Here is a 72,089-nt window from a genome sequence, read left to right on the forward strand (position 1 = left end):
GTCACCCCTGGCCGGGGTACCCTGGGGGAGTGGGGACCCCTTCAATCAAGGGGTCCCCCCCCAGCCACCCAAGGGCCAGGGGTGAAGCCCGAGGCTGTCCCCCCCCATCCAATGGGCTGCGGATGGGGGGGCTGATAGCCTTTTGTGATCATGAAAAGAATATTGTTTTTTCCAGCAGTACTACAAGTCCCAGCAAGCCTCGCCCGCAAGCTGGTACTTGGAGAACCACAAGTACCAGCATGCGGGAGAAAAGCGGGCCCGCTGGTACCTGTAGTACTACTGGAAAAAAAATACCCAAATAAAAACAGGACACACACACTGTCGACAGTAAAACTTTATTTCATACGTCGACACACACATACTTACCTATGTTCACACGCCGACATCGGTCCTCTTCTCCATGTAGAATCCACGGATACCTGAAAATAAAAGATCAATATACTCACCTCAACCAGGGTCCAGAGATAAATCCACGTACTTGTAGAAAATAACAAACCGGACACCCGACCAAACGGACTGAAAGGGGTCCCATGCTGACACATGGGACCCCTATCCCCGAATGCAGAGAGACCTCTCAGTGACAGCTGTCACTGAAAGGTCTCTAAAGCCAATCAGGAAGCGCAACTTCGTTGCGCTCACCTGATAGGCTGTGCACTGTCTGAACTAAGACAGCGCATCGCACAGCCCCGTCCATTATATTCAATGGTGGGAACTAAGCGGCTAGCGGTGAGGTCACCCGCCGGTCAGCGGCTGACCGCGGGTTAACCCCACCGCTACCCGCAAAGTTCCCACCATTGAAAGTAATGGAGCGGCTTTGCGATGCGCTGTCTGACAGCACAGACAGCGCACAGCCAATCAGGTGAGCGCCACGGAAGTAGCGCTTCCTGATTGGCTGAAGGGACTTCAGTGACAGGAGTCACGTGATGTCCCGGCATTCGGGAGAAAGGGGTCTGATGTGTCAGCATGGGACCCCTTTCAGTCCGGTATGGAGCGGGTATTTGCGTTTTGTTTTTTTTACAAGTACGTGGATTTATCTCTCTGGACGTGGATTTATCTCTGGACGCTGGAAGGTGAGTATAATTTTTTCACAGGTACCTCGGATCGTCGGAGACCGTGGCAGTCGGCGTGTCAACATAGGTAAGTATGTGTGTGTCGGTAGTGTGTAATAAAGTTTTACTTTCACGGTGTGTGTGTACTGTTTTTATTTGGGTATTTTTTTTCCAGTAGTACTACAGGTACCAGCGGGCCCGTTTTTCTACCGCATGCTGGTACTTGTGGTTCTCCAAGTACCAGCTTGCGGGGGAGGCTTGCTGGGTCTTGTAGTACTACTGGAAAAAACAATATCTTTTTATTATCACAAAAGGCTATCAGCCCCCCCATCCGCAGCCCATTGGATGGGGGGGGGGACAGCCTCGGGCTTCACCCCTGGCCCTTGGGTGGCTGGGGGGGGGACCCCTTGATTGAAGGGGTCCCCACTCCCCCAGGGTACCCCGGCCAGGGGTGACTAGTTGGGTAGTTAATGCCACGGCCGCAGGGCACGGCATAAAAGTGACCCCCGGCTGTGGCATTATATGTCCAGCTAGTGGAGCCCGATGCTGGTGTTAAAAATACGGGGGACCCCTACTCTATTTGTCCCCCGTATTTTTGGCACCAGCACCAGGCGCAGAGCCTGGTGCTGGTGCCAAAAATACGGGGGATCCCTGCCCAATTTTTCCCCTGCATTTTTAGAACCAGGACCAGCTCGAAGAGCCCGAGGCTGGTTATGCTTTGGAGGGGGGACCTCACGCCATTTTTTTTTCCGGGTTTTTCCTGTTTTTTCCCGTTTTTTAAAATCGCGGCAAAATCCGCCAAATCGGCCGATTTTCGCCCGCGATTCTGGCGAATCCGTTTTTCATTGAATATGGTGAATTCCGGCAGCCACCTGCCGGAATTCACCTGGCGAATTTAGTCGAATTAAAATACGGCGAAAAATTGCCGCGATTCGCCGTGAATTGCATATACCCCTATGGCTTTGAATTCAAATTTCACAATGCCAGGCCAAATATCTGTATACAGAATGTGTTTACACTAGAAATATTTTTAATTACATTGCTTAAATATTTTATAGTATTTAAATATAAATTGAAAAATAATTAGTATGATGATTTATTTTGCTTTAGGAGATGATCACACTGTCACCTGCATTCCCATGACAGCTCCTGAGGCTGATAAACAATCATATGATAACACGGATATCCTGGTTACTGATGAATATACATAACTGGATCCTAGTGTATATAAACAGAATTCCTGAGCCAGTAAATTAATAGACGTGAGAGTCAGACAGCCTGTGACACAGTAATACAAGATGGATTCCAGCGCCCATAAATTCTATCCTGTACATGGCTTTGATTCTAGAGAACATCTGGAAACATATTTATCTAACAAACCAGACATGGCCTTTGGAGACGATTCAATTAAATTTCCAATGGAATGTTTTCACCGTGCATTCAGTGAGGGTATGTATATTATACTGACAGTATGTATATTACTATACTGACAAACTTACCCTAGTGTGAGTGATTGCATGTACATGATTGTGTGTAAGGGAATTTACACTGTATTCTCTAATGGAGCAGGGACTGATGTGCAAGACAAATATTTTCTCTGTACAGCGCTGTATAAAATGCTCGGACTATATTAATAAATTGTAATAATACTTTATGATGGATCTAAGATTATATATTTCTATGCAGTTGTTAAAGTTAAAAATTCATTTTTTACTTTGCTAAATGCAATGTCTATGAGTCTTTCTTTGATGACGGAACATGACTGTGTACAGTATATACTGATTGCCATAGGGTGTTAGGAATATGCATTACATCATTATATCTGTCCACTGACATGTCTATTTAACATAAAATACTGTACAGTAAAGTACTTCTTGCACTATAGTATATTTCAATGAAGACTTCTCGCAAGCACAATGGTGATTCTTGCACTATAGTATTTTATTTGCATGTGCAACAGTATTTTTTAAAATAAAATTAATAATACAGTGAAGAGAACCTAGATGTGGGATAGCAGTGACATCTAGTGGGAGCTAGTGGAACTCTAGTTTAGTGCTTTGTCTATTACCTTGAAATTAGTGATGAGCGGGTTCGGTTCGTCGGAATCCGAACCCGCCTGAACTTCACCTTTTTTTGCACGGGTCCGAGCAACTCGGATCCTCCCGCCTTGCTCGGTTAACCCGAGTGCGCCCGAACGTCATCATCCCGCGGTCGGATTCTCACGAGATTCGTATTCTATTTAAGGAGCCGCGCGTCGCCGCCATTTTTCACTCATGCATTGGAGATGATCGTGACAGGACGTGGCTGGCGTCCTCTCAATTTCTATGTTCAGGGGGCTACAAATATCTGTGCTCAGTGTGCTGCAAATATCTGTGCTCAGTGTGCTGCAAATATCTACGTTCTCTGCCTGAAAAACGCTCCATATCTGTGCTCAGTGTGCTGCAAATATCTGTGCTCTCACTGCTTTATTGTGGGGACTGGGGACCACCAGTATTATATAGGAGGAGTACAGTGCAGAGTTTTGCTGACCAGTGACCAGTGACCACCAGTATTATACGTTCTCTGCCTGAAAAACGCTCCATATCTGTGCTCAATGTGCTGCAAATATCTGTGCTCACACTGCTTTATTGTGGGGAATGGGGACCAGCAGTATTATATAGGAGTACAGTGCAGAGTTTTGCTGACCAGTGACCAGCGACCACCAGTATTATACGTTCTCTGCCTGAAAAACGCTCCATATCTGTGCTGCATTGTAGTATAAATAGTAGGAGTACAGTGCATAATTTTGCTGACCACCAGTATATAATATATAGCAGTACGGTACAGTAGGCCACTGCTCTACCTACCTCTGTGTCGTCAAGTATACTATCCATCCATACCTGAGGTGCATTTCAGTTTTGCACAGTTTGCTGACCACCAGTTTATAATATATAGCAGTATGGTACAGAAGGCCACTGCTCTACCTACCTCTGTGTCGTCAAGTATACTATCCATCCATACCTGTGGTGCATTTCAGTTTTGCACAGTTTGCTGACAACCAGTATATAATATATAGCAGTACGGTACAGTAGGCCACTGCTCTACCTACCTCTGTGTCATCAAGTATGCTATCCATCCATACCTGTGGTGCATTTAAGTTGTGCACAGTATATATATATAGTAGTAGGACAGTGCATAATTTTGCTGACCACCAGTATATAATATATAGCAGTACGGTACAGTAATCCGCTGCTCTACCTCTGTGTCGTCAAGTATATTATCCATCCATACCTGTGGTGCATTTTAGTAGTGCGCAGTACTATACTATGCTGTTTGGGGACTATTTTTTTAAATCTGCCATCCTGTCTGACACTGCAGTGACACTCCTAGATGGGCCAGGTGTTTGTGTCGGCCACTTGGGTCGCTTAGCTTAGTCACACAGCTACCTCATTGCGCCTCTTTTTTTCTTTGCATCATGTGCTGTTTGGGGACTATTTTTTTGAAGTGCCATCCTGTCTGACACTGCAGTGCCACTCCTAGATGGGCCAGGTGTTTGTGTCAGCCACTTGGGTCGCTTAGCTTAGTCATCCAGCGACCTCGGTACAAATTTTAGGACTAAAAATAATATTGTGAGGTGTGAGGTGTTCAGAATAGACTGAAAATGAGTGGAAATTATGGTTATTGAGGTTAATAATACTATGGGATCAAAATGACCCCCAAATTCTATGATTTAAGCTGTTTTTGAGTTTTTTTTGTAAAAAAACACCAGAATCCAAAACACACCCGAATCCGACAAAAAATTTTCAGGGAGGTTTTGCCAAAATGCGTCCGAATCCAAAACACGGCCGCGGAACCGAATCCAAAACCAAAACACAAAACCCGAAAAATTTCCGGTGCACATCACTACTTGAAATACAGTCAGAGGAGAAAGATACAATTACCCTACCGGGAAGGAAACATATAAACCTATGGATACAAATATTTATTAACAGGAGAGCCGCCATTCATTTAGGACCGAGTTATTACGCTATTTGCTCTTGCCCTAAAGACATCAGCTACTGAAAGGGAATATATATATATATATATATATATATATATACAAACAAATATAGAAAACCACAGCACTGCCACCCCAGAAGCGGGGTGCAGTGTCTGCACTCACCACTCATAGGGTGGGGTGCATGCAGCCCATGGTCACCTACCCAAATACATACAAATAGAGAATTCAGCACTCACCATAGCAAGATCACTTGTCCTCACAACATCAATAAATAAATGATGGGGGTTTAGTTAGTGAATTGGACAATGCACGGAAGCCTGCATACCGCTCGCCAAGGTACCCCACCTTCATGCAGGTACTACACTACCACAAAGCCTTAAGAATTAAAACCTGGCAACTGTATCACATATAATATAACTGCAAATATGCCCACTAAGTTTAATGTATGCCTGCCACATATCTTGTGGCTTTTAAAGGCATACTAGTCACCTGACACAGCCGATAAATTGCTAAGGAGCAGCTGACACAGGTTTAGAACAATTGAGATTACACAGGGGTGCATGAAAAGGCCTGTGACCACGGTTAATAAGAGTTAACCAAAGATTAACCCCATAATATACAAACAAATATTTATTGATGTTGTGAGGACAAGTGAGCTTGCTATGGTGAGTGCTGAATTCTCTATTTGTATATATATATATATATATATATATATACTCAAGTGACTACATTGGTCAATTCAGGAGAGGATACCATAGCTATATATATATATGCATAAATATATATATATATATATATATATATATATATATACACAGAGACTTTATTTCAGTAACCGTGGACTAAATGTCAAAGGGAAGGGAAATGTGGGGGGGTTATTAATGTAAAGGGCATAATGTTCACTTAATGTCATTTGATGAATTGTATACTAACGATTTAATGTTATTTGGTAAATTGTTCATCTACTGCATGGTCGCAGCCTGATGCTGTCAGTTATATGTATATTCGACTGTTATGTAGTAGCTATGTAGATTATAGTAAATGTTTATAGTGTAACACAACAGTTCATGGTGTGTATTACTTACCTGTTTGATGGGCGACGAGTAAAGCAATCTAGAAGAGGTAATCCTAATTCCAGGCCTGTAAGGCAAATATAACATATTGGTATGGGAATGTCCTAAGCTTCCCCTTTTTCTATAGTTAAAACATAGAACAAAAGCTTGGGTGGAGGTACTCCAATAGTCAGCAGGTAACCGGGACCTTTATTGCCACAATTAGGGTTACATTTGGAGGCACTGCTGAGATGGGCAAATCATAAGCTTCTATTTCCATGGAAGCTATCAGTAAAAGAGATATGTATACCTGGTGTAGGGACAACGGCATGGATGTGCGGAGTAGTGTAGGTATAGTGGGAAATTTTGCCATCAAAATGGAAGAGGAGGTGATTAAAAAGGTAAATAAGTTGTGCGGGATAAAGTACCCTGTTGTAGTAGATTAGTGGAAAGGAGCCGCCGGGGAGACTTGTGCGGTGTTAATAAACAACCAAAATTATTTTGATGCTTCATTTATTCCTCTCAATATTCTAGAAGAAAAAGTACCTGGCCGAAGGTGGAAAATAATATGGCCTACTCAGGTAATTGAAGAGGATGAAGTAGCCCCCGAAGCTACTGATGCTGTAGTAGGGAGGGATCAAGGAAGTCATCATAATATGGGTAACTCGTCCAAAGCTAATGTTACTAATACTGACCCCATAGAGCCTCAGATAGAGGCAGTAATGGATAAGGTTGTAAGCCACTTTGAGAGGTGGCATTATGAGGGTGGGTATAGGAGATTGAGAGTATTCTTGGGGATACTGCCTGTGCACACTTGGATAAGAGCTATGATGTTTGGAGAGAATCTGCTGTGCAGCATTCAAGAGGAATGGAGATGCACTGAGCATATAAAAAAACAGAGGATAGTTGAGAGCCCATGAGGCCCCGCAATGGGGATTATTCATGCCACCCGAAGAAGCAATTCCCAAGCTACCTTAAAGGACTATTTTACTGCCCTAGATTATTCTTTTGGAACAATAGAAGATGTGGGGGATATACTTTCTCGACTCAATCAAACATTCCAATAGCCAAATGAGACTCTCACAGACCATATTTATCATTTGGATAAAATCCTATATAAACTTGGAGACAAAGGAGGGATTTAACAGACCGAGATTGATTAGAGATGCATGAAGTATATTTTAAGGGGATATTTAAACTAGTAATCCTGTGGCTCAGAGACTGAGATGCAGCATGGCCAGAACACCCCTGACTACATGAAGTTCAGATAGAGAACAGAGACAAAACTTTGAAAAAAGTAAAAGTTGTCTTGCCCTCCCTGGACGCTCAACCATCAGCAAATTACAAATTGTATAAGCTGTTAGAAGACCAAAATAAAAAATTGGATCAGCTCATTACGCTACAGAGTAATGTGCCAGCTGCAATGCCAGTGAAAAGGGGTAGCGGGCCCAATAAGAGATTTGATCATTAAGATAACATCACATGTTACAGGTGTGGACAGATAGGACATAGGTCCTTCGAGTGTCCTCAAGGTGGATATACACAAAGGAACACCAGGGTCCGTACTGACAGGAATGTAGAGCAGCCGGGAAACCCCGGAGGGAGGTCGATGAACCCTGCATCGACTCCTGACCTATCGTAGTGTGCGCAATGGGGAGTGCCCAGTGGCCTGATTCCATTCCAGATGGAAAGATGGAAGAGGCCCCGAGGGTACAAGCATTGATAAATGGGCATGCGTGAATGGGTCTTTTATACAGTGGTTCCCAGGTTTTGATAATATTTGACAGTTGTTATCATCAACATCTGTATGAGGTGCCACTGCTATCATTTGACGGGCTAGCCATATAGAGATTGAGTAATCAAAAATACCCCTACCTAGGAAACATGACAGTACAGATAGAGTTTTTCCAGTTCCCCAATGGGTACCAGGATCCGCTGCCCCTGATTTCGTTAATATGTCCCGACTCTCCCGGGGATCAAGGCAATGTGTCTGTCATTGTAGGGATAAACTCCAATCTCTTTAAAACATTGTCGGATTGGTGTTTGGCTCAAGATAAGCTGATTAACCAGACTTTTATACCTGTCTCCCCTTTGTCCCAAGATATAATGACCCTCATTCCGAGATGTTCGCTCGCTAGCTGCTTTTAGCAGCATTGCACACGCTAGGCCGCCGCCCTCTGGGAGTGTATCTTAGCATAGCAGAATAGCGAACGAAAGATTAGCAGAATTGCTACTAAATAATTCTTTGCAGTTTCTGAGTAGCTCCAGACCTACTCCTAGATTGTGATCAGATCAGTCCGTTTAGTTCCTGGTTTGACGACACAAACACGCTCTGCGTTCGGCCAGCCACTCCCCCGTTTCTCCAGACACTCCCGCGTTTTTGCCTGACACGCCTGCATTTTTTAGCACACTCCCGGAAAACGCTCTGTTACCACCCAGAAACGCCCCTTTCCTGTTAATCACTCACCGATTAGCAGTGCGACTGAAAAGCGTTGCACGAACACCAGCTAATCTACTAAGTTTTGTGTTAAATTACTTAGTGCATGCGCTCTGCGTACCATGCGCATGCGCATTTAGCAGCAAATCGCAGCATAGCGAAAATCAGCAACGAGCGAACAACTCGGAATGACCACCAATGAGTATTAGAGAGCACGGGGTGGTTATGTGTAATCCCGTATCAACTCAATCAGTGACAGAAGCATTTCACGCTAAGATCATAGGATGCTTCAGGGGCAGTGATATTGATCCTCACAAGCAAGAAAAATTGTTGGCCGAATTTTACCTTAGAGACCGAGTTTTTTGCTTTGAGGAATGGAATTTAGGTTCCGCTGTAGGAGTTGAGCATTGCATTAAGTTAACGGATGCGACTCCTTTTAGGGAGAGGTCCCGTAGGCTAGCCCCTGCAGATTTTGGTGATGTGAGGCATCATTTAAGATCCTTGCTCGAAAACCATGTCATAGCCGATTCTGAAAGCCCTTATGTATCCCCAATTGTAGTGGCTAGGAAGAAAAACGGTGATAAAAGATTGTGTATTGACTATTGTACGTTAAACAACTGTTTGGTTTCCAATCAATACACGGTACCCAAGGTAGAGTAGGCATTGGATTGCCTACAGGGCAGCCAATGGTTCTCGGTTTTAGACATGAGGTGTGGGTACTACCAAATTCCCATGAATCCGAAAGATAGGGCCAAGACTGCATTTATTTGTCCTATAGGATTTTTTGAATTTCTTAAAATGCCCCAGGGGGTAAAAGGCGCCCCAGCCACTTTTCAAAGGACTATGGAGCAAACCATAGGCGATATGTGCTACCGAGAGATCTTAGTTTATTTGGACGATATTATCGTCTTTGGGAAAACACTTTCTGAGCATAATGCCAGATTGCTTAAAGTACTGGACAGGCTACAACAAAAGGGATTAAAGCTATCCATTGACAAGTGCAGACTATGTCAAAAGACTGTTAAATATCTAGGGCATATTGTCAGTCTAGAACGTGTCTCTACAGATCCAGATAAGGTAGCCGCAGTACAGCATTGGCCTCGTCCAAATAATTTAAAAGACTTACGATCTTTTCTCGGGTTCTGTGGCTACTATCACTGATTTGTGTCCCACTATGCCAAGATTGTTATTCCATTAACAGAGCTGACCAAAGGATATCAACCCCCTGGCAACTATCGCAAGATAAAGTATCATAGCACTAACAAAGATTATTTCAGACCCCAACGCATACTCCTGTGTTGGCTTATGCTAACCCTGAATTACCGTACAAACTACACATTGACGCTTCCTTTGAGGGATTAGGGGAAGTGTTATATCAATGGCAACATGATCAGTTGCAGCCAGTAGCATATGTTAGTAAAGGACTCTCTTCCAGTGAATAAAGGTATGCTGTGCATAAACTGGAAATTTTAGTGTTAAAGTGGGCGGTGGTTGAAAAATTCCATGACTACCTTTACGGAGTAAGTTTTGTCATCCAATCTGATAACAATCCTCTCATGTATTAAATTCCACTGCCAAATTAGACGCAACTGGTCATCGTTGGTTGGCTGCGTTATCCAACTACCATTTTTCGTTGAGGTATAAGCCTGGAACACACAACACAGATGCGGATACTCTTTCAAGGTTACCAAATATATGAATCAGTAGCAGTGATGGATTGAAGTTCCAGCTCCTGCTATTCAAAGCTTATATCACCAAATATTTGGGTTACATACCAAACCACACGAAATGATAAGTTCCTTGGGAGCGTCCGATACCGTATTGCCTCCCATGTATTGTTGGGTTTCTCAGGCAGAACTTGAAGGGTTGGATATGCTGTCACCCAATCAAATACAAGTCGAGCAACATGAGGACTCTGATTTAGGGTTGATCATAGACCATTTGAGTAATGCTTGTCCCCTCAGCAATGTGAGAGATATATCCAGGAGAGCTAATGTGTTGTTGCATCAGCGAAATAAATTAATTTTAAAAAGGGGACTGCTTTATAGGAAAGTTTAGAAAGGTATCGGGGGGAGTTATATATCAACTAGTTTTGCACCGCAAGTATATTCCTATGGATCTTAAGTCATTTACATGATCACCATGGCCATTTAGGGTATGAGAAAACCCAACAATTAATTGCAGAACGCGTATATTGGCTTCTTATGAATCAGGACATTGGTGAATATTTTAAAAATAATGTAGTAGGAATTGTATCCTCAGAAAGACCTTACCCACCCATGCGGCACCCCTGGTTAATATAAACAGTTCTGGACCTATGGAATTGGTCTGTATAGGTTTCCTGTCCTTGGAAGGCCCCAATGGTAAAGAAAGCAAAATATTGATAATCACAGATCATTTCACACGATACGCACAGGCATATGTAACCCCTGATAAAAAAGCCCTAACTGTGGCAAAGACGTTATGGGACAAGTTTTTCGTGCACTATGGGTTGCCTGCTCGGATTCATTCAGATCAAGGGCGAGACTCCGAGAGCAAACTAATCCGAGATTTGTGTAATTGTTGTGGGATTAAGAAGTCTAGGACCTCCCCGTATCACCCTCAGGGTGAACCGCAACCTGAAAGGTTTAATCGGACACTACTCAATATGCTTGGAACCTTACCATTCAAAGATAAGATACAATGGAAACGTCATATATGTCAGCTAGTCTATGCTTACAATTGCACCCTAAATAATTCCACTGGGTACTCTCCATATGTTCTCATGTTTGGGAGAGAGGCACGATTACCCATCGATGTTTGCCTTGATACAACAGTAGACAATAATAAACCTCCTACGCACACACAATATGTGAAGAAACTTAGGAAATAATTATGTGAAGCCTATAATCTTGAGCACAAGATGTCCCAGAAACAGGGAGAAAAGAACAAGAGAATTTATGACAGATCGGTCAGAGAACAAGTATTGCTACCTGGGGATAGAGTCCTCCTTAAATGACTAGGATGCCTGAGGTGCCAAAAACTTGCTAATAGGTGGCGGGAGATCCCGTACTGGATAATTGAAAACTTGCCCGATATTCCCGTGTATCGTCTGACTGCTGAAACGAGAGAAGGGCCTATACTTACCTATCACCGACACCATTTGTTGCCTATTAAGCAGGATATTTACTTTCCGGATGTTACAGAAGGGGAAGATGCCGCCGCTGTTGGCAGAGGAGGAGTTGGACTAATACCACCTCAGGTTTCCTCTATGCCTCTAGACTACCAACCTCCGGATGATACCTCTAACAATAATGGGGGATATTTCTACGGTTATGATGCTCCAGAAGTTGTTGCAACTCCAACCCCCAGAGTACTTCTGACGTTGTATCCTGCAAAAGAGGATCGTTCACCAGAAAAGAGCGGCAGAGCTACTGGAGAGAGTAATTGAGAGGATGCTAATGATGGATATATGCCATTCCAACCTGATAGTGATCCATATAATTTTTCCTCTGTTAGTGTTGATACTGAATCCTCAGTAGTTGGGGGAGAGAATTGCAGTGAACGACCCCTGAGAACTCAGACTGCCTATTATTCTTACAAATGACAGGTTAGGACAACCCACAAGGGAACCTCTCCTAATACCCCCTTATGTAGTGAACAGTTGGCCCTATTTTGGTTATCTAGAAAGGTCTTGTAATTATAAGTAGAGAAATTTACCAAAATGTTGATGTGAGGTGATAAGGGTGAAAGTATTGTATGTGGTGATCTATGTGATGGATGAAAATGATTATACTACAACAGATCACCAGGGAGAGAAATGTGACCCTATGGTACATGACTTGCTAATAAGTGGGGATGGTGGTAGCATCGCAAATAAAGTGTGTATGTATGTGTATATATATATATATATACATATATATATATATACAGTGGTCGTAGTGGGGCGGTATACAGCAATATGGTATACCGCCTCTTCTTCCACTAACCTGGAAATGAAAAAGTGTGCAGCAGGAGGCGAGTGAAGTGGCCATCCTGCTGCAAATGGTGCTCCCGTCCCTGCTCGGCGGCTGTGTAGAGTGCTGTACAAGCTCACAGCTACCCAGCCGCTCACTGCCGCCAACCACCCACCGCTACCCACCGCCAGCCACCAGCCAATAGCCGCTCACCGCCGCCAGCCACCCGCCGCTCACCGCCGCCAGCTGCTCACCTGCAACAAATGGCGGTCAGATGGACCTCATCACACCAAATTCCTCCTTATCACTGCCGCTGCCCATGGGTGCCTCCGCCAGCCTGAGTCAGGTAATGTTTCCCTGCTGTCACCCTCTCTCCCTGTCATTACTGTCCCTGTCCCTACTGTCACTATCTCTTTCCCTGCTTTCACTGTCATCACTCTCTCTCTCCCTGCTGTCACTGTCGTCATTCTCGTCACTCTCTCTCTCCCTGATGTCACTGTCATCACTCTCTCTCTCTCCCTGTTGTTACACTCTCTCCCTGTCATCATTCTCTCTCCCTGTCGTCACTCTCTCTCTCCCTGTCCCTGCTCTCACTCTGGCTGTCCCTGCTGTCACAATATCTGCTCATTCAGTTTGCTATAATGTGAATTTCGGCTTACTCAGTGTGCTATAATGTGAATTTCGGCTCATTCAGTGTGCTATAATGTGAATTTTGGCTCATTCTGTGTGGTATAATGTGAATGTCCGCTCGTACCATGTGCTATGATGTGAATTTCGGCTCGTACCCTGTGCTATAATGTGAATTTCAACTCATACCATGTGCTATAAGGTGAAGGGGCACAAGTACTAGATAGTATAAGGGGTTCTACTACACTGGGCACGCCCCTTCTGGGTGACCACGCCCACTTTACTGGAGCGAGCGTGCCTTCGGCGCATGCATAATTGCATCCTTGACTTTTCCATACCCCCACTTCAAAATTTCCACTTCGACCACTGTGTGTATATATATTAGAGATGAGCGGCTTCGGTTCCTCAGAATCCGAACCCCCCCCCGAACTTCACCCATTTTACACGATTCTGAGGCAGATTTGAATCTTCCCGTCTTGCTCGGTTAACCCGAGTGCGCCCGAACGTCCTCATCCCGCTGTCGGATTCTCGCAAGATTCCTATTCTATATAAGGAGCCGCGCGTCGCCGCCATTTTTCACTCGTGCTTTGGAGATGATAGTGAGAGGACATGGCTGGCGTTCTCTCAGTTTCTGTGTTCAGTGTGCTGCAAATATCTGTGCTCAGTGTGCTGCAAATATCTGTGCTCAGAGGGCCGCAAATATCTGTGCTCAGTGTGCTGCAAATATCTACGTTCTCTGCCTGAAAAATGCTCCATATCTGTGCTCAGTGTGCTGCAAATATCTGTGGTCAGTGTGCTTTATTGTGGGGACTGGGGACCACCAGTGTTATATAGTAGGAGGACAGTGCAGTGTTTTGCTGACCAGTGACCACCAGTATTATACGTTCTCTGCCTGAAAAACGCTCCAAATCTGTGCTGCATTGTAGTATATAGTAGTAGGACAGTGCATAATTTTGCTGACCAACAGTATATAATATATAGCAGTACGGTACAGTAGGCCACTGCTCTACCTACCTCTGTGTTGTCAAGTTTACTATCCATCCATACCTGTGGTGCATTTAAGTTGTGTGCAGTATATATATAGTAGTAGGACAGTGCATAATATTGCTGACCACCAGTATATAATATATAGCAGTACGGTACAGCAGGTCACTGCTCTACCTACCTCTGTGTCGTCAAGTATACTATCCATCCATACCTGTGGTGCATTTAAGTTGTGCGCATTATATATATAGTAGTAGGACAGTACATAATTTTGCTGACCACCAGTATATAATATATAGCAGTACGGTACAGTAGGCCACTGCTCTACCTACCTCTGTGTCATCAAGTATACTATCCATCCATACCTGTGGTACATTTAAGTTGTGCGCAGTATATATATATATAGTAGTAGGACAGTGCATAATTTTGCTGACCACCAGTATATAATATATAGCAGTACGGTACTGTAGGCCACTGCTCTACCTACCTCTGTGTCGTCAAGTATACTATCCATCCATACCTGTGGTGCATTTAAGTTGTGCGCAGTATATATATAGTAGTAGGACAGTGCATAAGTTTGCTTACCACCACTATATAATATATAGCAGTACGGTACAGTAGGCCACTGCTCTACCTACCTCTGTGTCGTCAAGTATACTATCCATCCATACCTGTGGTGCATTTAAGTTGTGCGCAGTATATATATAGTAGTAGGACAGTGCATAATTTTGCTGACCACCAGTATATAATATATAGCATTACGGTACAGTAGGCCACTGCTCTACCTACCTCTGTGTCATCAAGTATACTTTCCATCCATACCTGTGGCGCATTTAAGTTGTGTGCAGTATATATATAGTAGTAGGACAGTGCATCATTTTGCTGACCACCAGTATATAATATGTAGCATTACGGCACAGTAGGCCACTGCTCTACCTACCTCTGTGTCGTCAAGTATACTATCCATCCAAACCTGTGGTGCATTTAAGTTGTGTGCAGTATATATATAGTAGTAGGACAGTGCATAATTTTGCTGACCACCAGTATATAATATATAGCAGTACGGACAGTAGGCCACTGCTCTACCTACCTCTGTTTCGTCAAGTATACTATCCATCCATACCTGTGGTGCATTTAAGTTGTGCGCAGTATATATATAGTAGTAGGACAGTGCATAATTTTGCTGACCACCAGTATATAGTATATAGCAGTACGGTACAGTAGGCCACTGCTCTACCTACCTCTGTGTCGTCAAGTATACTATCCATCCATACCTGTGGTGCATTTAAGTTGTGCGCAGTATATATAGTAGTAGGCCATTGCTATTGATATATTACTGGCATATAATTTCTCACATTAAAAAATGGAGTATTAAAATGTGGAGGGTAAAATAGGGAAAGATCAAGATCCACTTCCACCTCGTGCTGAAGCTGCTGCCACTAGTCATGGCCGAGACGATGAAATGCCATCAACGTCGTCTTCCAAGGACGATGCCCAATGTCATAGTAGAGAGCATGTAAAATCCAAAAAACTACAGTTCAGTAAAATGACCCAAAAATCTAAATTAACAGCGTCTGAGGAGAAGCCTAAACTTGCCAATATGCCATTTACGACATGGAGTGGCAAGGAACGGCTGAGGCCCTGGCCTATGTTCATGGCTTGTGGTTCAGCTTCACATGAGGATGGAAGCACTCATCCTCCTGCTGGAAAACTTAAAAGAGTTAAGATGGCAAAAGCACAGCAAAGAACTGTGCATTCATCTAAATCACAAATCCCCAAGGAGAGTCCAATTGTGTCGGTTGCGATGCCTGACCTTCCCAACACTGGATGGGAAGAGGTGGCGCATTCCACCATTTGCTCACCCCCTGCAAGTGCTGGAAGGAGCACCCGCAGTCCAGTTCCCGATAGTCAAATTGAAGATGTCACTGTTGAAGTACACCAGGATGAGGATATTGGTGTTGCTGGCACTGGGGAGTAAAATGACAAGGAGGATTCTGATGGTGAGGTGGTTTGTTTAAGTCGGGCACCCGGGGAGACACCTGTTGTCCGTGGGACGAATATGGCCATTGACATGCCTGGTCAAATTACAAAAAAAATCACCTCTTCGGTGTGGAATTATTTCAACAGAAATGCGGACAACTGGTGTCAAGCCATGTGTTGCCTTTGTCAAGCTGTAATAAGTAGGGGTAAGGACGTTAACCACCTAGGAACATCCTCCCTTATACGTCACCTGGAGCGCATTCATCATAAGTCATTGACAAGTTCAAAAATTTTGGGTGACAGTGGAAGCAGTCCACTGTCAACTAAATCCCTTCCTCTTGTAACCAAGCTCCTGCAAACCACACCACCAACTCCCTCAGTGTCAATTTCCTCCTTACACAGGAAAGCCAATAGTCCTGCAGGCCATGTCACTGTCAAGTCTGACGAGTCCTCTCCTGACTGGGATTCCTCCGATGCATCCTTGAGTGTAATGCCTACTGCTGCTGGCGCTGCTGTTGTTGCTGCTGGGAGTCAATCGACATTCCAGAGGGGAAGTCGGAAGACCACTTGTACTACTTCCAGTAAGCAATTGACTGTCCAACAGTCCTTTGCGAGGAAGATGAAATATCACAGCAGTCATCCTGCTGCAAAGTGGATAACTCAGGCCTTGGCAGCCTGGGTGGTGAAAAATGTGTTTCCGGTATCCACCATTAATTCACAGGGAACTAGAGAATTGATTAAGGTACTGTGTCCCTGGTACCAAATACCATCTAGGTTCCATTTCTCTAGGCAGGCGATATCGAAAATGTACACAGAATTCAAAAAAAGAGTCACCAGTGTCCTAAAAAATGCAGTTATACCCAATGTCCACTTAACCACGGACATGTGGACAAGTGGAGCAGGGCAGACTCAGGACTATATGACTGTGACAGCCCACTGGGTAGATGTATTGCCTCCCGCAGCAAGAACAGCAGCGGTGGCACCAGTAGCAGCATATCGCAAACGCCAACTCGTTCCTAGGCAGGCTACGCTTTGTATCACCGCTTTCCATAAGAGGCACACAGCTGACAACCTCTTACGGAAACTGAGGAACATCATCGCAGAATGGCTTACCCCAATTGGACTCTCCTGGGGATTTGTGACTTCGGACAACGCCACCAATATTGTGCGTGCATTACATCTGGGCAAATTCCAGCACGTCCCATGTTTTGCACATACATTGAATTTGGTGGAGCAGAATTATTTAAAAAACGACAGGGGCATGCAAGAGATGATGTCGGTGGCCCGAAGAATTGCGAGCCACTTTCGGCATTCAGCCACCGCGTGCCGAAGACTGGAGCAACAGCAAACACTCCTGAACCTGCCCTGCCATCATCTGAAGCAAGAGGTGGTAACGAGGTGGAATTCAACCCTCTATATGCTTCAGAGGATGGAGGAGCAGCAAAAGGCCATTCAAGCCTATACAGTTACCTACGATATAGGCAAAGGAGGGGGAATGCACCTGACTCAAGCGCAGTGGAGAATGATTTCAACGTTGTGCAAGAATCCGCTAGGCATGTGGGACTTGTGGATGGAGCCCTTAATTCGCTTAAACAGGATTCACGGGTGGACAATCTTTTGAAATCAGAGCACCACATTTTAGCCACCGTGCTCGATCCTAGATTTAAAACCTACGTTGTATCTCTCTTTCCGGCAGACACAAGTCTGCAGAGGTTCAAAGACTTGCTGGTAAGAAAATTGTCAAGTCAAGCGGAACGTGACCCGTCAACAGCTCCTCCTTCACATTCTCCTGCAACTGGGGCTGCGAGGAAAAGGCTAAGAATTCCGAGCCCACCCACTGGCGGTGATGCAGGGCAGTCTGGAGCGAGTGCTGACATCTGGTCCGGACTGAAGGACCTGCCAATGATTACTGACATGTCGTCTACTGTCACTGCATATGATTCTGTCACCATTGAAAGAATGGTGGAGGATTATATGAGTGACCGCATCCAAGTAGGCACGTCAGACAAGTCCGTACGTATACTGGCAGGAAAAAGAGGCAATTTGGAGGCCCTTGCAGAAACTGGCTTTATTTTACTTAAATTGCCCCCCCTCCAGTGTGTACTCCGAAAGAGTGTTTAGTGCAGCCGCTCACCTTGTCAGCAATCGGCGTACGAGGTTACTTCCAGAAAATGTGGAGAAGATGATGTTCATCAAAATGAATTATAATCAATTCCTCCGTGGAGACATTCACCAGCAATTGCCTCCAGAAAGTACACAGGGACCTGAGATGGTGGATTCCAGTGGGGACGAATTATTAATCTGTGAGGGGGGGAATTACACAGGAAAGGGGTGAGGAATAGGAGGATGAGTAGGAGGTGGACATCTTGCCTCTGTAGAGCCAGTTTGTGCAAGGAGAGATTGATTGCTTCTTTTTTGGTGGGGGCCTAAACCAACCAGTCATTTCAGTCACAGTCGTGTGGCAGACCCTGTCGCTTAAATGATGGGTTTGTTGAAGTGTGCCTGTCCTGTTTATACAACATAAGGTTGGGTGGGAGGGCCCAAGGACAATTCCATCTTGCACCTCTTTTTTATTTCATTTTTCTTTGCATCATGTGCTGTTTGGGGACTATTTTTGAAGTGCCATCCTGTCTGACACTGCAGTGCCACTCCTAGATGGGCCAGGTGTTTGTGTCGGCCACTTGGGTCGCTTAGCTTAGTCACATAGCTACCTCATTGCACCTCTTTTTTTCTTTGCATCATGTGCTGTTTGGGGACTATTTTTTTGAAGTGCCATCCTGTCTGAAACTGCAGTGCCACTACTAGATGGGCCAGGTGTTTGTGTTGGCCACTTTGGTTGCTTAGCTTAGTCACACAGCTACTTCATTGCACCTCTTTTTTCTTTGCATCATGTGCTGTTTGTGGACTATTTTATGCACTGTCCTACTACTATATATATACTGCGCAAAACTTAAATGCACCACAGATATGGATGGATACTAATATACTTGACGACACAGAGGTAGGTAGAGCAGTGGCCTACTGTACCGTGCAGCTATATATTATATACTGGTGGTCAGCAAAATTATGCACTGTCCTCCTACTATATAAACTGCGCACAACAACTAAAATGCACCACAGGTATGGATGGATACTAATATACTTGACGACACAGAGGTAGGTAGAGCAGTGGCCTACTGTAGCGTACTGCTATATATTATATACTGGTGGTCAGCAAAATTATGCACTGTCCTCCTACTATATAAACTGCGCACAACAACTAAAATGCACCACAGGTATGGATGGATAGTATACTTGACGACACAGAGGTAGGTAGAGCAGTGGCCTACTGTACCGTACTGCTATATAATATATACTGGTAGTCAACAAAATTATGCACTGTCCTCCTACTATATATACTGCGCAAAACTTAAATGCACCACAGGTATGGATGGATAGTATACTTGACAACACAGAGGTAGGTAGAGAAGTGGACTACTGCACCATACTGATATAATACTGGTGGTTACTGGTCAGCAAAATTCTGCACTATCCTCCTACTATATACTACAATGCTGCACAGATATGGAGCGTTTTTCAGGCAGAGAACATAGATATTTTCAGCACACTGAGCACAGATATTTGCAAGCACACTGAGCACAGATATTTGCAGCACACTGAACACAGAAACAGAGAGAATGCTGCACACGTCCTCTCCCTATCATCTCCAATGCACGAGTGAAAATGGCGGTGTCGCGCAGCTCCTTATATAGAATACGAATCTCGCCAGAATCCGACAGCGGGATGATGACGTTCGGGCACGCTCGGGTTAACAGAGCAAGGCGGGAGGATCCGAGTCTGCCTCGGAACCATGTAAAATGGGTGAAGTTCGGGGGAGTTCGGATTCCGAGGAACCGTACCCGCTCATCACTAATATATATATATATATATATATACTCAAGGGACTACATTGGTCAATTCAGGAGAGGATACCATAGCTATATATATATATGCATAAATATATATATATATATATATATATATACACAGAGACTTTATTTCAGTAACCGTGGACTAAATGTCAAAGGGAAGGGAAATGTGGGGGGGTTATTAATGTAAAGGGCATAATGTTCACTTAATATCATTTGATGAATTGTATACTAATGACTTAATGTTATTTGGTAAATTGTTCATCTACTGCATGGTCGCAGCCTGACGCTGTCAGTTATATGTATATTCGACTGTTATGTAGTAGCTATATAGATTATAGTAAATGTTTATAGTATAACACAACAGTTCATGGTGTGTATTACTTACCTGTTTGATGGGCGACGAGTAAAGCAATCCAGAAGAGGTAATCCTAATTCCAGGCCTGTATGGCAAATATAACATATTGGTATGGGAATGTCCCAAGCTTCCCCTTTTTCTATAGTTAAAACATAGAACAAAAGCTTGGGTGGAGGTACTCCAATAGTTAGCAGGTAAGCGGGACCTTCATCACCACAAATAGGGTTACCTATCAATAGATCTGCCCACTTACATACTATAGTTACAGTGTAATGATCGAGGAACCCTGTGTAATCACACTGTCAGATGACAAGGACTAGAAGGACAAACTGAGCACATGAAATGGCCTCAGACAAGACCAACTAAAAAGTGTAGGTGGGGTTGAGCAGGGCCAAAACCAGGATTTTTGTCACCCAGGGCAAAGCAGCAATTTGGCACCCCCCCCCCCCCCCCCATATCTGACATAAAATTAATATCATTAATCCACCCTATCCCACTTTATAAAGGACAGAGTACACTGCAAACATAGGGGTCTTAAGTAGGGTGGGAGGATCCCTGTCAGTGATGATATCCCCAGGTTTTACAGTAGGGTGGGAGGATCCCTGTCTGTGATGATACACCCAGGTCTTACAGTGGGGTGGGAGGTTCCCTGTCAGTGATGATATCCCCATGTCTTAGAGTTGGGTGGGAGGATCCTTGTCAGTGATGATACACCCTGGTCTTACAGTAGGGTGGGAGGATCCCTGTCAGTGATGAAATCCCCAGGTCTTACAGTTGGATGGGAGGAACCCTGGCAGCTATGACAATCCCAGGTCTTACTCCAGGGTCACAGGATCCCTGGCTGCACAGCACCAGACCCCAAGACATGATGCAGGATCTCCTCACCTATGTGTAGCCACCAGCCCATGTGCAAGCTACTGTAACTCACCAGTTGATTCCCTTGTCGGATGTAATTTCTGGTCACACCAACTAAGTCCCCCCTCAGAGCTTGAAGTTAGGGCAGTGGCAGGAACAGGGCCACCATGATGATACCAGAGCAGGATGTGGGACTGTACCATCGCTAGGGAGTACGGAGTAGAAGACAGTTTAAGTAAGAGAGGGAAAATAACATGAGGGAGGAGGGCCCAGCTCATGAGAACTTACATTCTAAATGGAAGGGGCAGCTAGACCAGGGTGACACAGAATGGGGTAAACAGTGAGTGTGGGAAAGAAGGACTAGGAGGGGAGTTTGCTGGGTTTGGTAAATAAGTAAAGAAACGGATGCAGGGTGTATAGTATTGGCACCCCTTAAACTGCATGGTCCCCAAGATAGGATATAAAACAATGCTCAAAAAGCTTCCTACCTAAAGTAGAGCTGAGATGAGAAGGGCTGGCAACACATATGTGAGGCCCAGAAGATACAGGGGGTGTCGCCAAATCCTGGGGGTTTGGCCATTCACCTCTAAAAAATGAATGCGGAACACTATGCATACACTATGGACAGGAGCATTCATCCTTCTCAACAGCTGGCCCAGGCATCTGCCAGTACCCTCGTACAAGCCTGTGTCCAGGTAATGAGTTTCTAAATCTATGTTTGAAGTGCTACAATGCAGCAGCAACACTTTGTTTCCATGCCAAGTTCTGTTGTGCTTCACATACAGACTCATTTGCTCACAGATATACAAGTGTTACATATCATATTAATCAGCACAGTCTCCTGGTACAGGCTAGGTGCATTGCATTGTAATAGATACAAGCAGAGGGAACTGGTAACTCCCACATACCTGGTATCAGTGATATCTAAGTGTACATGTTTCCTAAGAGTTTACATTATGGCACATTATGACACTTCTGAGGTGTGTAAATGTCTGTGTGTATATGCAGGAAAAGTGGCTCCAGTTACTGGAAATGCTGATCAAAGAAGTACTTACATACTTTATACATTACAGTGAAGCAGCAACAGGTGTGTTGCGAGGAAGTGGCTTACCTGTATCTAGGGATGTGCGGGTTCTCACTTGTTTTGGATGACCAATAAGATAAATCTAGATAAATCCGAACTTGTAATAAATTTGGCAAAAAAAAAAAAAAAAAGAGTAATTTCAAACCCAAACACCTCTACCTGTAACAGGACATTACATAATGATGCATAGTACAGTACAGTAGATGCTACATATTATATTACACTCTGTAATCACTGGGGTCTTTCCCTGCAGGTCACATTAAGGGAGACCTTTTGATTGACATCAGTCCTGGATCCATCATCCATCATCTCTATACAGCCAGTGGATATTTCAAACAGATCCTTGTGCTGAAGTGCTCTGAGCAATGTATTATGGAGCTGAACAAATGGATTAACACACATACCGGAGCGTTTGATTGGTCTCACATAATGGAATATATTAAATGTCTAGAAGGAAACAGGTAAGAAAATGTATTTTCCAAAACATCTATCAAGTGTGCACCATGTTATATGCACTGTACATTGGTGGCAGTAGACAGGCAGGAGCAGAAGCCAGCACATGATTGAAACTGGTAGACTATCCATGCATGCCGGCCGCACCAGAACTCATGGCCCCCTGAAAAGTCAATTGGGGGAACTATGCACTTACCACTGGAATGTGAAAAGACAGTGGAGGTGTGTGCTGCGCCATCAACCACCTGGCTGGACAAGGTGTGAGGCTCTGGTAACCCCTGGTGTATGAGGCTCAGAGCATAGGGATTTGAGTGTCTCCCTGGCAACATGAGAGAGAGAGCAGTTCCAGCGCAGTGAGGCGGGGCTTACCTGATTGACGACAGCAGTGAAAGGCTGCCCTGGTGATCAGCCAGTGGGGAGGAGAGGAGGTGCAGCTTTCCAGCAGTAGTCACACTAGGCGGCAGTGAAAAGACGGTGCCCTCTTTCCCTAAGCCATCCTGAAGGTGTGGCCCACCAGAGATTGACAGTGTAGGGAGGAGTAAGCCTAAGGGACATTTCATCTATGTACAGCCAAGGCAGACTGTGAGACAGGGCTGGGACCTCCATATAAGGGCATTGCTGTCTACAGAAGAGGTAGTACAATAAGCACCACACATGACACCTGCACAGCTTAGTGGAGGAGAGAGACAGTGATCTAACACCTATTACATTATAAAACTATCTTAGTCAGCACTAGTACTATTGCAGACAATGGGGGTGATTCCGAGTTGTTCGCTCGCTAGCTGCTTTTAGCAGCATTGCACACGCGAAGCCGCCGTCTACTGGGAGTGTATCTTAGCATAGCAGAATTGCGAACAAAAGATTCGCTAATTTTCTCGTAACTATTACTCCGCAGTTTCTGAGTAGCTCCAGACTTACTCTGCCATTGCGACCAGCTCAGTCCTTTTCGTTCCTGGTTTGACATCACAAACACACCCAGCGTTCGCCCAGACACTACCCCGTTTCTCCAGCCACTCCCGCGTTTTTCCCTGGCACGCATGCGTTTTTCCGCAAACGCCGTAAAAACGCTGAGTATCTGCCCAGAAACACCCATTTCCTGTCAATCACACTCCGATCACTTCAAAAATTCTTTGCTCTGCCGTGAGTAAATCTACTAAGTTTTGAGCTAAAATACTTAGCGCATGCGCACTGCGTACCATGCGCATGCACATTTTCGCATTAATCGCTCCGTTGCGAAAATCGGCAATGAGCGAACAACTCGGAATGACCCCCAATATTCTCAGATAATACTTGTGCTGCAGTAAAGTGATACACTATCCCCAGTTCACAATAACAGCACAGAGACAGTAAAGGCAGTAAGATTACAGAAGAAGTAAATAACAGACTTCACGCTATAATAGATATATTGTCTGCAAATTCCCAAACTATTTCCTCAGCAGCCAGCACTAACAGTTGTCATTCGCATCTGTCATTTACCCCCAGCTTCTTCTTCCATCTGCTTATTTACCTCAAGAGTAAGTCAGGATTATAAAGTTGCTGATAATAGGCACTGAATTTTTAATAAACCATTCTTCTTCAAATACTCCTGTGAGAAGCAGCACTTACCGGTGTTAGTCAGGAGACCTCTACTTTACTGTTCCCTTTTCTACTCTCTCAGAGAACAGGCATAGTTAGAGCAGGGTTATATTCGTACATCTGCTATTATTGCTAGAAAACATTAACCCCATCAATCCCTGTGGATTTATACAAGTAATGAAAGATTGGGGAAACCTAGTTAATGTTGTTCAACCCTCTTGAGCCTTGTAACCGGGAACCGTTTCTGAGGAAAACAAGACTCATTTAATAGAGACATAACCTCCAAAGGATTCTTCACGTGTGCACCAACAAGGGAGAAGGAGTACCCCAATGGACTGTGATATTGGTATTGTACTGTGAACTTGATGAATTATCATATAGGTCAGCTAAATCAGTGTTAATTGTTGTGGTGACCAAAGCAAGCATTGTATGATAAATATGGTTGAGGGTATGGTATTGTGTTAATCTAAAATATACCGCATTATCCCTTTATGCCTGAGAAACTGTAGCAGAACCAATTTAAAGAAAACACAGTGACAAAGCATTCTGGAACATAAAACTAATTTATCTTTTTTTGGATGTGCAAACCTTACTGCATGGTTGTAATATAATTCTTTTTAAATGACATATTGCTATTGCAAGTTCTTTATGTTGTGCGGTCCTGAGTAGAGGATGTCAGTTAATAAATGCACTGTGTAGCAAAATCTACCAAGAAGTCCGTATTGCGTAAACCATCCTTGCCCCTCTGGGAAGAGTGGAGTCTTAAATGAGACCTGTAGAGTCAAGAAGAGACAAGGTACTTCTATAGAGACTGAGTGCTTACCTGCAACTTATAAATGCATGCTTACATTCCAACAGCTACATCTATTAGCTACCTGAGTGTGACAGTTCAAATTTGGCATCACGAGTAACAGGATCCAGGACCTAGATGTCTCAACTAAACCCTATAACACTACTTTATTACTTCAGGGCCCCATGGCTCCCTACCTACACAGGAGACTCTCTGAGAGAGTTCAAGAACAAGTTGTAAAGTATGTTTCATCTCTACCCCTTAATGGATGGTCAGCAAGTGGAGATTCTAATTGGACAACTAAAGGGATCTGCATTACGAGAAGTTACTTCATGGCCACAAGAAGAACAACAGAATATCAATTAAATTCTGCAGAGATTAGCAGATACCTTCAATATTAGTACCCTCTCTGATCTAAAAATGAAATTCTGTGCCAGGAAACAGACAGAGGAATCTCTGCATGGCTATGCTCTAGGCCTACAAGAGACGGAAGATGCAAGCGGTGGACAACACCGAAGTAAGAAATGTTGACGAAACCTTGATTAACAAAGTCATAGTAGTTGCGGATAGTGAATATTTTTAAACTCAGTTACGTTTGTTAAGACTAGGGATGAGCAGGTTCGGATCTCTGTGATCCAAACTCCCCCAGACTTCAGAACTTGAGCCAGGATCTGAGTCCAACTCGGGACTTCCCACCAGACTCAGTTCCCAGACCAAGGCAAAATGTTATCATCATCCTGCTGTCAGATTCCCGCGGGTTTTGGATTCCATATAAGGAGCCATGTGATGCTATTTTCACTCCAGACTTGGAGAGTGAGGGAGACAGACCTCTGTCTGTCTGTGGGTGGTGATGTACAGGGGTGCTGCTGTGCGGGGCTCTTCAGGGGTGGTGTCCTGTGCTGGTGTACTGTGCTGTTAGGGGTGCTGATGTCCTGTGCTGTACAGGGTTGCTGTTCTGGGGTGTCTTGTGATGTTTGGGGTGCTGTGCAGGGGTACTGCAGTCCTGTGCTTTACAGGGGCACTGTTCTCTGTGCTGTAAAAATAAAGGGGTACCGTGGCCCTGTCGGGTGCAGAAAAATACAGGGGATCTTTGACCCTGTCATGTATGCTGTAAAAATGCAGGGATGCTGTGGCACTGTCCTGTATGCTGTAAAAATACAGGGGTGCTGTGGCCTTGTCCTGTTTGCTGTAAAAATAAAGGGTTGCTGTAAAAAGTCAGGGGTTCTGTGGCTCTTTCATTTATGCTGTAAAAATACAGGGGTGTTGAAAAATACAGTGGTGCTCTAAAAATAAAGGAATGCTGTGTCCCTGTCAGGTGCAGTAAAAGTAATGGAACACTGTGGCCCTGTCCTGTATGTTGTGAAAATAATGGGATGCTGTAAAAATCAGGAATGCTGTGGCTCTTTCCTGAATTCTGTAAAAATATAGGGGTGCTATAAAAATAAAAAGGATTGCTGTCTCTCTGTCGGGTGCTGTAAAAATAAAGGAATGCTGTGTCCCTGTCGGGTGCTGTAAAAATAATGAAATGCTGTGGCCCTGTCCCGTATGCTGTAAAAATATATTGGTGCTGTAAAAATAAAGAAATGGGGTGTTGTAAAAATACAGCGGTGCTGTAATAATAAAGGAACACTGTAGCCCTGTCTGGTATGTTGTAAAAATATATGGGTACTGTAAAAATAAAGGAATGCTGTGGACCTGTCCTGTATTCAGTAAAAATATAGGGGTGCTGTAAAAATAAAGGAATGCTTTCTCCCTGTCAGGTGCTGTAGAAGTAAAGGAATGCTGTGTCCCTGTCAGGTGCTGTAAAAATAAAAGAACACTGTGGCTCTGTCCTGTATGTTGTAAAAATATAGGGGTGCTGTAAAAATAAAGGAATGCTGTGGCACAGTCATGTATGCTGTAAAAATATAGGGGTTAAACCTATCTGCTGTATAAGTACAGAGGCGCTGCCATATAATTCCAGGGGTGCTTCTGTACCTGATCCTAGGTTTAAAGTTTAGATTAAAGCCTAGTGCAGAAAATGGAAAAATTATTCAACATCACAACCAGATTTGTGAAATCATATAGCCGCAAAGGTGAAAATGGAGATTCCAAGTTTGACAAAGTGTTTTCTAATAAATTGGGAAGAGACCACGTTTGTGGCCAAAGTCAGTCATACTAAGAAGAGAAAGAATCTTAATCCAGCAGAACGTGACATAGCAACATCTCCTACTTCAATTTCTCTGGCAACTGCCAGAGAAAACTAGATTTCCCAAACACACCTATGTCTATATGTCTGCCATATAATTCCAGGGGTGCCCTGTCTGAACCAGGTCATCTCTAGTAGATACATATTCTAGTGTGCACTATGTACCCAGCATTAGAGAGAGGTTCTTCTGAATTATTTCTTGTTAGGGACTCAAATTAATGGCTCCAATTAGTCAACCTTAATTTTGATTTATTAATGTTCCATATTTTGATATTATTAACAAGATGTACATTTGTTTTACAGGGTACTTTTCCTTTAATTTGTAAATGTTTTCTCCTTAATAATTGTACAATATAAGGGCTGTGTAGGGTTATCACAAGACCTTGTGGTGTTAGAAGAACAGAGTTTCAGTGATCTTGCATTGCACCAGCTTTCCACTGCAGCCCTAGATGGGCCAGGAGCTCCCTTGAGGCACAAACAGTTACTGAATAAGGGCACAGTATGGAGTCTCATGGTGGCTTACAGCCAGGAAGCTGTCTGGCTTGCCAGGTTGAGGCATGCTACTGGCACAGAGTTTGGCATTGCTTCCTCCCACAGTCCTACTTGTAACATGAAATTTGTTTGGATTAGAGTGGTAAACTCTACTAGGGCAGGGGCTCAATAACAAAAAATTAACTGCAAAGTCCTGCCTTGTACTGTACCAAACCCACCCGAACTCAACTTGCCTATCCAAGGCTGCTGTGGGTGCTCACGAGGGGCTGCTAAAACATCTAAGTGGCAGCTTTATTTAAAAATAAAATAGGAATAAAATAAACAAGACACATAGGTATGCTCACATGTGTGTAACTGAGACACACATGTATGCTCACATGCATGAAACTGGGATCTGTGAAAAATTAAAATAAGGCATCTGACACAAAATATGTAAATAAACATGCAATTAAAAATGGAAAAAAAGAAACCCATGAGATTTTCACATAGTAAGTCTCCAGACTCCATGGAGGGAAAAATATCCAATCTTGATCCAGTGGTATACACCAGTTTATTTGCATCCCAGCATTAATTCTGAGATTATCGTAATCCCTGAAAATGGAGAAGGGGGTACAAATTCGGAGGCTTTGGCACCTAGTTTTTCATTTTGTTCAGTAATGTGGTAATTATATACTGTATTTGCTTGGTTAAAGTCATTTCTGTTCCACACCAATATAGGAGTGGGGGGAAAGCCTGTGTGTTGTTCCTGATTGCGTGTACCTCTCTTATTTTTAGTCACCTTCTTGACACTGTCCTCTTCCTCTTGTCTCTTCTCATAATGTGAAAAGAAATCAAATATGGAGGTGGTATGTTTGTAGCTAGCTATGATTCGGAGAACTTGGCGACCTTTCTCCAGGGGGACAACCTGTTGCTGAAATGATGGGTTTATTAAACTGTGCATGTCCTCTTTAAACAACGTAAGGGTGGGTTGGAGGGCCCAAGGACAATTCCATTTTACACCTTTTTTTTCTTCTTTGAATTATGTGCTCTTTGGAGACTAGTTTTTAAAACTGCCATCCTGTCTGCCATTGCAGTGCCACTGCTAGCTGGGCCACTTGTTTGTGCCGCCCACTTGTCACTAATGTATCTTAATCATCCAGCTATAGTACCTTGGTGCAAACTTTTGTCCTAAAAACAATATTGGGGGTAATTCTGAGTTGATCGCAGCAGGATTTTTGTTAGCAGTTGGGCAAAACCATGTGCACTGCAGGGGAGGCAGATATAACATGTGCAGAGAGAGTTAGATTTGGGTGTGGTGAGATCAATCTGCAATCTAAATTTCAGTGTAAAAATAAAGCAGACAGTATTTACCCTGCACAGAAACAAAATAACCCACCCAAATCTAACTATCTCTGCAAATGTTATATCTGCCCCCCTGCAGTGCACATGGTTTTGCCCAACTGCTAAAAAAATTTCCTGCTGCGATCAACTTGGAATTACCCCCATTGTGAGGTGTGAGGTGTGAGGTGTTCAGAATAGACTGAAAATGAGTGGAAATTAATATTATTGAGGTTAGTAATACTGTATGACTAAAAAAATAATAATTCTGTAATTTTAGCTGTTTTTATGTTTTTTTCAAAAAAATTCAGATCCAGAACCGAAACCCGAAAGGGTGTTTTTGGCAAAACGAACCCAGATCCAAATCATGAATGGAGATCCAGATCTAAAACCAAAACACAAAACCCGAACAGTGTATAGTACACATCCCTAGTTAAGACTTCAATTTCCTGCAAGTTCCTTCTTGAATTTCAAAGAGGCAGAAATTAAATTGATGGGCTTTCACCTGAGTAGCGAAGTGACCTCCCTGAGTTGCCAGGCTTTCAGGAGTTGGGCAAGGAAAATTCTTCCCGAACAAAAGAAGTTGTTTCTCAAGGGGCCCAGAAGCCATTCCCTGATCAGCTACAAACATTGATGGGGCGAGTAGAGGAACTAAGTGCTGGCATGGCAGAAATGTGCAAGGAATAAAATAATTTTGCTAGACAAACCATGGAACCTCGAGAGGCCAGGCAACAGCTGGAACGAAAGACAGTGCAGTTTGCCCTTCTGCTCCACGGGAGGTTTCTGTCCTCCCTGAGCACACCTTAGGAAACCTGCGTTACGGTTTGACAGGTGTACCGCCCCAGTCAAACTCCCCACCTGTGACTGGTGGACTCCTCCGCATTCAATGAGGAATTGACCCACTGACAGATTTGATTCTCAGGGGTGCCCAATCTGGTGTTGGTGCAACCGGAGCAGACACATTGAGAGGAATTGCGGTCAAACTGGATCTTTAAACTCCCCTGCCTTGAGGATGGAGGACAACCCTCGGGGGGACCAGCAAGAATAGACCCGATACCAGAAGGGTATTAGCAACAGTACATGGGACAGTATCCAATTATAAACATCTTCTTAAATGTTATATAAATAGCAGCCATGCTTGATACTGGGTCCCAGGTCACCACCATACAGTGAAAGACTTACCTGAAGTATTGGGGAGCCGAACTGGTTCATATTTCATTGCTAACATGATTACAGTTAATTGCCAGTAATGGAATGGGAATATCTTGCCATGGATACTGGGAAACTCATATTCAAATTGGCAACGTTCAGCTGCCTAAGCAAAGATGTATCATTACTAATATAGATAATGTCAGTGCTATCCCTGTTGTAATAGGGATGAACATCTTTCAATATTGTTCCGATGAAGTGATAGGGGCACTGAAAAATGCATTTACCAAGAAGAGGACTATGGAGCAATGAGCATTGCAATGCACAATAAAAATCCTTCAGGTGCAACAGATATTTGCCAAGCAGGAGGGAGAGATAGGAAAAGAACGGGTAGCAGATTACTGACCTGTGATTTTACAGCCTAATTCCAAAACAATTGTGTGGGGCAAGGCCCATTGTGGACCCCGGGGCATCAGTTACAAAGCTATGGTGGAGCCCAATGAGATTCCTTTTTCAGGATGACATAGTTGTTGCGAGATTATTAGTTCAAGTGGAAGATGGACGAGTCTCGTTAGGAATACTTAATCATCATAATCATCATATTCAGTTATTTCATAATTGATCATTTGCTAAACTGTTTAAAAACACTTTTCAAGACATTATTGACACCAGTTTCAGTGCAAATCAGTGCAGTGTGATGACAAAGCCTGATTCGAACTGAGAAACAAAGGCATGGTGGAAGACCATACAGATTGGTGATGAAAATACCCCACTTGAATAGAGAGAAGTTCTCCAAGTTGTCCAGGAAAAGTTCAAAGCCTTCAATAAAGACCACTTTGATTTTGGGAAGTAACCATCATTCAACACCATATTCCCATGGAAGATGCAGTACTGATTAAAGAGAGACATCAACCCCATGCCCTGGCTCTATAACAACCAGTAAGGCAAAATCTGGAGGACATGAAGGCCTCTGGTGTCATCAGGGAGAGCCATAGTCCATGGGCAGCTCCAGTAGTCTTGGTTAAAAAAAAGGATGTGAAGTTAAGGTTCTGGATTATTGCAAATTAAACAACGTCACACATAAGGATGTATACCCATTGCTGCAGATAGAGGAGTCACTAGGAGCCTTGAAACCAGCCCAGTATTTCTCTGCCCTTGACTTGACTAGTGGCTGCTGACAGATTCAGATGGCTCCTGAAGATAGAGAAAAGACTGCCTTTACTACTCCAATGAGGCTATTTGAGTTTGAGCGTACGGCCTTTGGGTTATGCAATGCTCCAGAAATCTTCCAGCGAGTAATGAAGCATTGCCAAGCTCACATAAACTTTGAGATGGTCTTATTGTACCTTGATGATATTGATATCTTTTCTAAAACCTACCAGGATCACCTTCAACACCTGAGAGAAGTTTTCAAGCAGATAATAAAGTAAAGTAATAAAGTATGGGCTAAAGATAAAACATTCTAAGTTCTACCTTCTCAAGCTAAAAGTTTCATACCTGGTCCACATAGTGACTGCGGATGGAGTCTCTCCAGAGAAAATTAGATTCATACAGGATTGGCCAACTCCTCAGAACATGAGAGATGTCAGAAGGATTTTAGGCTTTGTGGGATATTATAGGCATTTTATTGAACACTGGGGGTAATTCTGAGTTGATCGCAGCAGCAAGTTTGTTAGCAATTGGGCAAAACCATGTGCACTGCAGGGGGGGGGGGCAGATATCACATTTGCAGAGAGAGTTAGATTTGGTGGGTTATTTCGTTCTGTGCAGGGTAAATACTGGCTGCTTTATTTTTACACTGCAATTTAGATTTCAGTTTGAATACACCCCACCCAAATCTAACTCTCTCTGCACATGTTATATCTGCCCCCTGCAGTGCACATGGTTTGCCCAACTGCTAACAAATTTTCTGCTGCGATCAACTCAGAATTACCCCCACTGTGCTGAAATTGCAGCCACAGTCATTGAACTTCGAGGGGTTCCTAACTCTAGTCATTCGAGGACTATTTCTATTATGTGTACCCCACAGTGCCAGGAGGAATTCACTCAGTTGAAGAATGTACTTACCAAAGGTAAGATTGACAACAGAGGGAGGAATAAGCCTAAGAGACACCTCATCTCCGTACAATCGAGGAAGACTGTTAGACAGGGCTGGGAGTTCCACATAAGGGCATTCCTTGCTGTCTACAGGAGAGGAAGTACAGTAAGCACCACATATCACACCTGCACAGCTTGGTGGAGGAGAGAGACAGTGATCTATCACCTATTGACTTATAAAGCTATCTTAGTCAGCACTAGTACTACTGCAGACAAGAGTCTCAGCCAATAATTAGGCTATAGTAATTAAAGTGATACACTATCTCCAGTTCACCATAACAATACAGAGACAGTAATGGCAGTCAGATCACAGAAGAACACAAAGATGAACAAATATTACTGGAGCTAGGAACATTAGTCAATCAATCCCAGAACAAGCTGCTCACCAATGGCAGGGCGGGCAAACCCTGAACTAGGAACACCAAAAAATAGAAAAGAAGTAGTAGCGCTGATGGGGTAAAGTATACCAACTTAATTTTAAAAAAGCAGATATGTACAATACCTTTAAAATTGAATAACATGTAAATACAAGCAAATATACAATAATTTTTAAAAATATGCAACAATGTAGCATGTATTGGCGACACAAGTGGGTGAACAGGGGTGTGTTATGGAAAGTTGACTACACTTAGGTCGACAGTGTCAAGGTCAACCCCTATTTGTCGACAGTAACTAGGTCTACAGGGATTCTAGGTCAACATGGTCTAGGTCGACAGGATAAAAGGTCGACATGTTTATTTTTAATGGCGTAGCGTTCTCTGTGCAGTGACTGGTGACCCCAATGAGTGCACTGTGTCCTCTCGCATAGCTCGCTTCACTCGCCATGCTTTAGGCAAGGTGCCTCGATCTGCTACCGCTGCACTCGGCACAGGTTACTATTCGCAATCGTAGTCCATGTGGATCGTTAAGTATGAAAAGGTTAAAAAAAAAAATAACGTGAAAAACTCATGTCGACCTTTTGACCTGTTGAAATAGAACATGTCGACCTAAAGACCCTGTCGACCTAGAGACCCTGTCAACCTAGTTACTGTTGACCAATAGTGGTTGACATAGACATTGTTGACCTAAGTGTGGTTGACCTAGAGACCGTATACCGGTGAACTGATCTACTTCCAAAGTGTTAGACTGGACACATTCTTTTGCTACTGTAGCTGCAACATATACAATGAAGCCAGGAAGTGTGTAGTGTCTGATATAACAACAGCATTTGAAGATCTGAACCCTAGCAGTATTACCGGCCATAGTGTTCCGTGATTACTAATCGGAACTGCAGCCTGTGATGAAGTCTTACCCACTAGGTAATTTGTGATCCTTGCGCCATGCAGTGTGTGCTGCTGCACCCTGCTGTATGGTCCGTTCTAGAAGTATTAGAGGGGGTCAGACAGTGTTTGCATGCCGTGCGTCCACGGCAAATGTTTAGACCATCTCATAAGCAGATGATGGCGCGGCAGCGGCTCAAACCCATTAGGGTGTAGGGTAGGTATTACCGCTGTGGGAGATTTACGCTGTAGATCACAGTTCACTTTGAAATAGGGCCCACACTGTGCTTGTGTGTCATCCAAACAAGCCGATCCTCAATGCGTTTCTCGGTCTATGTCGCTGACCATTTCCTCAGGAGGGTTAGTGAAGAAGATTACAGAAAAAGTCATTAACAGACTACAGGCTATAATAGATTTATTGTCTGCAAATTCCCAAACTATTTCCTCAGCAGCCAGCACTAACAGATGTGATTTGCATCTGTCATTTACCCCCAGCTTCTTCTTCCATCTGGTTATTTACCTACAGAGTCAGTCAGGAATATAAAGTTGCTGATAATAGGCACTGAACTCTTAATAAACCATTCATCTTCAAATACTCCTGTGAGGAGCAGCACTTACCGGTGTTAGTCAGGAGACCGCTACTTTACTGTTCCCTTTTCTACTCTCTCAGTGAACAGGCAGAGATAGAGCAGGGTTATATTGATACATCTGCTATTATTGCTAGAACACATTAAACCCTTCAATCCCTGTGAATTTATACAAGTAAAGAGAGATTGGGGAAGCCTAGTTAGGGTTGCTTAACCCTCTGGAGCCTTGTAACCAGCTACTGTTTCAGAGGAAAACAAGATTAATTTAATAGAGACATAACCTCCAAAGTATTCTTCACATGTGCACCAACAAGGGAGAAGGAGTACCGTGATGGACTGGGATATTGTTATTGTACTGTGAACTTGATGAATTATCATATAGTCAGCTAAATCAGTGTTAATTGTTGTGGTGACCAAAGCAAGCATTGTATGATAAATACGGTTGAGGGTATGGTATTGTGTTAATCTAAAAGATATTGGCCCTCATTCCGAGTTGTTCGCTCTGTATTTTTCATCGCATCGCAGTGAAAATCCGCTTAGTACGCATGCGCAATGTTCGCACTGCGACTGCGCCAAGTAACTTTACTATGAAGAAAGTATTTTTACTCACGGCTTTTTCATCGCTCCGGCGATCGTAATGTGATTGACAGGAAATGGGTGTTACTGGGCGGAAACACGGCGTTTCAGGGGCGTGTGGCTGAAAACGCTACCGTTTCCGGAAAAAACGCAGGAGTGGCCGGGGAAACGGTGGGAGTGCCTGGGCGAACGCTGGGTGTGTTTATGACGTCAACCAGGAACGACAAGCACTGAAATGATCGCACAGGCAGAGTAAGTCTGGAGCTACTCTGAAACTGCTAAGTAGTTAGTAATCGCAATATTGCGAATACATCGGTCGCAATTTTAAGAAGCTAAGATTCACTCCCAGTAGGCGGCGGCTTAGCGTGTGTAACTCTGCTAAATTCGCCTTGCGACCGATCAACTCGGAATGAGGGCCATTGCACTAACCCTTTAAACCTGAGAAACTCTAGCGGAAACAGGTAAAAGAAGACACAGTTACAAAGAGTTTCGGAACAATAAAACTAATTTATTGTTTTTAGGTGTGCAAACTTTACTGCATTGGGGGTAATTCAGACCTGATTGCTGCTGTGCATTTTCTCACAGGCTGTGATCAGGTCTGAACAGGAAAGCAGGGGCCAATTGCTTGCATTTGCCCCCCAGGCTGAGAGTTACCAGCCAGCCCCTGGATGCAGCATTCTGCATTAGTGTGAACCAGTATATGAGGAAATTATAAAATCTGCACAGAACTTACAATAAATGTCTGTTTCGCTATTTTGTACTTAATAACATCATAAACACTTTCCGGGTGGTGCCCCAAATATAGGCCCTCATTCCGAGTTGTTCGCTCGGTAAAAATCTTCGCATCGCAGCGATTTTCCGCTTAATGCGCATGCGCAATGTCCGCACTGCGACTGCGCCAAGTAAATTTGCTATGCAGTTAGGATTTTTACTCACGGCTTTTTCATCGTTCTGGCGATCGTAATGTGATTGACAGGAAATGGGTGTTACTGGGCGGAAACAGGCCGTTTTATGGGCGTGTGGGAAAAAACGCTACCGTTTCCGAAAAAAACGCAGGAGTGGCCGGAGAAACGGAGGAGTGTCTGGGCGAATGCTGGGTGTGTTTGTGACGTCAAACCAGGAACGACAAGCACTGAACTGATCGCAGATGCCGAGTAAGTCTGGAGCTACTCAGAAACTGCTACGAGGTGTGTAATCGCAATATTGCGAATACATTGTTCGCATTTTTAAGATGCTAAGATTCACTCCCAGTAGGCGGCGGCTTAGCATGAGCAAATCTGCTAAAATCCGCTTGCGAGCGAACAACTCGGAATGAGGGCCATAGTGTCTAAAGCATGTGGCAACAAAGAAAGTATTCTCAATGATCCTCTGGCTCTGAGGCATAAGATGATCCCAGAAGTGCCTCTTCATGTGCAGCAAATCTCTGTTACAGCCTCTAAGCCTTAAGAGCCACCACAGATTCCACTGTGCCTGTATAATGAGTCCACCCATGGCCTGAGTCAGTAGTGAACCACATAGATGGGTCTCGGGCATAACTTGTGGCTTCAAAGTACCGTGAAAGTATTGTGACTAAGTGGGTCATTCCGAGTTGATCGCTAGCTGCATTCATTTGCTCTGCAGTGATGAGGAAAAAAAAACTGCACTTCTGTGCATGCATATGCGGCGCAATGCGCACACGCGACATACTGTTATAACGGCCGATGTAGTTTCACACAGGGTCTAGTGAAGCATATCAGTCGCACTGCTGACCGCAGAGTGATTGACATGAAGTGGGCATTTCTGGGTGGCAACTGACCGTTTTCAGGGAGTGTTCGGAAAAACGCAGGCATGCCAGGAAAAACGCAGGCGTGGCTGGGCGAACGCAGGGTGTGTTTGTGACATCAAAACAGGAACTGAATAGTCTGAAGTGATATGAAAAGGGTTGGGTTGGGAATACTGCACAGGGTTAAATGAGTTATCAAAAATAATAGTAAATAAAATGTTGTCTCCGAGAAAAGCCGACGGTTTAGACAGTCTGAAGTGATCGCAAGTGCTGAGTAGGTATTGAGCTAATCTAAAACTGCACAAAAAAACATTGCCGCCGCTCTGCGATCCTTTTGGTCACACTCCTGCTAAGCTAAAATACACTCCCAGTGGGCGGCGGCATAGCGTTTGCATGGCTGCTAAAAACTGCTAGCGAGCGATCAACACAGAATGACCCCCCAAGTTGCTGCGTATGTGTGTGTGTGTATATTCACACATGTGATGCATACGCATTGCATGGACTTAAGCATGGGTGTGAATAGGCATAACCAGGCACAGATAGTCATTGCAGTTATGTGTATGCATGTACGTACACATTGCGGCAGTGATGAGCCTGGTTATATCTGTAAATCTCCTAATCCAGTGTTTCCCAAACTCTTTTGAATCTCGGTGCCCTACAGTACCAGAAATCTTTACACAGCACCCATAGGCTAAAAGTTTCTTTATAGAGTTGTTAAGAAAGAAATATTAAATGTAGTAAATTGTCTTTTTATGTTATACTTAGGTTCAATTGTGTGGTTAGGGGCAAGATCTGCTTCTGTTTGTCCACATATATTATGAGTAGCAGCCATCAGCACTGGTTTTTGCCTATTACATTGACCATAAATCATTTGAATTAGTCCTGGACCATAAATCTAAGGCTCCCCTGCAAGTTCCTTGAGGCACAACAGGGAGCCACAGTTTAAGAACCACTGTCATAATTGTAGAAACATCTCAAAGGATGAAATGTTCCTGACTTTAGTCTAGTTCTAATGTTTCTGTTAATATAAACAAGTGTAATACCTGCCCGGTGCTAATGCTTCATATGTAACTGATGCAATCTATATTGCCATTTATCTGACCTGGCCAGAGTCAGACTGGCCCACAGTGGTACAGGAGAAACCCCCAGTGAGCTCCATTGCCTGTTGTCCCACCTCCTCCTCTAAGGATCATGTTCCAGACTGTGCACTTGAATGTTGTCATAGGCACAGAGACACAGCACACTGAGCCGGCACATGGGGGTAGGAGATACTATGACACAGAAGTTTGATCAAATTCTCTATGGTATAATACAAATTCTCTATGGTATAATACCAACAGCTGCAAAATGAATGTGTAGACTGCAATAAACATCTAATTTGTATATACTTACTCAGGAAAGTATATGCATTTACAGCACATTATATATCATCAATAGCATGGGTTGAGTTTGGGATCCTGCCGGTCACCAGATTACCGGTGAGGGGGCGCAATGTAGCCCCTTGTGATCACCATATAGTGGACTCAGTTGCTTGCTGCACTCACCACAGGTTCTGTTCCCTCTCTACGGGTGTCATGGACACCCCCAAGTGGGAATAGTCCCTGGTAGTATGCCGGCTGTCGGGCTGTTCAGCGCATGGGATTCTGATGTCGACATAGTGACCGGTGTTCTCTCACGACTACATCCCAATAGCAGCTATATTAATACTCAAGTCTAATGAAGTTCTATAAGGTATAATACTGATGGCTGTAATTGGAATGTATAGACTGCAATAATTAAAAACAGCTGACTAGTATATACTCACTCAATAAAGTTGTTATGAAATAAAGTGAGCTTATACAGTAGTATACTATGGGTGGTCTTCTGTTTGCCGGCGGTCGGGCTCCCGGCGCTCAGTATACCGGCGCCGGGAGCCCGACCGCCGGCTTACCGACACTTATTTTCCCTCGTGGGGGTCCACGACCCCCATAGAGGGAGAATAAAATAGTGTGGCGCGCGTAGCGTGGCGAGCGCAGCGAGCCCGCAAGGGGCTCATTTGCGCTCGCCAAGCTGTCGGTAAGCCGGCGGTCGGGCTCCCGGCGCCGGGATGCTGGTCGCCGGGAGCCCGACCGCCGGCCACCCGTAGTGAACCCGTATACTATATATCATCAAATAGCAGCAACATTAAATGACTGTGACTATAGATACTCCCAATAAGAGCCACCCATATAGCCTATAATGACAGGGTCAGTTCTAGACCTTGTGGTGCCCACGGCAAAAGTTTCCTTTGGCGCCCGGTGCCCCCCTCCGATAGGCATATGAGGGTTAGTGCACGCCATAGGTGCGTGGTAAAAAATAGGGGCATGGCTTCATGGGGAAGGGGCATGGTCACAGTTAAGCCCCCTGTAGCTGTGCCATCAATAGTTGTGCCCCCTGTACTGTGCTCCCAGTATTGTGACCTCAGTAGTTCTGCCCCCAGTACTGTGCCCCCTGTAGCTGTGCCCTCAGTAATTGTGCCCCCAGTACTGTGCCCCCTGTAACTGTGCCCTCAATAGCTGTGCCCCCAGTACTGTGCCCCCTGTAGCTGTGCCCTCAGTAATTGTGCTCCCAGTACTGTGCCCTCAGTAGTTGTGACCCCAGTACTGTGCTCCCAGTATTGTGACCTCAGTAGTTCTGCCCCCAGTACTGTGCCCCCTGTAGCTGTGCCCTCAGTAGTTGTCCCCCAATAATGTGCCCCTTGTAGCTGGCCACTTACCAACATACATAAATAAATAAATGCTCACCATCCCCGCTCCTGCTTCCCGACTGCTGCTTCCCTCTGGCCACCGGCGCCGCTCCCCGGATCTATGGGAGAGACGTCATGACATCTCTCCCATAGCACCTCATAGACACTAGAGGTCAATAATGACAGTGACCTCAATGTGCACAGCACCACACCGGATCCAGTAGCGGATCTTGCTATGGCAGTGGCACCCTTGGGACGGCGGTGGTGCCCTCAGGACGGCAGCGGCGCACTCGGGACAGCGGCTTCCTGAGCAAAAATCCTGCTTGCCCATGGCATGATCCGCTACTGTATAATGATATCAGACATTGAGAGATACATTATGTGATAATAGAACACTTCAGATATACAGTAATTTGTATATGAATATACATCATTTGTGAAAGATAATAGCCACTGTGCTCTCATAGAATTGATTTAAAAACTCAAACTATACAATAGTTAATATTGGATCATTTTATATTATACACACTTTTTCTCTTCTTTTTCACTATCCTTTATTTCATATGTCACTGTTTTAGCAATGAAATAATGAGATATTTTAATGCATACCAATAAAGTGATAAACCTTTAATAGAAATTGTTTGATTCCCAGTGCACCCTGGTAAACTACTTACTCTCTTCTTCTTTTACATCTCTAATGTACTTACCTTGGTTCTGATTTATGCTTTCAACTATAACCAAATCTCATTTCTTTAAAAATTATTCAGAAAGTTATCCTTTGTGCCAAAAGGTATTGTCATCATTGGCTGAATCCCACCATGGCTAGTAATGTGGAAACATCTAGGGCAGAGGTTCCCAAATGTGGTCCCCAAGGCACCCCAATGGTCCAGGCTTTAAATGTATCCATGCTTGGCCACAGGTGACTTAATTAGCACCTCAGTCAATTTGATTTAACCATCTGTGCTGAACCATCAATATACCTAAATTCTGGAATTTTGGGGTGCCTTGAGGACCGCGTTTGGGAACCTCTGATCTGGGGTAAATAATTTGTAAGCCACTTAGATGGTCAATAATAAAATAACTAGCCAAACATTTCACACCCTATCCTATAAGGTATATTCTTAAAACGATTTCATGTAAATAAATGTAATAACTCACTTTCTGGTAAGAACTAATATAGTGCCAGTTGTCTTGTTAGATCCTCATTCTTTCTCCATGATAAGAGTCACCCTACTTGGTGACTTGATAGCTCTATAGTTTTGAAAGCTCCTTTGCAACCAAAAGTTCTTGCACAGCCATTTACTGTATATGATGCACAGTAGAGAGTAAACTAGGAATATAAAATAGAAGCTGCTCAAGCAATTTAGTAATAATTTTCAGGTGCATGAAGGGGAGGGGTTATTCTAAACAAGAAAAAGAAAAAGTTTCTCCCAGCACATCAAGGGGTATCAGAAATAACTTCAACACTACAGGATAATAGCAAATTCAGAGTTTATAAAGATATAGTTTATCCAATAGGCCTCGGCAAGGCTTCTTTGTAGTATTCAAGTGTTATTGCTGATACTTTTTACTTTTCTCTTTTTCTTGATTAGAGAGTAAAATAGGCAGCACAATATACCATCCACTATGTAACAGTTCTTGGATAGAAATATGGACTTTCCTGTACTAGGAGTTGGCTTAACTCAGTGCAGAGGCGTGGCATCTAATGTGCTGGTGGTGTTTTCCAGGGACCCCGGCAAGGAAGTGTTGACTACACTGTGCCAAGCATGCAGGTTGCTGTCCTCTGCCTGGGTTCCTAGTACAGCAGCAGGTATACATTTGAAAATGAAGAGAACACTTTGACCAGACTGAAACCGGCCTCTCAGGATACCGGACTGGGACCGGAATGGCCAAAACCCAGGCTGGAACCAGATTAGCTTGATGCTGGGTATTGCTGGGTGTAGTGATGTAATGGGTCAAGTAAATCTAAACTAGGATCAGAATTGCTGAGAAAGTCTAAGTGCTGCGAGGTTGAACTGAACTGGGAACTGAGTAACAGATAGGAACCGGAATAGCTTGTATTAATGTGCAGAGAAATACTGGAGTAATCAGAGACAGAGAAATATGAACACAGTACTGAGCTAATAAAGTCCTCTAGTGTGATCTTACTGTAACTGGGACGTGACACAAGTTAGATTACTTGATTACAGAAGTGCAGGAGATAAAGAAGTGTCCACTCACATCTAGCCTCCCTGCAAGTTAAACATCCCTTCTAGTCACACCATGCCGTGGAGTGACTCTTAAGCCGAGGGTCTTTACATGTAACTTTTCCATTAAAATGCATCTTATTTAAAACAATGTAAATATGCCGCACATACAGCTTATGCTGAGTAAAATAATATGCGGAATGCCTATATTCTGTGTGCGACTGCGGCTGTATCTGCACATGAAATGATACATTACAGTGTTTTCCTAGTAAAAACTGTAACATACCATTTTGGATGCAGATACAGCCGCAGACACACACATATAATTTTAATCAGCAGTGTCTGCATATGCACTCTATTCACATTGTGATGCAAATAAGATGCATTTCAGCAAATATAGATGCCCAATGAAAAGAGTTGCACGGGACCTGTCAGATCACTCACACCAGGGATCTCCCACTACATGGCATATTGACGCAAGATGTTTCTGGACATATCTGTAGTTGCATTACATGGAATCAGTGGACAGAATTATGCTGGAGATGATTACAGCAGGCTGAGGATTAAGCTCACAAATATAATCACATGAGACTTGTTCATTAAGTGTCCCTGGTGACTTGCAGGACATAGACAGTTCATCAGTGGTCCTTAATGCTCCCTAGTTATATTGGTCCTAGTTAAAGGTCCTAAATGCTCCCTAGTGTTGTTATTCTAAGGTAGCGATATACTGTGAAACTGTTGCTTTAATATCTTTTGCAACTAAGTAGCATTTTTGTTGCACTAGAATTTATACATAAATGAATTACCTCACTGCATCCACAGGCTTTTAATGGTAACAATGTTCTGCTAAGTCAATGCTGGCTGTCGGCGTCCCTGCTAAGTTCAGACACATAATACTGACTACTGTAGCGTGGCTGCTTTAATAGTTACCCCTGCACATGTGTAGTGATCCTTCCACTGTGATCAAGCCCCCGTTCCTCTTCTCCCGGTGGTGAGGATATCACCGCCCCGGGCAGGTAACAGCGCTGGTAAGCATTTAGTTTAGTTTGGTTAGCTGCCGGATGTTTGTCGCTGCCAGTGCAGACCACAGAGCCGGGGTAGTTTCAGTCACTTACAGCAGCGTATCTCCCTGTGCTGGTGATGCAGTTGAGGAAACCCAGTGAGTGATAGTGTCAACGTGTTTCATCCCATAATGCACTGGGACTTTCTCAAGACTGCAGACTCCTTGGTCCTTTGCTTCCACTAACCCAAAAGTGACACAAATGCTCTAAGATCCACATATACTACTTATATTGTATGAGGATAAGCAATAAAGAAATCTGATGCTCTGATCATCTTCAGTTTTATTCTATGCTTTATAATTGATTGTAGCTGTGTTTTAACCAGAGAATAAAGCAGGTAGGAGCTGAGTGTTCCGGAGAGAGGCATCCAATTGTCACCTGTTTCCCACCACTGCCATAGAAAATGCTCCTGAAGGATTAAAGGGGTGTCTGATTGAAAGTGTAGAATAATGCCCAATCTCTACCACTTTTGAGGAACCCTTCTAAAAAACAAACAATGTCTTCCTAAATTATAACTTCCCATCCATTCAATCTCCATATAAAACTATATCCTATTTCTCATGTGGTGGCATGGCTAGTCCTAGATCCCAGTGACCATTATTGTGTTTGTATATTTCAGTGACCAGTGTCAGGACAAAGACATGACATTGAAGATGGCAATAACAAAGATCATGAAATGTGACATTGACAATGAGAATCTCACAGACCCGGAGGTGCTCCCACCAGCAGACTGTGTCATCAGTGCAGGGATGTTGGATTTCATCAGCAAAGACCAAGATGATTATATAAATTATTTCAGAAAATTTGTGAAGCTACTAAAACCTGAAGGACACCTGATATTGATAGGAGTTTTAAATACAACTTATATAATGGTTGGGCAGGACAAGGTACATGTGTTCAGACATGATGAGAAATTTTCAAGAAAAGTTCTCACTGATGAAGGGTTTGTTATTGATCACTGTGCAGTCCAGAAAAAAATAGCAGATAGTGACCTTTCTGACTATGAGGCACTTATGTTTATTACAGCTCATAGAGAGTAATAAGGGCCTGATTCTGAGTCACATGCTGTGTCAGGTGCAGTTACACATTTTCTTTATACTGCGCATGTATCTAAATTGCACTGTACATACATCCTGATTGTGTTTGTACATAGTTGAAGTAGCTTTGACACACGCACATAGAAGTGTATTGAAAATGTATTAGGTGTTCCCATGTGTGGTTTCAGAGAGCAGGGGGCCCGTATAAAGGTTCTGTATGGGCCACCTCCTCTCTGGTGGTGCAGTAGACTCTGGCTTTGTGTCACAGTTTGCTCTGCATGCACACGTCTCTGAGAACTTGGCACCTGCACCTTGTTCCCAGGGAAAATCTTTACTGTGCAAATCACAAGGATAATGGCCATGATAGACTCTTTCCCTGTGGTTTTTGCAGCTCTGCAGTCAGTGTGGGGACAGCGGAGTGATAAGTATAATTATATGGGTGCAGGGTGTGCAGTGTGTGGGATAGAAAACAGGGGGCGTGGATCACAATCACATCATACCTGCAAAGCCATGCCCCTTTTTTGCCAAGTCCATGTCCCCATTTTGGGTGCAGGAGTCGCTATGTCACCATGGATAATGTTGGGTGGTATGTATGTGAGTGTCATGGAAGTCTTACAATAACAAACAGTTGGATGGGAGCCCACTGGTGGCGCAAACACTGTGCGGTTACCGTAATGAGTTGCCGCAATGGTCAAATGTCCATGAGAGAATGTTGGGAAAGTCCAGAAACTTCTTATAAGTGGTTCTCATATATATCCAAGTCCATAAGGTAATTTTTTTAAAAAAACACAAATGGTATACAGAGATTCAATTCAGATCCCAGAGTCAATGGATAATAAGGAGGTGACTTCTTCCAGGATTCCTTATTCTGTAGTGACTTTAGGGGTGTGTTTCTATCTGTAAAGGTTTACCCTGGTGATTGAGGGAAAAGGAGGCTCCTCACATGTGCGCTTACTTTAAAGTACCCCAGAAAAAACCTAGAAAGGTTTCTTTAAAGCCTCTGAGAGTGAAGTCTCTTCCACCCGGTACAAGTGTATCACGGATAATCTCGTGCAATCTTTATAGAAACAAATGCTCACATTCATGCTTACTTTGAAAGCCGCCGTTCTTCCATATAACGGTTTCTTTTTCAGTAGGCCATCCTTCCGTCTTCATACACTTCCTGGCTTCGTATTAGGGCCCTCATTCCGAGTTGTTCGCTCGCAAGTGAATTTTAGCAGATTTGCTCATGCTAAGCCGCCGCCTACTGGGAGTGAATCTTAGCATCTTAAAATTGCGAACGATGTATTCGCAATATTGCGATTACACACCTCGTAGCAGTTTCTGAGTAGCTTCAGACTTACTCGGCATCTGCGATCATTTCAGTGCTTGTCGTTCCTGGTTTGACGTCACAAACACACCCAGCGTTCGCCCAGACACTCCTCCGTTTCTCCGGCCACTCCTGCGTTTTTTCCGGAAACGGTAGCATTTTTTCCCACACGCAAATAAAAAGGCCTGTTTCCGCCCAGTAACACCCATTTCCTGTCAATCACATTACGATCGCCAGAACGATGAAAAAGCCGTGAGTAAAATTCCTAAGTGCATAGCAAATTTACTTGGCGCAGTCGCAGTGCGGACATTGCGCATGCGCATTAAGCGGAAAATCGCTGCGATGCAAAGATTTTTACCGAGCGAACAACTCGGAATGAGGGCCTAGGCTCGGTATTAAGCATAAACACGAAGGGATGTGTGAAGATTCATATAAATTTATTGTAAAATTACTTAAAAAGCCAATTTTGGTAATTAACCACAAACAGGAAACCAGTAAGACAGATGGAATACAGCACAGTACAACAGTGACATAGATGTTAACCCGGGATATCTCACCGCTAAACTGGCTTGAAGAACTGGTAGAAGTGGTGTCCCAAAATCTCACATACTCCACCTGGTGGAACATACCTTACATAAGTCATAGTGTCATGGAAGTGTTGCAGGTACAGATGTGGCTACTTACACCTTTTCTGTACATACCGCGGCTAAACTTTTTCTACATGCAGCGAGTGGATGGATTAAAAATAAATGTTGTTTCCCATAATAGAATATGTATAAAGTAGCATAATAAAGCATGGCTAAATCTCTGACTCTATGGCATGCCAAACCGTGTCATACATGGCAGGATATAGGAAAGGTGTATGAGGACACATCTGTATGTCGGTGTAGTAGCTGTGTACACAGACGTTCAGATGCTCACACCTAGCATGGGGCTGTGGTAAGTGCCTATGGTGTGACTGACGGTGACATGTATAGATGTACTGAGCGGTGTTACAGTGTCTACAGATGCTGGAGGTCAGCGTCTCAGTCCTGGCACAGTCAGACGCAGCTTGTACACCAGGGGAAGGGCTATTACCCACATTACCATATAGTCACAGATACAACTACACCAAGAGAAGCGGCCGCAGCGTGTGACTCAGATCAGCCCCTACTGTAAGTCTGAGATGCAAATAGACATAAATACACCAGATCTTCCTGTCAATTTGCAAATGATAAATCCTAATAATAAATAATCACATATATTACTGTACATTTATATTGAGCTGATGTTAAAACCTGATCAACAGATAAAGTAATTGTCATGTTTTGCAGTTTACTGTTTGATTAAAGAGTCTGAGATTCATGTGTGATCTGTGAGTGGTTCTGTCACCCACCAGGGATCATTGTTGTCATTCACTCAGCAGACTTATTGTTACTACAATGACCGACATATTCTATTATCCCCCTGATCAGGGGCGTCAGATAGTTTTTAGGTTGGGGGGGCAAGATATAATCTCAATTTGGCGCCCCTAAGTTGCTGAATCACTGAAGGCCAGATACACATGAAATACATTGAGAAGACCAGATCCACACTAAATTCCCACACCCAGAAAAGCATACTATTGTTTTGGCTGCCTCATGTACAGATGTAACCACGCTTCTCATCATGACATGGATAGCGTGGCTAGTGTGCCCGCATCTATGGCATGCACGCCATAGACTTCAATGGTGCAATCACCAGCTGTGACTAGTTGCAGTATGGCGTACGCTGCAGCTTGCCGCTATGTGTATGCCCATGTATATGCATCATGGCAATGATGAGCGTGGCTACATCTGTAATAATAAACCAAAATGTCTGATTGTATGATGTCACTTCAGCTCTCCCATGTCACTCTAGTTTCCCACCACGTGTCCCATGTAGCAGGGAGAGTAGATCAAGCACTAGCAGTGACCAGAGCAGTGCAGGTGCCGAGGTGACTGATAGTAGTGGCCGAGGGAGTTACAGGGAGGGTGAGGGCAGGGACGCTGAGAGGGAGTTACAGGGAGGGTGAGGGCAGGGATGCTGAGAGAGAGTTACAGGGAGGGTGAGGGTAGGGATGCTGAGAGGGAGTTACAGGGAGGGTGAGGGCATGGATGCTGAGAGGGAGTTACAGGGAGGGTGAGGGCAGGGATGCTGAGAGGGAGTTACAGGGAGGGTGAGGGCAGGGATGCTGAGAGGGAGTTACAGGGAGGGTGAGGGCAGGGACGCTGAGAGGGAGTTACAGGGACGGTGAGGGCAGGGATGCTAAGAGGGAGTTACAGGGAGGGTGAGGGCAGAGATGCTGAGAGGGAGTTACAGGGAGGGTGAGGGCAGGGATGCTGAGAGGGAGTTACAGGGAGGGTGAGGGCAGGGATGCTGAGAGGGAGTTACAGGGAGGGTGAGGGCAGAGATGCTGAGAGGGAGTTACAGGGAGGGTGAGGGCAGGGACGCTGAGAAGGAGTTACAGGGAGGGTGAGGGCAGGGATGCTGAGAGGGAGTTACAGGGAGGGTGAGGGCAGGGATGCTGAGAAAGAGTTACAGGGAGGGTGAGGGTAGGGATGCTGAGAGGGAGTTACAGAGAGGGTGAGGGCATGGATGCTGAGAGGGAGTTACAGGGAGGGTGAGGGCAGGGATGCTGAGAGGGAGTTACAGGGAGGGTGAGGGCAGGGATGCTGAGAGGGAGTTACAGGGAGGGTGAGGGCAGGGATGCTGAGAGGGAGTTACAGGGAGGGTGAGGGCAGGGACGCTGAGAGGGAGTTACAGGGAGGGTGAGGGCAGGGATGCTGAGAGGGAGTTACAGGGAGGGTGAGGGCAGAGATGCTGAGAGGGAGTTACAGGGAGGGTGAGGGCAGGGATGCTGAGAGGTAGTTACAGGGAGGGTGAGGGCAGGGATGCTGAGAGGGAGTTACAGGGAGGGTGAGGGCAGAGATGCTGAGAGGGAGTTACAGGGAGGGTGAGGGCAGGGACGCTGAGAGGGAGTTACAGGGAGGGTGAGGGCAGGGATGCTGAGAGGGAGTTACAGGGAGGGTGAGGGCAGGGATGCTGAGAAAGAGTTACAGGGAGGGTGAGGGTAGGGATGCTGAGAGGGAGTTACAGGGAGGGTGAGGGCATGGATGCTGAGAGGGAGTTGCAGGGAGGGTGAGGGCAGGGATGCTGAGAGGGAGTTACAGGGAGGGTGAGGGCAGGGATGCTGAGAGGGAGTTACAGGGAGGGTGAGGGCAGGGACGCTGAGAGGGAGTTACAGGGAGGGTGAGGGCAGGGATGCTGAGAGGGAGTTACAAGGAGGGTGAGGGCAGGGATGCTGAGAGGGAGTTACAGGGAGGGTGAGGGCAGGGACGCTGAGAGGGAGATACAGGGAGGGTGAGGGCAGGGATGCTGAGAGGGAGTTACAGGGAGGGTGAGGGCAGGGCCGCTGAGAGGGAGATACAGGGAGGGTGAGGGCAGGGATGCTGAGAGGGAGTTACAGGGAGGGTGAGGGCAGGGATGCTGAGAGGGAGTTACAGGGAGGGTGAGGGCAGGGATGCTGAGAGAGAGTTACAGGGAGGGCGAGGGCAGGGATGCTGAGAGTGAGTTACAGGGAGGGTGAGGGCAGGGACGCTGAGAGGGAGTTACAGGGAGGGCGAGGGCAGGGATGCTGAGAGGGAGTTACAGGGAGGGTGAGGGCAGGGACGCTGAGAGGGAGTTACAGGGAGGGCGAGGGCAGGGATGCTGAGAGGGAGTTACAGGGAGGGTGAGGGCAGGGATGCTGAGAGGGAGTTACAGGGAGGGCGAGGGTTGGGATGCTGAGAGGGAGTTACAGGGAGGGTGAGGGCAGGGATGCTGACAGGGAGTTACAGGGAGGGTGAGGGCAGGGATGCTGAAAGGGAGTTACAGGGAGGGTGAGGGCATGGATGCTGAGAGGGAGTTACAAGGAGGGTGAGGGCAGGGATGCTGAGAGGGAGTTACAGGGAGGGTGAGGGCAGGGATGCTGAGAGGGAGTTACAGGGAGGGTGAGGGCAGGGATGCTGAGAGGGAGTTACAGGGAGGGCGAGGGCAGGGTTGCTGAGAGGGAGTTACAGGGAGGGTGAGGGCATGGATGCTGAGAGGGAGTTACAGGGAGGGTGAGGGCATGGATGCTGAGAGGGAGTTACAGGGAGGGTGAGGGCAGGGATGCTGAGAGGGAGTTACAAGGAGGGTGAGGGCAGGGATGCTGAGAGGGAGTTACAGGGAGGGCGAGGGCAGGGTTGCTGAGAGGGAGTTACAGGGAGGGTGAGGGCAGAGATGCTGAGAGGGAGTTACAGAGAGGGTGAGGGCAGGGATGCTGAGAGGGAGTTACAGGGAGGGTGAGGGCAGGGATGCTGAGAGGGAGTTACAGGGAGGGTGAGGGCAGGGATGCTGAGAGGGAGTTACAGGGAGGGCGAGGGCAGGGTTGCTGAGAGGGAGTTACAGGGAGGGTGAGGGCAGAGATGCTGAGAGGGAGTTACAGAGAGGGTGAGGGCAGGGATGCTGAGCGGGAGTTACAGGGAGGCTGAGGGCATGGATGCTGAGAGGGAGTTAAAGGGAGGGTGAGGACAGGGAATCTGAGAGGGAGTTACAGGGAGGGTGAGGGCAGGGATGCTGAGCGGGAGTTACAGGGAGGGTGAGGGCATGGATGCTGAGAGGGAGTTAAAGGGAGGGTGAGGACAGGGATGCTGAGGGGGAGTTACAGGGAGGGTGAGGGCAGGGATGCTGGGAGGGAGGTACAGGGAGGGCAGGGATGCTGAGAGGGAGTTACAGGGAGGGAGAGGGCAGGAATGCTGAGAGGGAGTTACAGGGAGGGTGAGGGCAGGGATGCTGAGAGGGAGTTACAGGGAGGGTGAGGACAGGGATGCTGAGAGGGAGTTACAGGGAGGGAGAGGGCAGGGATGCTGGGAGGGAGGTACAGGGAGGGCAGGGATGCTTAGAGGGAGTTACAGGGAGGGAGAGGGCAGGGATGCTGAGAGGGAGTTACAGGGAGGGTGAGAGCAGGGATGCTGAGAGGGAGGTACAGGGAGGGCAGGGATGCTGAGAGGGAGTTACAGGGAGGGTGAGGGCAGCGATGCGGAGAGGGAGTTACAGGGAGGGTGAGGGAATGGATGCTGACAGGGAGTTACAGGGAGGGCGAGTGCAAGGATGCTGAGAGGGAGTTACAAAAAGGGCGAGGGCAGTCATGCTGAGAGGGAGTTGCAGGGAGGGTGAGGGCAGGGATGCTGATGGGGGATTTACAGGGAGGGCGAGGGCAGGGATGCTGACAAGGAGTTACAGGGAGAGTGAGAGCAGGGATGCTGATGGGGGATTTACAGGGAGGGTAAGGTCAGGGAACTGAGGGTGGAGTTAGAGGGAGGGTGAGGGCAGGGATGCTGACAGGGGAGCTAGAGGGAGGGTGAGGGCAGGGATGCTTACAGGGGAGTTAGAGGGAGGGCGAGGGCAGGGATGCTGACAGGAGAGTTAGAGGGAGGGCGAGGGCAGGGATGCTGAGAGGGAGTTACAGAGAGTGTGAGGGCAGGGGAACTGAGGGTGGAGTTAGAGGGAGGGTGAGGGCAGGGATGCTGACAGGGGAGTTAGAGGGAGGGCGAGGGCAGGGATGCTGACAGGGGAGTTAGAGGGAGGGTGAGGGCAGGGATGCTTACAGGGGAGTTAGAGGGAGGGCGAGGGCAGGGATGCTGACAGGAGAGTTAGAGGGAGGGCGAGGGCAGGGATGCTGACAGGGGAGTTAGAGGGAGGGCGAGGGCAGGGATGCTGAGAGGGAGTTACAGGGAGTGTGAGGGCAGGGGAACTGAGGGTGGAGTTAGAGGGAGGGTGAGGGCAGGGATGCTGATAGGGGAGTTAGAGGGAGGGGGAGGGCAGGGATGCTGACAGGGGAGTTTGAGGGAGGGTGAGGGCTTGTACTCTGAGGGGGAGTTACATAGAGGTTGACAGTAGGGATGCTGATTGGGGGATAAAAGGAGGGTGAGTGCACACTAAGAGGGAGCTACATAGAGGGTGAAGACAGGGGCACTGAGGGGGGAGATACAGGGAGAGTGAGGACAGGAGCAATGAGGGGGGAGCTACAGGGAGGGTGAGGACAGGGACATTGAGGGGGGATCTACAGTGAGGGTTTGGACAGGGGCTCTGTGGGGGGAGCTACAGGGAGTGTGAGAGATGGGATGCAGAGGGGGGAGTTAGTGGGAGGGTAAGTGCACACTGAGGGGGGAGTTACAGTGAGGGCAAGGGCAAGGGGAGTTAGAGTGAAGGTGAGGGCAGGGATGCTGACAGGGAGTTAGAATGAGTGTGAGGGGTACTGAGGGTGGAGTTATAGGGACGGTGAGGGAATGGTTGTGGACAGCGGAGTTAGAGGGAGGGTAAGTATTGGGACGCTGAGGGGGGAGTTAGAGGGAGGGTGAGGGCACACTGGGGGGGAGTTACAGGGAGGGTGAGGGCTGGGATGCTGAGAGGGGAGTTAGAGGGAGGGTGAGTGAACACTGAGGGGGTGTTACAGTAATGGTGAGGGCAGAGGCACAGAGGGGGGAGTTAGAGTGAAGGTGAGGGTAGGGATGCTGACAGGGAGTTAGAATGAGTGTGAGGGGCACTGAGGGTGGAGTTATAGGGACGGTGAGGGCATGGATGCTGAAAGCAGAGTTATAGGGAGTGTGATTGCTGGGACGCTGAGGGGGGAGTTAGAGGGAGGGTGTGCGCACACTGCATGGGGAGTTACAGGAAGGGTGAGGGCTGGAACGCTGAGAGGGGAGTTTGAGGGAGAGTGAAAGTAGGAATGCTGAGGGGGGAGTTAGAAGGAGGGTGAGTGCACACTGAGGGGGGAGTTACAAGGAGGGTGAGGGAAGGGGCTTCAAAAAATAGCTTTATTAGAATAAATAAAATACTCTAAATCCAAGTGTGGATTAAACATTCATATACAGACTATAAGCTACGTAGAGCCATCCCCCCGACTGTCTATTACTATATATTTGGAGTATACAGTAAGTAGCGCCTCCTCTTTTCTTTAGGAAAAGGCAGCAGCCTGTCACACGTGGGATACTGTCTGCATGCTCCGGATATCCCTTTGTTTTAGAGCAGCCCACAGAGGAGGCTCGGGGCTCGGAGAGAGTACTCAGAGCTGTGATAGTGTGGTCTTCCTGGGTGTGTGGGCGGTGCATGTCAATTGCATTTCTGTGGCACATCTCTTCATGCTGCCGGCCAGGGACGGTGCTAGGTTGTTTGGCGCCCTCCTACAAATACACGTGGCCGCATTCAGCCTACCTGCAAGCAGCCGCATCGCATCACTGATTAGCTGCAGCAAGCTTTGTCTGGTTTGCAGAAGCGTACACACCATGCAATCGTACAAGAAAGACAAGAGAGAGGTGACAGCACACCTTACTATATAGAATAATAGTAGAAATAGAAAGTTGCACAATAATCTCTTACCACACATTTTCACTTATTAAAATGCATTGAAAAAACATGTAATCACCCCGGTAAATATGTTGTCATTTCTTCATATTGTCTGTAAATTCATGGGGTATTGCCAATATAAAAAGATGATTCAATGTCCATATAATGAGTTCCGCAATTCATAAGGTGAATTCACGTTTCCACAACAGGAAAATATAAGGCGTCCATAATTTTATTGCGATTGACATAAACACTTCTTTAAGCTAGCTTACCACTAAATTATCGACACACTAAAATAACGACACGGACACGGTTAGCTGTAGTTAAAGGTCAGACAATATTTATTGATCGCTGACCTGTTCTTTAAACTATAATTGTAATTGAATTGATTTTATATTGGAGGATGGCAAAGGAAAAGTCGCTACCAGACACCAGCTCCAGTCATTTAGATTGAAACACAAAAACTGAGGAGGGGACTAAACCACAACACCACCTCCTCCCTGCATAACCCGCATTGTGCAGGACTCACCACTCTTATCTCTGGCAAACGTTCTGTTCCCGCAGGGGAACGTCTAAATGTCCAACCGCAAGGTAAGGACACACCTGCCGTCCTTCTAAAGAGGGTGCCCCACAATGACCACTTATGCCCATCTGACCGCTGGTTGGTAGTGACTTCCCGCCAATCTGGCTGTCAAGAGCCAACCGAGAAGGACAAGAACGCAGGAAAAAATATTGTCAAGGCGAGCGGGAGGGCATTCCAAAATGGCAAGAGGAAGTCTGAGGCACATGACTGGGATTATATATTGTCCTAAACCCACGCCCCCTAAAACCTTGATGGACAGCCCAACAATCCTATAGGAAAAATTACAACAGAAACCAAAAAACTACCTAGCAACTGCTTAGTCATAGACATCCAATCACAAAAAATTGGGCTCTTATATGGCCTCAGGCTTATGCAGCCTTCAGCTAATCTAAGGCGCCCATAATTTTATTGCGATTGACATAAACACTTCTTTAAGCTAGCTTACCACTAAATTATCGACATACTAAAATAACGACACGGACACGGTTAGCTGTAGTTAAACGTCAGACGATATTTATTGATCGCTGACCTGTTCTTTAAACTATAATTGTAAATGAATTGATATTATATTGGAGGATGGCAAAGGAAAAGTCGCTACCAGACACCAGCTCCAGTCATTTAGATTGAAACACAAAAACTGAGGAGGGGACTAAACCACAACACCGCCTCCTCCCTGCATAACCCGCATTGTGCAGGACTCACCACTCTTTTCTCTGGCAAACGTTCTGTTCCCACAGGGGAACGTCTAAATGTCAAACCGCAAGGTAAGGACACACCTGCCGTCCTTCTAAAGAGGGTGCCCCACAATGACCACTTATGCCCATCTGACCGCTGGTTGGTAGCGACTTCCCACCACAAAGGTTTAACAAACCGCCCTCCATCCAAACAAAGAAAACAAGGAAAACAAGATCGCTAACAGAAAGGACCAAAACCCGATCTAAGAAAACCCGAAACTCCAGCCGGGGAAAGACGAACCCCATCCTTCTTGTAGAACTGCCGCTGATGCAGTACAAGCAAAGGCCCTCATTCCGAGTTGATCGGTCGCAAGGCGAATTTAGCAGAGTTACACACGCTAAGCCGCCGCCTACTGGGAGTGAATCTTAGCTTCTTAAAATTGCGACCGATGTATTCGCAATATTGCGATTACTAACTACTTAGCAGTTTCAGAGTAGCTCCAGACTTACTCTGCCTGTGCGATCAGTTCAGTGCTTGTCGTTCCTGGTTGACGTCACAAACACACCCAGCGTTCGCCCAGGCACTCCCACCGTTTCTCCGGCCACTCCTGCGTTTTTTCCGGAAACGGTAGCGTTTTCAGCCACACGCCCCTGAAACGCCGTGTTTCCGCCCAGTAACACCCATTTCCTGTCAATCACATTACGATCGCCGGAGCGAAGAAAAAGCCGTGAGTAAAAATACTTTCTTCATAGTAAAGTTACTTGGCGCAGTCGCAGTGCGAACTTTGCGCATGCGTACTAAGCGGATTTTCACTGCGAAGCAATGAAAAAGAACGAGCGAACAACTCGGAATGAGGGCCAAAGGATGCCAAACAACCACTCCACCTAAAGCTGTAACAAACAACGAAACAGCAGCATTACCATCTTGCGGGCTTTCTCAATAGCTGAGAAACGCACCGCCCCCTTCCAATGAAAAAATGCTGGACTAATTTACCACAAAAAATGGATCTCCGGCCAGTGACAACGTGGCCCACGAAATCAGCCTTAATGAACAAATTGAGGTCGATGCCGTTAACCCGACCCTTATCAGCGCCGCCCAAATGCAGGACAATACTGCCAGGACGACCCAAACTATGCTCACGGTGGAAAAGGAGCTGCAACAAATACCCCTTAGTATCTCTTAACCATGGACACCCAACCAACAAACCACCCTGGTACCAAAACATCAGCTGTCCTACGAGCCAAGGGATGTCCTGCCGCCCAAAAAATGTAAGAGTGGCCAACCAGCCACGCCTGTTTCCCAAAACCATCGACGGCTGCAAAAGAAAACACCCTAACATCATCACACTGACATACATCACATAGGAAAACAAAGTGACAGAGAACAGATATAACCCATGTGAAGGAGAAAACTCAAAAACCTCCCGTGGACCTTTGAAGTGCCAATTGTAATTAGGCCCCCTCAGAGAAAAATGAAAAAAATTCACTTCACACCCTCGATTCCTAAACGCTACCCGTTCAAAAACCGACGGGTAAACCAAGTTTTTGGGTTAGCGCAACAGGTGCAACTAAACATCCAAATGCATGTAGGACTTATAAGAAGCATACCTCTAATGGACCACCTCCTGAATAGCTGCCGTGGAGGACCCCGTGGCTGCCGCATGGTAACCACCCCAATCCGCAAGGAATAGGACCTAAGAAGTATATCTACAACGGCCCAGCTCCTGAATAGCTGCTGTGGAGGACCCTATGGCTGCCGCATGGCAGCCTCCCCAATCCACAAGGAATAGGACCTCCTAAGAAGTATACCTCCAATGGCCCAGCTCCTGAACAGCTGCCGCGGAGGACCCCGTGGCTGCCGCATGGTAGCCACCCCAATCTGCAAGGAATAGGACCTAAGAAGTATACCTAAAATGGCCCAGCTCATGAATAGCTGCCGTGGCGGACCCTTTGGCTGCCGCATGGTCAGCCGCCCCAATCCGCAAGGAATGGGTACCGAACCCAAACACAGCGGCAAACTGTAAATTAGTGAGAGGACCAGCGAGCGCCTGTATCAGCAACTGGTCGCCCTTCCCCCCCCGGAGGCCCATCTATACTCATGCGCCAGGCGCAGTGGGAAGACACCCACATCCTCCTGGGCCTCCGAGCAGAGCCGGCCCTAACCAATATGATGCCCTAGGCAAGATTTTGGCTGGTGCCCCCTAGCACCACCGCTGGTTCTACCTCTGACCTTGCACCTCTTTCCCAGCACCATCACCCCTCACCCATAGCAGTCCTTGTACCCCCTATATTTTAAATAGGAACAGTTCACACATTTGACGCACAGCCCAAAAAGGGGCATCTTCTTGCTGGGAAGGGGCATGGCCACACAATAGTAACCCCAATTCCAATTACGCCACACAGTGCTGCAACTTTATTCACATTTTATCTTGCAATAGTGTCCATAATTCATATTACATCCCACAGTAGTATCACTTTACATTATAAACGTTACTCCTCACAGTAGAGCCCCTTATTCACATTACATCACACTGAATTGCTCCTTATTCACATTACACCTCACCTTATTGCTCTTTATTCACATTAGACGACACAGTAGTGCCCTTTCTATATGCAACGCCACATAGTAGAGCACCTTATACACATAATGCCACACATTAGTAATGCATTTATACACAATTCCACACAGTAATGCCCCTTACACATATGAGACACATTAATATGCTTATAAACATAATGCACCTTACACATTATGACAACTTTTATTAATGCCCTTTTACACATAATGTCCCATACACATATGCCGCACAGTATTAATGCCCTTATACACATAATGACATACATAGTGCCCCCTACACATTTGCTGCACATTATTAGTGCCCCTATACACATAATGACAAACATACAGTAGTACCCTGTTACAGATATGCCGCACATTATTAAAGCCCTTATACACATAATGACACACATAGTGGCCCTTTACAAATATGTTGCACATTATTAAAGCATTTTTACATGACACACATAATGCTCCTTACACATATTCTGAACACTACTGCACAACCAACCCACTCACATGCACACAGCACTCACACTGCCACTAACACTGTGACCTCTGCCTCTGCTTGGATACAGATGTGTCCTCACAAATCTTGCATCGATGCTAACGTTGTGCACCTTTTTTTTTTAATGAAAATGCATCTTATTTGCATTGCTATGTGGCTAGGATGCACAAGCAGCTTCTGCTGATTAAACTGATATGCAGCATGCCTATATACTGTGTGAGACTGTGGCTGTATCTGCATATGAAATGCTACATACAGAATATAGGCATGCCGCATATCATTTTAATCAGCAGAAGCTGATGATGCCCCTAGGCATATCAAATGCCCTAGGCAATTGCCTAGTTTGCATATGCCTATGGCCGGCTCTGCCTCCAAGAACACCCAGCGACCTGCAGAGCAACCGACCAATCTGCAACACGCATTACAGAATAGGCCCCGGAATCCCAAAATGCCTCGCTGCTCGCCACCACTCGCTTACCCTCAAAACCCAGAAGAAAGCCAAAGCAAAGGCTAATCTAAACAGGGGGCCACCTCCAACACCGACTCGGCGACATGAGGCAGCACACCCAGCAACTCCACCAAAAGTTGCCACGTAGCAGGCCTACGGGTATCCACAGGTGCAGGGCACACCCTAGCCCAACCCTTAAGCGCTTACAAAAGGGGCGAAAGACCAGGCGGGGTCCACCAGCCCGAGCAGCCTAGAACGGAAGGAACTGCCCGCAAGGGCAGGATACATGGCCGCCTTGGACCTCCCTCCCAGATAACGCTCCAACACGAAAGCCATCAAACCGTCTACCAGGGACACACCCGCTGTATCCAACCTACTGAAAAACACAAGGACGCAGCAGATGCCCCAAACGAGGAAGGAGCAAACACATTGCCTAGTCATAGCAGCCAACCCGCCTGGACAATCTGCCCGACAGAAGACGGGCATGATAAACTCTCTGTCGCCACCCCCGGAACCCACTCACGGAACTTATCAAACTGAAAATGAGACAAAACATCCGCAATCCCATTGCGACTCCGGGAGCGTGATGTCAAAACTGCGCCACCAGCAGACAAGCAGATGTCGCAACAGTCGCAAAGCCTGGGGGGACCGGAGGGAACAAGGAGGAGGAGGCCCCAAAAAACCTCCCCGTAGAAAGACTATAGGAATGAAGACCAAATCCACAAAAACATCTCTGATCTCGTGTGAAGGTTAACTGCGTGATGCTACCTGGCCGACCCCGCAGCGGCCGATAGGTTTCAAACTATGCCATCCATGGGGATAAACCTGCCTGCAAAAGGGGAGGAGCTAAGCAACGACTGCACCAGCTTAAGCCGAACTTTGCGTAACCCCAAGTAGTCGTTAATAAATCCCAAAAGTTTTGGTACCTTGTCAGCGGGGAGGCGACAGCAACCCGCAATTGTGCCCAGCGCAAACCCCTGATAACTCAGGCAACTGGTAGGGCCCTAGCAGTGTACCAGGGCAACGGGAACACCCAGGACCCCGAACAAAGACCTGGCAACCTACAGAAGGATAGCAGCAAACCGAAATGCCTCCCAGACCCATGAAGAGAAAATAGTCCCGGTAGCGAGACACACCGGGTAGACCGGAGATGAACAGTATGCACCAACGCAAGAAAGTGCAGAATTTCTCAAAATAGGCACATGAGACAGAAAAAACCCGGGGGCAGGCACCTATCAGCATAAAACTAGCACCTATTTGAGGCCCAAAAAAATTGCAGGGGATAGGGGCGCAGGGGAAGAGGCGAAAATACGACCCAACGTCTAAGTTAGCCAAAAGGGACAACCGGCCCATACTCACGAAACAAAACGCAGAGTCTATAAAAGACTGATACTCACCCTGCACACAGTCTCGGAAATGGAGTCATGAAAAGAAACCCCATGAGGATAAGACAAATGTAGGATAAGGCGGATCTCACCCGGGGTTCTTGGGCACCAACCCTACAGGGAAGATGCACAAGTCGGGACGAGGGGAAAAAACGGCATAAGGCCCACACGTGCCCCAAGCCGGCTCTGCGTCCACCTTCCGCCGGACCTGATGCGGGAAAGCGTGAGCGGACTTAAAACACCGGCGCGCCACCACGGGCAAGGTTTCCCGCTCGTGGCTGGGGCACCGTCTCTGGACGGGTGACAGGCCTCACACATTTGCATGAGTGAAGAAACGGGAGTGGACGCCTATGGTGTACTTGCCCCTGCCATAAGCAAAAAACCCACCCCTCCCAAAGAGCGCAAAACAGAAGCGCCAACTGCGAGGGGCCTGCGGCCTGGGACCCCACTGTGCGGTCCGGCCTGCCGGGTGACCCCCAACCACACCCCCAAGGTAAAATGACATTACCATCCTGATCACGATGGACTTCACGTCGTAATCTCCCCAAGCGTAAACCTCGGATTTAAAAAGCGTGCCCTGTGCTGAAACAAATATTGCACCATGTGGGGATATTCGGCAGGTTGCGACCCGGTGCAACAAGCTGTAAAATCCAAAAACCGTAACCACAGTTGAAAAGTACGGAAAGCAGTCTCCCCAATGCCCCCGTCTGCCTTCTCCGTGAACCGCAGGGGGCGGAGGGAACAGTAGCCGCCGGCGCCCTGCCTTTCCGAGATTCCTAATGCCACGCGCCACGCAATGAGCCTAGCCAACTAACGCGGGCACCCAGAAGAACCAGAGGAAACACTACTAGAAGGTACAAGAAGCACTGTAAAATTAATGAGAAACAACAGCATGCTCACAGGTGTCTGTGGATTACCATCAGCTGGCTCCACCGCCACTGACCCTGTCGGTGCATCATCCACTGCAGCTGCAGCCGCATCCCTACTCAGTCACCGATCCCTCCGCGATGAATCCACCGACTCCCCTGGACTCGCAGACACCTGTGCAGACGAAACAGAGGGGACAACAAGCGCAGGAAGCACCCGCGCATCAACACAGAAACAGGAGGCACAGGCGGGGGCAAGACAAACGCTGCAACCCTTGGACAGCGGGCTGAGGCGAGGGAAAACACCCAGATGGTAGGGAGGTACACGCAGCAGGAGGGGCAGCCCCAATCAATGGGACAACCCCAATGGTGTAGGCAGGAAGCCAGAAGGGGCAAAACCGGGCATGCGGGGCCGTAGCCGCTGGGGAATTCCCAAGCTCCGAACCCGAAAAGGCCGGGGGAGATGGAGACCCGAGGCCCATTGAAGTATCACGCAGGAAGGACCCCCGACGCCGAAACCGCCACACGTGGCGCAAATTGTGGGAGGCAACAGACAGACCCAGCTGCCGCGCCCCGGAGGACACTGTAAAGGACTGTCCAACGGAAAAAAAGGGGGGGGTGCATTTCGGGGAAACCCTGCGGAAATTGGCCCCCGCCATACCCAAACCGACGCAGACAGCAGGGAAGGAGCCAGGCAAGTGACAGGGGGCAGCCTGGGAAGATTGTGCAGACCTCAGCAATACCCCAGCCTGGCCAGCCGGGGGCACCAGAACTGTACAACATGGGGGACGAGGAACTAAGCAGCCCCAGGGAGCATGGGCACCCAGGTGAGACCCCGGCTTGAGCCCCGCGGCAGGTGTCCCCACAAAGAAGTCGCCAACACCACGCGGGCCCTGGAGGAAAAACCGTGGACCCATCCACCAACCAAAGAGCGTCCGGTCCACCGTACCCACCCTTGGCCATCTGACCACGCTAGCCCCCCCCCCCCGCATGGGGGAGCCGTAAACCCTTACCTAGGTACAGGCTACCAGGAAGGCAGGGATCGGCTGCTAACCACACGCCGTCACAGCCTCCACAAGCCGCCGCCCATCTCCCCCCCCCCCCCCCGCAGCCAGCCCAGGGCCGCCAGGTACCACATGGGCACCGGAGCCGCCAGCGGTGAGGGGAGAGAGGCGCGCTCAGAAACGTCGATCGAGAGGAGAGGGGAATCTGCAGCGTCGCTGGCGACGTGGAAAACACCCGCATCCGCACAACGCCCACGGAAGCCACCGCAGGGGCACCCGTCCCGCCTCCAGACCGGCCAGACGGAGGAGAGGCGCTGACCGCGGCATCGCGACCCCGCCGGGACCCACCGTCAAGAGTGGGATCAGAGGCAGGGGAGACCATAGACCGAGAGCCCAGGCACTGAAAGCGGTGGCCTCAGCCCAACGCTGGAGGCGGGGGGGAGCAGACCTGTGGGGACGCAGAATGGGAGAGGGAATAGCAGCACCTTAAGGGAAAACCAGGGGGATAATACATCAAACCAAACCAAATGAAAAACAGGACAGTATAAAATACAGCATGTGTACTCAGCCTTCCAGCATTCCAAAATGGCAAGAGGTAGTCTGAGGCACATGACTGGGATTATATATTGTCCTAAACCCATGCCCCCTAAAACCTTGATGGACAGCCCAACAATCCTATAGGAAAAATTACCACAGAAACCAAAAAACTACCTAGCAACTGCTTAGTCATAGACAACCAATCATAAAAAATTGGGCTCTTATACAGCCTTCAGCTAATCAAAACCAGCAGTGCAGATAACTCAAGGTAATTGGACAAATTTAATGTACATAACACTCACATTTCATATATTATACACAAGCATGTAAAAATACCCGACTGGTGATGGTTCATCTCAGACCCCAACTGGACCTGATGGCAATCGGTAGGAAAAGAAGGTGCCCAGACACTCCAGCAACCCACATGTGGAATCCAAGCTCAGGGTAGAATAACACAGTTGGTCAGTGTTAGAAGCCCCTCACGCTTCATGCATTTCAAACCTTGTAGTTCTTCCTCAGAAGTGTCTGGTGGCTAGGGACATTGATGGAGGTTTAATGCTTTTTCTAAAGAGGAGCAGGTGCCCACACTTAAACATTATAAAGTGTTAAGCAATGCAGAATGTCTGATCGGCTCTGGTGTCTGAATGCGCTTTGCGTTCCACATATGTGCACATAACTGGAAGTCAAGTCTTTTCATTGGTATGCTAAGGAATGCGAAGGAACCTGGAAAGACTAAACTTCCGGTTATGCGGACATAGGTGGAACGCACGCTTGAACACAAAGCACATTCAGACACTGGAGCCAATTACCTTCAGTTATCTGCACTGCTGGGGGTTTATTTACTAATATTCATGTTTGTGCCAATTTTTGGGGAATTTGATCTCGAATTTTATTAGAAATATGTTACTGCAAGTTTTTTAATCCATCTACGGTCATTTACTAAGCTGCAGAGTTTTCTATTTTCGTATTTTCCAATGTCGATGTGATTCGTATTGTTGGGCAGTGTTTTACTGGAGTGATTCGTAAAACACTGCCAGATATAACACATTGAAGTCTGGCCGGATCAGTGAGATCCGTGCAGGGCTTCAATGTGTACATTATGATAAGTGTGTAAATAGTTAAAAATTCAAGGAAAAAATTGTGTGGGGTCCCCCCTCCTAAGCATAACCAGCCTCAGGCTCTTTGAGCTGGTCCTGGTTGTAAAAATACAGGGGGGAAATTGCATACGGTCCCCACATATTTATACAACCAGCACCAGGCTCTGCGTCTGGTCCTGGTTTAAAAAATACAGGGGACAAAAGATGTAGGGGTCCCCCGTATTTTTAAAACCAGCACCGGGCTCCACTAGCCATAGAGATAATACCACAGCTGGGGGACACTTTATATTGGTCCCTGCAGCCATGGCATTACCCCCGAAATAGTCATCCTTGGCCAGGGAACCCTGGAGGAATGTAACCACTTAAATCAAGGGGTCCCCCTCCAGCCACCCAAGGGCCAGGGGTGAAGTCCGAGGCTGTCCCCCCCATCCCTGGGCAGTGGATGGGGGACTGATAGCCTTTGTGTAAAAATAAGAATATTGTTTTTTGTTGAAGAACTACAAGTCCCAGCAAGCCTCCCCATAAGCTGGTACTTGGAGAACCACAAGTACCAGCATCCGGGAAATAACGGGCCTGCTGGTACATGTAGTTCTACAACAACAAAAATACACCCCAAAAAACACAACAGACACCGTGACAGTAAAGCTTTATTTTACATACATGCACACTTACACACTCACATACTTTCCTATTGTCCCACGGAGCCCCTCTGTCCCCTTGTCCAGTAGAATCCATGGGGTACCTGTCAAATAAAAATTATATTTACAACCAATCCTGTGTAGATCTGTCCTATTCTTATCCGACGTAATCCACAGACTTGAATAAAAAAACAAACCGAAAACCCGATCCACGCACTTAAAGGGGTTCCATGTTTACACATGGAACCCCTTTCCCCGAATGCCGGGACCCCCCGTGACTTCTGTCAGTGAAGGTCCCATCAGCCAATCAGGGAGCGCCACGTCATGGCGTGGTCAAGGCGTAGGTCAAGACGTAGTCAAGGCCAACATACTATCAAGCAGCGGAGGTAAATTAACTTCAAAAACAGAAGGGGTGGCAGGGGGAATATGAATCCCTAGGTATTGAAGTGAAGTTGAGCACCAATTGTATGGATACTGGGGACTTAAGGACAGAAAAAAATGGGGTCGGAATATTAATGAAGAGGGCATCAGTTTTAGTCGTATTTATCCTGTAATAGGAAGCTGCACTACAGTTTTGTAATATACCATGTAAACTGGGATGGGAAGATACTGACTCAGTTACAAAAAGAAGTACATCATCCACAAATAAACATAATCTATGTGTACTATTGCCAACTGTAATCCCGGGAAATTCCCTAGTCATCCAAAAAAATTTCAGGAAGGGGCTCAATGCCCAATGTAAAAATCAAGGGTGACAAAGGGCATCCTTGTTGGGTACCAGTCGAGATTGGGAAAGCATCCAATAAAAACCCATTGCTGAAAAAACGGGCAGAGGGGCAGCTGTATAAGGCTAGTACTGAAGATAAAATGTTATCACTAAATCCGAATTTCTATAGGACCGAATGCATGTACAAAGAATGCTTTTTCTGCATCCAGAGAGAGCAGCAGTTGGCCATTACTAGAACCAATTATATCAATCAAGTCAAACACCCTACGGGTGTTGTCCGAGGTCTGTCTGCCAGGCACAAAACTGACTTGGTCAGTATGAATCGAGGATGGCAAAAAAGCATTCAAAACGGGTAGCTATAAATTTGGCGAATATTCTAACATCTCCGTTCAGGAGTGCAGTAGGCCTATAGTTCTGACAGTGCGCTAGGTTTTTTGCCAGGTTTGGGGAACATGATAATTTGGGCTTCCAGCATTTCTTTCTGTAAAGCCCCAAGAGTAGACATCTCATTAAATACTATGATAGGGTAGAGGAAAGGTGGTCATTGAGGGAGATATAAAACTTGTTAATGAAGCCATCTGGACCTGGAGCTTTGCCATGAGAAAGCACCTTAATCACCTGTGCCACCTCTGATGTAGTCGAAGAAGTATTCAAGGATGGCAATTGTTCCTCATTAAGAGAGGGGAGTTTAATGTCCATTAAAAAGGCATTAACAGTTTCCAAAGTGGCCTGGAATGTGTGGGGATCGGAGGATAAATTATATAAATTAGTATAGTAATTAGCAAATTGAGATGTGTCAAACAGATTGGCCACCTTAGTACCTTGGGGGGAGATTAAGTGTTTAATCCTGTTCCTATCCTGCATAATACGAAGATTACGGGCTAACATCCTACACGACCTGTTACCAGACAAATAAAATTTCTGCCACAACCTATTTAGAGCGAACTGAGGACTAATTCAGACCTGATCATAGTCGTGCATAATTTTGCATGGCCACGATCAGGCACACTGACATGCGGGGGGACGCCCAGCACAGGGCTAGTCTGCCCCTCATGGCAGGCCCAGCCCTGTCGCTCAAGTACAAAAGCATTGCACAGCGGCGATGCTTTTGTACTGGAAGAGTAGCTCCCAGCCAGTGCAGCTCCTGCGCTTTGGCAGGGAGCTACCTGTCGCTGTGAGGGTCACAGCAGCTGTGTGTGACATCTTGCAGCTGCCATGGCCCGCCCCCGCATGGTCCGGGCACGCCTGTGTTGCCTGGACCGCACACCCTAAATGGCAGACAAATGCCAATGGTGTGCCCCCTCCCACCAACCGACCACCTCTGCCTGTTAATCAGGCAGTGGCGATTGCAGGGCTAAGACAGACGTCGGCTGTCTTGCCAAGCACCAACGCACTGTGACGCTGGCGCATGCGCAGTTCAGATCTGGTTGGCTGCTGTGCGATAACGCGCGGCACCTATCAGGTCTGAATTAGGCCCCAAGTCGAGGAGTTTCTGCAGTTGACCCCTAATAGCAGTCATTTCTGTACGAAGGGAACTAGAGGGGCACAGCTTATTTTTCCCCTCAACTTCCTTATGTTAGCTTCTAAATCCTTTTGTTGTTGTAATGCCTGTCTTTTCAGCCTGGCTCCTGCCTGGATTGCAGCACCCCATACTACTGCCTTAAGCACACACCAAAAAGTGGACAAGGAGGTATCTGAGGGGGAATTAGTGGCCAAATAAGTTAAAACACAATCAGTTATCCCCTTCTTAGACAGAGGATCTGAAAGAAGGTGGGGAGATAAGCGCCAAGGTCTTGGGGGAACAAATTGATGGGAAACATTCCATGACCAGAGGAGAGGGACATGGTCAGACCATGATATAGGTAGAATATCCACCTAGTCTGAATGTTGTAACATCCATTTATCACACAAAATAATGTCTATGTGGGAATAAGAATTGTGGACATGCGAAAAATATGTATAGTCCCGTCCAGATGGATTCTGAAACCTCCATGGATCATATAGATCATATTTAGACAACAAATTACGAAAGGCTAAAGAGGAGCTATTGCAGGACTTGGCAGACTGTGTAGTGTGATGGTTAAATCTATCCAAATTTGGGTCTATCACTAAATTAAAATCGCCCAAAACAATCAATGCACCATACCGGACCTTCATGAAAGCAGAGCAAACTTTAGTTAAGAAGGGGACCTGATTTGAATTTGGGGCATAAAGAGAGACTAATGTAACCGGTGTATTCTCCAGTACACCAGTTAATATAAGGTAACGGCCATTCTTATCTACTGTATGGGATTTCAATTTAAAAGAGACTGAATTTCGGAAGAGGATGGCCACTCATTGCTTTTAAAAGGGCCATTTGCAAAAAATCCTACCTGATATCTCTTTCAAAGTGTGGAGGCCCAATGCTGAGGAATGCATTTACTGCAACGCCACTACATCAGTCCTATGCTGGAAGTCAGGACTAACCTATGTTTATGAGCAGAATTAATTCCTTTAACATTTAAAGGAATAAACTCATACCATTCAAAAAGTAAAAGTAAAAGTATGATAACAACTAACATTCCATAGAGGTGTGGAGGACAAAACACAGGGATGGAAAGCACAGGACAAGGAAAAATTGAAAGGACCCAGGAAAACAGGTCCACATCACTACCAAAGGTGAGAGGCGTGTGGTAGGAAAAAAAGGGAGGGTAGCGGTTATTTTCAATTTTGCTTTCACACGATAAAATTTTTTAATGGGTAAAGATAGAGTTATCACGGAATGGTATTCATTTTGTGCTTCCCGATATTTTTCGCCCGTTTTGACTGGTATTTATCGCAGAATGATCTTCACCTACACGGAGTAGGTGAAATATTTTTTAAAGTTAACTATTTTCTGAAAACAGTTTATAGTTTGGTGGTGGTGGTGGTGGTGGTGGTGGTGGTGGGGGGGGGGGGTTTAAGTGCATCCCAGATTTGTTTTTTGTTTTTTAGGCTGTTTGTAATTTGTATTACATTTTTCAGTGTTTTTTTTCTGTTACTTTAATCTAAATCCCCAGGATGCAATGCTAAAGTCCCCAGGATGAAGTGGTTTGTTTTGACAGGAATCTGTCACACCTTTCTTGGGACTTTAGGGAGAAACTGCTGTTGAGACACAGGAGGACAGGACAGATGATGAAGGTTCAATTGCTCCATGAGGTGAGGTCAGAGAGTGTTTCAATTCCCTATCCATGCCCACATCACTATCGTAGCAGGCGTGTACTGGAAGATCTCTCAGAGGTGGAGGTGATACAGAACTGTCGCTTATCCTCTCATACAATCCATATGCTGTATGACTTGATGGAGCCAGACTTGGAACCTCGGGTGCCCACTAATCATGCAGTTAGTGGTATGTCTAGACTACTGGCTGCATTACTTTTTTTTGCGTCTGGCACTTTCCAGCCAGTTTTGTCCTAAATAGTTGGTTTATTCCAGCCCACATTGTCACATAATTTATCTCAGGTCAGTACGGCTTTCTGTAAATGAACGACTCAGTTTATTAATTTTCCAAGCACTGACAGCAGATGGAGGGAGGTCAAATTGGAATTTATTGAGAAAACGCGTTTCCCCAATGTTATGGGCACGATAGATTACACTTATGTGGCACTTGCACCACCAAGACAAATGGAAGAATGTTTTCATAATCGAAAACTCTTCCATTCCTTGAATGTTCAGATGGTGTGTGATGCCAAAATGAAAATCACTAATCTTTTTGTGGGCTTCCCATGGTTGGCTCATGACTCCTTCATTTTGAGCCAGTCACATTTGTATAGTGATTTTGAAAGAGGAAAAATGCCGGATAGCTGGCTGTTGGGTGAATATATTTATTTATATATATATATATATATATATATATATATATTATAAGGGCACGGTTGTGCCCTTATATTAAGGCTGAATCGAACAAACGGAATTCTCCCAAAGGAAACTTCTGAGATGGGGGCATGGTGTTTGAGGGGCTACACTTCAAAAGTGATTGGACGTACTGAGCTGAAATTTGGCATGGGCGCGTAGAATCGTCACCTGGTGCTGCATGCCAAATTTCAGGGCAAAATAATAAAAAATGTGGAATTGGGAGTAACCTAAATTCTCAACTGTCAGTTTTTATCTGTGACTTCCTGGTTGACTTTTTGACACCGTTTTTCCATATAGTGAATGAGAATTTTTTTGGGGGAGGCATAACTCAGGATAGAGGACGAATTAAGACTTGGGGTTTGTTTTATTAGATAGATCTTGTCCCAGTGTAGAGCCTTTTGGGGTTGTGGTTTTTCAGAAAGTCATAGTTTTTTTTTAATTAAGTAAAATATGCCCCATTATAAAGATAGGGCTTTTCAATTTGTTGCGGCTGCGCAGTGGCCGCCAGCAGGGGGTATACAAAGATTAGCTTCACTAAGTTGGGTGTAGGAAGATGGATGATGCTGTACATCTGTCTCTGTCATTGGTGGAAAGCTCTAGTTGCCTATACACTGGCAGTTGGGCACGAAGAGACAGAGACGGAAGGAGTCACGTGGAGCTGCACGAGGACAGCCAGCGGTTCCCAGGGTGTGAGGCTGTGAGTTCACTGAGGTCCATGAAGCGGGAGGAGATAGTCGGAGCTGCGCAGTGCTGGGTGAGTTCTGTCAGGCAGCCCCCCGCTGTGTACCCAGCTTCCCCTTACACTGTGTGTCCAGTTCCCCACTCCCCTCCCCGCTGCTGTGTGTCCGGCCACCCTCCCCTCCCGGTCGCACCCTCCCTCCCGCTGTGTGCCTGGCCGCCCGCCGGACCACCCCCTGGCAGCTGCCTGCGTCTCCTCCCCGCATCTGTGGTGCAGTGGGCTGCCCGCTGCTGTCGCTCCTGACTGAGCGCGGCTGGCAGTAGGAGGCGTCTCACAAAGCCGCTGACCGTCGGTTTCCGTTCCGACTGGGAGCTCCCCGTAGTACTGTCTGTCTCCTGCTGTGGACTCCGCCCGCCATCTTGCCTCCCGCTGTGTGTCCGGCCACTCCTCCCGCTGTGTTCGGCCACCCCCTCCTCCTCCTCCCGCTGTGTCCGGCCCTCCCTCCTGTCCTCCCAGCTGTGTCCCCCCCCTCCCAGCTGTGTCCCCCCCTCTCAGCTGTGTCCACCCCCCCTCCCAGCTGTGTCCACCCCCCTCCCAGCTGTATCCACCCCCCGCCCTCCCTGCTGTGCGTCCGCCACCTCGACCTCCCTGCTGTGTGTATGTCCCCCCCGCCCTCCCTGCTGTGTGTCCCCCCCCCGCCCTCCCTGCTTTGTCCGCCTCCCCCTCCCTGCTGTGTGTCCGGCCCCCTCCCCATCCTGCTGTGTGTCCGGCCACCCCTCCCCTCCCCTGCTGTGTGTCCGGCCACCCCCTCCACTGCTGTGTGTCCGGCCACCACCACCCCTCCCTGCTGTGTCTCCGGCCACCCCGCCCTCCCTGCTGTATGTCTGTCCCCCCACTCTCCCTGCTGTGTGTCTGTCCCCCCCGCCCTCCCTCCTTTGTCCGCCCCCCTTCCTGCTGTGTGTCCGCACCCCCCCCTCTCCTTCCTGATGTGTGTCCGGCCACCCCTCCCCTCCACTGCTGTGTGTCCGGCCACCCCCTCCCCTGCTGTGTGTCCAGCCACTCCCTCTCCTCCCTGCTGTGTGTCCGGCCACCCCCCCTTCCTCCCTGCTGTGTGTCCGCCCCCCCCCTCCTCCCTGCTGTGTGTCCGTCCCCCCACCCTCCCTGCTGTGTGCCCACCCCCTCGCCCTCCCTGCTGTGTGTACGTCCCCCCCCCCGCCCTCCCTGCTGTCCTACCTCCTGTGTCCGCCCCCCCCTTCCTGCTGTGTGTCCGGCCCCCTCTCCTTCCTGCTGTGTGTCCGGCCACCCCGCCCTCCCTGCTGTGTGTCCGTCCCCACGCCCTCCCTTCTGTGTGTACGTCCCCCCCGCCCTCCCTGCTGTGTTTTCCCTCCCGCCCTCCCTGCTGTGTGCCCCCCCCGCCCTCCCTGCTGTGTCCGCCCCCCCCCTTCCTGCTGTGTGTCCGTGCCCCCCCCTTCCCTGCTGTGTCTCTGGCTACCCCGCCCTCCCTGCTGTATGTCTGTCCCCCCCACTCTCCCTGCTGTGTGTCTGTCCCCCCCGCCCTCCCTGCTTTGTCCGCCCCCCTTCCTGCTGTGTGTCCGGCCCCTCTCCTTCCTGCTGTGTGTCCGGCCACCCCGCCCTCCCTGCTGTGTGTCCGTCCCCACGCCCTCCCTTCTGTGTGTACGTCCCCCCTGCCCTCCCTGCTGTGTGCTCCCCCTCGCCCTCCCTGCTGTGTTTGCCCCCCCGCCCTCCCTGCTGTATCTGCCCCCCCTTCCTGCTGTGTGTCCGCCCCCCCCCTCCCTGCTGTGTTTCCGGCCACCCTGCCCTCCCTGCTGTATGTCTGTCCCCCCACTCTCCCTGCTGTGTGTCTGTCCCCCCCGCCCTCCCTGCTTTGGCCGCCCCCCTTCCTGCTGTGTGTCCGGCGCCCCCTCTCCTTCATGGTGTGTGCCCGGCCACCCCTCCCCTCCACTGCTGTGTGTCCGGCCACCCCCTCCCCTGCTGTGTGTCCGGCCACTCCCCCCCTCCCTGCTGTGTCTCCGGCCACCCCGCCCTCCCTGCTGTATGTCTGTCCCCCCCACCCTCCCTGCTGTGTGTCTGTCCCCCCCACCCTCCCTGCTTTGTCCGCCCCCCTTCCTGCGGTGTGTCCGCCCCCCCCCTCTCCTTCCTGATGTGTGTCCGGCCACCCCTCCCCTCCACTGCTGTGTGTCCAGCAACCCCCTCCACTTCTGTGTGTCCGGCCACCCCCCCTCCTCCCTGCTGTGTGTCCGGCAACCCCCCCTCCTCACTGCTGTGTGCCGTCCCCCCCCGCCCTCCCTGCTGTGTGCCCCCCCCTTGCCCGCCCTGCTGTGTGTACGCCCCCCCTGCCCTTCCTGCTGTGTGTCCCCCCCCTGCCCTACCTGCTGTGTCCGCCCCCCCTTCCTGCTGTGTGTCCGGCCCCCTCTCCTTCCTGCTGTGTGTCCGGCCACCCTGCCCTCCCTGCTGTGTGTCCGTCTCCACGCCCTCCCTTCTGTGTGTACGTCCCCCCCCGCCCTCCCTGCTGTGTGTGTCCCCCTGCCCTCCCTGCTGTGTTTTCCCCCCCGCCCTCCCTGCTGTGTGTCCCCCCCCGCCCTCCCTGCTGTGTCCGCCCCCCCTTCCTGCTGTATGTCTGTCCCCCCCACTCTCCCTGCTGTGTGTCTGTCCCCCCCGCCCTCCCTGCTTTGTCCGCCCCCCTTCCTGCTGTGTGTCCGGCCCCTTTTCTCCTTCCTGATGTGTGTCCGGCCACCCCTCCCCTCCACTGCTGTGTTTCCGGCCACCCCCTCCCCGGCTGTGTGTCCGGCCACCCCCCCTCCTCCCTGCTGTGTGTCCGGCCACCCCTTCCTCCTCCCTGCTGTGTGTCCAGCCACCCCTCCCCCCTGCTTTGTCCGCCCCCCTTCCTGCTGTGTGTCCGGCAAACCCCCCCCTCCCTGCTGTGTGTCTGGCCACCCTCCCCTCCTCTGCTGTGTGTCCGCCACCCTCCCCTCCACTGAATGTGTCCGGCCACCCTCCCCTCCCCTGCTGTGTGTCCGGCCACCCTCCCCTCCCGCTGTGTGTCCGGCCGCCCGCCGTACCGCTGGACCATCCCTGGCGGCTGCCTGCGTCTCCTCCCTGGGTCTGTGGTGCCATGGGCTGCCCGCTGCTGTCACTCCTGATGGGGTGCGGCTGGCAGTAGGAGGCGTCTCGGACAGCCGCTGACCGTCGGGCTCCGTTTCTCTCCTCACGGCCCGACTGGTAGCTCCCGCAGTACCGTCTATGTCTCCTGCTGTGGACGCCGCCTGCCATCTCGGCCCCCCCACTGTGTGTCTGGCCACTCCTCCCGATGTGTGTCCGGCCACCCTCCCCTCCTCTACCATTGTGTGTCCTGCCACACCCCCCATGCTGTGTTTCCAGCCACCCTCCCCTCCTCTACCATTGTGTGTCCGGCCACACACCCCTGCCGCTGTGTGTCCGGCCACCCCCTACCTCATCTCCTCTCCCGTTGTGTGTTCGGCCACCTCCCCCCCACCTCCCCATCTCTCCCATTGTGTGCCCATCCACCCCCCCCCCCCCTGCCACTGTGTGTCCGGCCACTCCTCCCTCCTCCCGCTGTGTGTCCGGCTCCGCTCGCCGCCCCTGTCGGGATTCTGTGGTCGGGATTCCGGCGTCGGTATTTAGTACTGATCCCCTGAATGTAGATCCACTGTACAGTCCTCTGCTTGCTTGTTGCCCCCTTCAGTACAGTCCCCTGTGCCATGAGTGTTGCTTTCCACTATATATATATATATATATATATATATATATATATATATATAGGATAAGGAAAACGGTGGCACTCAAGCAGGCTGGTAAATAGATGCAAAAAAGTGTCCCTTTATTCGCCTACATGTTTCGGGGAAACTCCCCGTCCTCAGGGCTAGACAACAGTGAAAAACCCACATATACAAAACATTTATATACAACACAGACAAAGACATCAGTGTAAAGATTGTACTCACCTGTCCTCACGGCGCTGCCGCCCGTCTGCACACACTGTTCGCTTCCGCTTCCCCGGGCTATGACGTCACGGTGCACCGCGGGACGGGGAGATTGTCATGGTAACGGATAAAATAAAATTACAGGTTCCCACATCTCTGTAGAACCTGAAAGAAACATACATATATAACATAAAACAGCACATTTAAAATACATAAATATCACCACAAGGGAGGAAATCATAGCAGCCCCTATCAGTCGCTATAATAATATACCATAAATAGGAACCATCCCACATCATTTACACTGATGTCTTTGTCTGTGTTGTATATAAATGTTGTATATGTGGGTTTTTCACTGTTGTCTAGCCCTGAGGACGGGGAGTTTCCCCGAAACAT

The 72,089-nt window shown here is 47.1% G+C and overlaps 1 protein-coding gene across 1 annotated transcript; it reads left to right on the forward strand.

Moving 5' to 3' along the window:
- The first annotated feature begins 2,347 nt into the window (after positions 1-2,347).
- LOC134965653 (nicotinamide N-methyltransferase-like) lies at positions 2,348-43,484 on the forward strand. Its single transcript, XM_063941986.1, has 3 exons — positions 2,348-2,498; positions 22,502-22,709; positions 43,064-43,484. Exons 1-3 carry the CDS (start codon positions 2,348-2,350, stop codon positions 43,482-43,484), a joined length of 780 nt encoding a protein of 259 aa, XP_063798056.1.
- Positions 43,485-72,089: the final 28,605 nt, after the last annotated feature.

Source organism: Pseudophryne corroboree, chromosome 10 (assembly GCF_028390025.1).
Source record: "Pseudophryne corroboree isolate aPseCor3 chromosome 10, aPseCor3.hap2, whole genome shotgun sequence".
NCBI classification, from domain to species: domain Eukaryota; kingdom Metazoa; phylum Chordata; class Amphibia; order Anura; family Myobatrachidae; genus Pseudophryne; species Pseudophryne corroboree.

Excerpts from the sequence above, each read along its gene's own strand:
- LOC134965653 (XM_063941986.1), top strand. The coding sequence starts at position 2,348 with ATGGATTCCAGCGCCCATAAATTCTATCCTGTACATGGCTTTGATTCT. Across the intron at positions 2,499-22,501 it reads TCACCGTGCATTCAGTGAGG|GTCACATTAAGGGAGACCTT; the intron begins GTATGTATATTA and ends CTTTCCCTGCAG. Across the intron at positions 22,710-43,063 it reads AAATGTCTAGAAGGAAACAG|TGACCAGTGTCAGGACAAAG; the intron begins GTAAGAAAATGT and ends TGTATATTTCAG.